The sequence below is a fragment of the Pararge aegeria genome, chromosome W, assembly GCF_905163445.1.
Source record: "Pararge aegeria chromosome W, ilParAegt1.1, whole genome shotgun sequence".
Classification (NCBI taxonomy): Eukaryota; Metazoa; Arthropoda; class Insecta; order Lepidoptera; family Nymphalidae; genus Pararge; species Pararge aegeria.
Window position 1 is genome coordinate 2,007,320 of NC_053207.1, and position 72,089 is coordinate 2,079,408.

The following is a 72,089-nucleotide window of genomic DNA, read 5'->3' on the forward strand; positions in this document are numbered from 1 at the left end:
ATTTTCTTAGAATTGTTTTGTGTTTTTTCAGTTTACCCTTCTCACTATCCTTCAAAGGTACTTTACCATTCAATATATTAAAAATACATTCACTAATGCAATCAATTTCTTCGTCTTTGCAAACTTTTAATAACGCTGTACGATATTTAGGTTTAAGCGTAAGTAAAGCCCTTAATAAATCTTTATGAGTTTTTACACGTCCAAACATTATTATGTTCGTATTTTAATATTTAAATCACATTTGTAGAAAAAAAGCAATTCAGTTTTACTATGCTTAAGATGGGTTCTCTTGCTTCTTTATATTTCGGGGTATCGTCTTTAAAAATTTCTTTGATATATTCACATACACAATTTATTTCCTCTTTTTTAAGAGAACGAAGTAAAATTTTACGATATTTTGGTTTAAATGTTTGCAATGCAAATCTTAACTTTTTTATGTGTAACGTCGTGTTGCCTTCAACCATTATTTGTTACTGACATTAATCGAGTGCTGCACACCATATTTAAACCCCTTCTTAGGGACATATACTACACAGTCATTAGTAGAGGGGTCAATTTTAGTTTTAAAACGACATGCGTCATTTGTATTTTGTTTCAAATCAACCATTAAGTAACCATGAGGTTCCACAGTTGCATCTTTATAGGCCTCTTCGACAAATTTTGAATTGTCTGGAAACACCTGGCGTGCTAAATGACGTATTTGCGTCCGGTCTCTGGGATTTTTGAAGTAAATAATATAGCTTGTATTCAGAGAAATATCTCGTTGTCCTCTACCTTGATGAAATAAATTTTGTGTAATGTAAAACACGCTTAAATTTCTGTGATGACTACCTTTAGTAAAAATATCAACGATGCGGCCATCAGACTCTCGCATGAGATCATCAATTATTACTAAACGCGGTTGCTGACCATCAAACATACTCATTTCAGGAATTCCTTATACATACGTTACATTTTCTAAATTATAAAGAGGTTGCATTTCATCATAACACCATAAAACTTGAGAAAAATGTGTGCTGCATACATTAGTACAGTTTTTTAAAAAAGTTGTTACAAAGTTTGATTTACCACAACCACTTGGACCTGCTACTATAGCAGTAAATGGATGTAAAAAATTATACATTTGTGAAGTGGTACGTGCTGTCTTGGTTATGGTAGAACAGGGAATGGGTTAAAAAAATAATATAACAGTATTTTAAAGTCACAAATATAATATGCTTAATAAAATGTTAATATTACAATGGAATCGATTTTATACACCTTTAATACATAATACAATTATTTGTAGTCTACATTATTTACAGTTTTAATACATCTTTGTATGTCAGCTAAATTATTCATCAATATTAATGATTAAAGAACTTTATAGCTAACATGGCTTTCCTTTTATTTATTATATTTTTCATAGCCTTGCTCTGTTGAAAGTAAAAAAATAACATTACTAATAATAATCAAATACATTTAAAAAAAAATTATAACAAATAAGTTTATTAAGTATAGAGAAAACTTATTCTACAAACAAATACCATCGATAAAACTCATGATTCAGTATTGAGCAAATTAATTTTGTAGTGACCCCAAGCTAATGTTTCAGTAGAGTTATTGATAAAAAAATCGTTTTGTATCAGAATGTGAAAGTGATATTTTATTATTTTTTTGGGTAAATATAACATTTTTTATTGATCGAAATCTATACATTTCACATATCTCATTTTTCTTTTTGAATAGAACTGTTTTATAATTTTCCATTTGGAATGTTTTAGTAACTGATTTGTTAACTCCTTTTGCTTTTGCAACGAATTTATCTAATGAATTTATGGCATACATTTTTGATCTTAAACCAACAAATTCTGTGACAATTGTCCCGTTATTTTCATCTTTGAAATAGCCAATTTTTTTTTTATTTAATAAAGGAAAACCATATGTGTTATTAGAACAGTAGTCTGAAGTATCAAAATATTTGTTTAAATCAGGTTTAATATCAGCATAAAAATTGTCAGTAAAAATTTGATATATGAAGCTGTCAGTGTCAGTATACAACATTTTACAATTGGATCCATATTTTTTTTTCATGTAGTTATAGTGGAAATCATACATGAGGGTTTTAGAAATATCTAAAATACAAAGTCCTAAATATATGGGTTTATTGTAAAATAGTTTCGTTTTTTTTAAGTTGAATAGCGACAAAATTTTCTGAGAATATTGAAAGGCTATGAAACTCAGGTCTCGCAATAAGTTTTTGAGCACCTCTGACTTTACCCCTATCTTCCCAATGCATACATAATTTAACATCCACTCGTTTTTCAATGTTTTCCATAGTTTTCCCAAATATTGAATTATTCATTAGTTTATAAAAGTCTTTTTCAAAATCGGATTGAGCAGATGTACGTAGTTTTGTATTTAAATCAATATATTTTTGTAACCAAGGACTCTGTTGAAATTTTAAAATTCTATGGACTTTTTTTAGTTTTAACCCCATTTCAAGAGATTGTTAAGGGTTTCTGTAATGAATTACATATTTATTTTTATCATATAAATTTGGAACTAATTTTAAATGCTTGCTCCCTCCAGCTAAAATATTCTCTGGGCATAGTGGAAAATCGGAATGCAGATCATGCAAATCTTGTGGATATTCTAAATCGACTTCAAGAATTGATTGAACTTGCTCATCAAAGTTTGGCATAAATTTATTATTAGCTTGTGCATAACGGTTGCTGCATTGGGAGACACCACCACGTATACCGGATTTTACAAAAGCTATTTTATCAAAATCTGTTAGTAGCTCTAATGTCACTTGTGTATACTTCAACGTTGCATCCCAACTAAGTCCCGGTGCTGTATAATATTGAACGGGATCTAAATCATATGTTTTAATACATACGTTTCTAAAATTTTCAAATATATCAGTTAAAAGAAGTACATCTGTTTTTAGGTATAAGTCAGAATAGTCACCCATATCACGACATTTAAAATGAACCCAAACTTCCGTAGCATGTCTATAATCCTCATTTGATACTGCACTGTTAGTTAGTGTATTAAAAAACTGTTCTTGTGTGGGAAGTGACGTTAACTTTAAAGATTCAAATGAAGTCATAAAATAATAGGGATATATACCTTTACGTTTTAAATAACGAAGATCATCAATATTTTGAAAATTCCTACTCAGTTCAGTAAAGTTTTCATCATTTAAATTTTTCGATAACGAATCTATGCTACATGACAAAAATTTCAAAGAATCAATGAACCTTAATTCAATCTTATTAACACCTATTTGTATAATTTTTGAAAAAGAAATATATCGCTCTTTATTTTGGGGTATGACATTTACTTCACCCTCCGAAAAATTTAATGCATGCACAATGAAATGAGCATCATAGTTACTTAGGTTGTGTATTTTACAATAAACCCATATATTTAGGACTTTGTATTTTAGATATTTCTAAAACCCTCATGTATGATTTCCACTATAACTACATGAAAAAAAAATATGGATCCAATTATAAAATGTTGTATACTGACACTGACAGCTTCATATATCAAATTTTTACTGACAATTTTTATGCTGATATTAAACCTGATTTAAACAAATATTTTGATACTTCAGACTACTGTTCTAATAACACATATGGTTTTCCTTTATTAAATAAAAAAAAAATTGGCTATTTCAAAGATGAAAATAACGGGACAATTGTCACAGAATTTGTTGGTTTAAGATCAAAAATGTATGCCATAAATTCATTAGATAAATTCGTTGCAAAAGCAAAAGGAGTTAACAAATCAGTTACTAAAACATTCCAAATGGAAAATTATAAAACAGTTCTATTCAAAAAGAAAAATGAGATATGTGAAATGTATAGATTTCGATCAATAAAAAATGTTATATTTACCCAAAAAAATAATAAAATATCACTTTCACATTCTGATACAAAACGATTTTTTATCAATAACTCTACTGAAACATTAGCTTGGGGTCACTACAAAATTAATTTGCTCAATACTGAATCATGAGTTTTATCGATGGTATTTGTTTGTAGAATAAGTTTTCTCTATACTTAATAAACTTATTTGTTATAATTTTTTTTTAAATGAATTTGATTATTATTAGTAATGTTATTTTTTTACTTTCAACAGAGCAAGGCTATGAAAAATATAATAAATAAAAGGAAAGCCATGTTAGCTATAAAGTTCTTTAATCATTAATATTGATGAATAATTTAGCTGACATACAAAGATGTATTAAAACTGTAAATAATGTAGACTACAAATAATTGTATTATGTATTAAAGGTGTATAAAATCGATTCCATTGTAATATTAACATTTTATTAAGCATATTATATTTGTGACTTTAAAATACTGTTATATTATTTTTTTAACCCATTCCCTGTTCTACCATAACCAAGACAGCACGTACCACTTCACAAATGTATAATTTTTTACATCCATTTACTGCTATAGTAGCAGGTCCAAGTGGTTGTGGTAAATCAAACTTTGTAACAACTTTTTTAAAAAACTGTACTAATGTATGCAGCACACATTTTTCTCAAGTTTTATGGTGTTATGATGAAATGCAACCTCTTTATAATTTAGAAAATGTAACGTATGTACAAGGAATTCCTGAAATGAGTATGTTTGATGGTCAGCAACCGCGTTTAGTAATAATTGATGATCTCATGCGAGAGTCTGATGGCCGCATCGTTGATATTTTTACTAAAGGTAGTCATCACAGAAATTTAAGCGTGTTTTACATTACACAAAATTTATTTCATCAAGGTAGAGGACAACGAGATATTTCTCTGAATACAAGCTATATTATTTACTTCAAAAATCCCAGAGACCGGACGCAAATACGTCATTTAGCACGCCAGGTGTTTCCAGACAATTCAAAATTTGTCGAAGAGGCCTATAAAGATGCAACTGTGGAACCTCATGGTTACTTAATGGTTGATTTGAAACAAAATACAAATGACGCATGTCGTTTTAAAACTAAAATTGACCCCTCTACTAATGACTGTGTAGTATATGTCCCTAAGAAGGGGTTTAAATATGGTGTGCAGCACTCGATTAATGTCAGTAACAAATAATGGTTGAAGGCAACACGACGTTACACATAAAAAAGTTAAGATTTGCATTGCAAACATTTAAACCAAAATATCGTAAAATTTTACTTCGTTCTCTTAAAAAAGAGGAAATAAATTGTGTATGTGAATATATCAAAGAAATTTTTAAAGACGATACCCCGAAATATAAAGAAGCAAGAGAACCCATGTTAAGCATAGTAAAACTGAATTGCTTTTTTTCTACAAATGTGATTTAAATATTAAAATACGAACATAATAATGTTTGGACGTGTAAAAACTCATAAAGATTTATTAAGGGCTTTACTTACGCTTAAACCTTAATATCGTACAGCGTTATTAAAAGTTTGCAAAGACGAAGAAATTGATTGCATTAGTGAATGTATTTTTAATATATTGAATGGTAAAGTACCTTTGAAGGATAGTGAGAAGGGTAAACTGAAAAAACACAAAACAATTCTAAGAAAATTAATTAAAAAAGGAAAAGGTAAAGTAAGAAAGCGTATTATTATTCAGCAAGGAGGAGCATTTCTTCCGATTATATTGGGGGCTGTTTTGAATGGATTGTTTAATTTAGTATAAAAATGGAGTACACTAAGAAAATGATTCTTATTGAACCAGAGGTAATTGAACGCTTAAAATCAGAAAATACGATACATGAAGACTCATTATCAAGATTAGACAAAGAAATGAAAAATATACTAAAAAGTAAAATGGACGACCGTGAAAAATGGTCATTGTATATGCAAATTTTACAAAGATATCTTCACCTTACCAGAGAAGAGAGGAGACCATTAAAACTACCCGTGACTATAGAGAATGAGCAAAAGCACGATACTGAATTGCTTAAAAAGGAGAGCAAAGACAATTATTCTGCAGTTTGTGAGGACTCTGAAGATGAAAAGCACGCATGTGGTTCTTCAATTGATATTTCTTACACAACCACTTATATAAACAAACTTATACCAAAAACGTACAAAAAAAAGGGTGATATATTGTTAAATACTCTCCTAAACCATAAAGACAAAATTAGGTGGAAAAATGATGGGGTATTAGTGTTAGATAATGAAGTTATAGATGATAGTAATATTGTTGATCTAGTGAATTATACGTAAAGATCATTAAAACGACCTAAACCTATCGGATGGGAAAAATTTATTGTTGCTCTAAAAAATATAGAAGTTCCTTCGACTTGTATTGGTAATCCGCAAGCTTTTGAAAATATTAGTAATAAATCACCAAAATTCAGAAGACGTAGTACCTCAAATGATGGTGAGAGTCTTGAAACTCAAAAATCGTTAAGAAAAAAACACGACATTTGGGAAAGATGGAATCCATACTAGACATAAATTATATCTATTACGACATTTCGAACCCAGCTGGTTACAGTAGCATAGATCACTTGGTAAGAGCATTAAAGGGTAAAATGAATAGGAAACAAGTAAAAGAGTGGTTGCAAGCTCAAGAAACTTATACGTTACATAAGCCTGTGCATCGGAAATTCCCCAGAAACAAATACATATTATCTAATTTTAATGAACTTTGGCAGGCTGATTTAAGCGATATGCGTACTTATTCTCAATATAATGAAGGTTTTAACTATATTCTGTGTGTTATTGATGTTTTTAGTAAATATGCTTTTGCAAGAGCAAAAGCATATTTACTAAAAATATAAAACAAGCATTTGAAAGCATATTTACTGAAGCTAAAGCAACTCCCACCCACTTACAATCTGATAAAGGTACTGAATTTGTGTCAAAAGATGTTAGACAATACTTTAAAAGTAAAAATATGAATTACTATACAATCAATAACCCAGATATTAAAGCTAGTATAGTTGAGAGATTTCAAAGGACACTAAAAACCAGAATGTGGCGTTATTTCACTCACAAAAATACCTATACTTATATTAATGTTTTACAAGATTTACTCTATGCTTATAACCATAGCTTTCATTCCAGTATAAAAATGTGTCCATTTGAAGTTAATGTAGATAATATCATGAAAGTATGGAACAATTTATATGGAAGCCTCAACAATAAAGTTAGTGTTACAAAGCAGACTAAGTTTTCAATCGGTGATCACGTGAGGATAACGAAATATAAACACATTTTCCAAAAAGGATATGAAACTAATTGGAGTGATGAAATATTTATAATAACGGGTATAAAAAATAGTATGCGTAAGGTGGTCTATACCATCACAGATCTTCAAGATGAGCCTATTGTAGGTACTTTCTATGAGGATGAATTGCAAAAAGTAACATATGACCCCACCACTCAATATAATATTGATAAAATACTATGCTCTCGCTATTCAGGTAACAGAAAACAATTGCTTGTCAAGTAGAAAGGTTATCCTGATAAGTTTAACAGTTGGATTTTAGAATCCAGCCTTAAAAAGTTATGATGGAAGAAAATTTTTATTTAACTTTACTTAGTAATAGTTCAATGGAGTACTTCCCAGAAAACACGACGACCAAGTTCTCAACCAAATTACCAAAATCACTTATTTTGGAAGGAGAATGGTATATTGGAGTTGTTGAAATTCAATATCCTTGTACTATGTATACAGTTCGGGAATCAGAAAACGTTATTTATTCATCAAAATGGATTATGATACCTGATGAAGATATAATTTCATTAGTACACTATAGAAGCCATATTCCTGCTATGAATTATGATAGCATTCAACATCTTGTAGCTGAATTAAACAAACATACTGATACTCAACTTATGTTTAATTATGATGAAATAAAAAGTCAAGTATCAGTATTATGTATGGATAATGCAATTGATGTACTTAAGTTGTCAACCAAGTTATGTTTACAGCTAGGGTTTGAACCAAATACAAATCTAATTCAAAATAAAACGGGAACATATCCTTATAATTTAAAATTAGGATTACCCACTCAATTGTTTATTTATTGTGATATTATCGAACCACAAATTGTTGGAGATGTCATGGCCCCTCTTCTTAGAATCGTTCCACTTGATCCTGCAGTCTATGTATACGGGGCAAACAAAATGCATATTTTTTCACCACCTCATTACCTACCTCTCATGCGAAGAGAGTTTGATGTAATAGAAATAAATATAAGAACGAGTACAGGTCAAAAAGTACCATTCCAGTTTGGGACGACGTGTATTAAAGTACATTTTAAGAGAATCAAGTGAAAAAACTTCCATTCAAAATGCCTTGCCCATACTTACATTATTATTCTCATCAAGCTGGTACAGGTATAGGTGCAATTTACAAGGGTGCACCGTATCAGCGAGGTCATGGTATAGGTAGTTTTTTGGGTGGATTATTTAGATCTGTTCTTCCACTTTTGAAAAATGGTACAAAAGTTGTCGGTAAAGAAGCTCTGAATGCTGGTGTGGGTTTATTATCCGACAATATCAAAATTAAGCTTAATTTGCTATACTCCGCGAAAAGCAGGAGAATCTGTGTGGTGTAATTTATAATTTCTTCAATCCTTATACCCCACACCAAACAGATCTTCGGCAATATACCCTCTACGCACGTTTCGCTCCGAAACCGGAGCATCATCAGGAGATGTTGACTTTACAATGAATAATTGTTAAGTGAAAAATTCGCCAAATGTGTCGCCTTTTATACCTTTCTGACCCCCACCTAATCTATCTAAGCCCCTCCCACCTCATTAGTGCCTCTGAATATGTTCAATAGAGGTGAAGTTGATAAATTTATTTGTTCGTTTAGTAATTCGAACCTCCCATTCCTATGTTTAATAATTTCTAATTGTTCCCTCAAATCAAGTCTCAACCCTTTGAGAGGGAGAGACTTGATTTGAGGGCCTGAGCCTTGAACGCCTGCTTCTATCCAATATTATCCGACATGTTGAATGTACAACCACACAATAGATGAATCTATCAGATCACGTTTTAAAACAGCAACTTCGAATCTAAAACAAAAAGCTGATAAAAAAATTGATTCCATCATGAACGGATCAGGATATAAAATTAGACGGCAAAAAAGAAAACGTGTCACTTCCAAAAACACTCTCAAACAGAAAGGTTCTAAGAAAATTAAACATAGTAATATTCACGATATTTTTTTTAAAAGTTAAAATTTAAAAATGTCATTTTTACATCATAATTCTTGTGAATGCGTAAAATCAGAGTTGGATTTATTTGCTCTACCATCGACTCAGACTAGTATTGAGGGAGGTCAATGGATTCATTACAACCCCATTTCATCATTGACCGATGATGGACCAATTGAATTTTTAGTACCAGGAAATGGTGATGATTACATTGATTTATCTCATACCCTACTGCACATAAAAGCCAAAGTTCAGAATACCAATTCAAGTAACATTTCAAGTGCTTCTAATGTTGCTCCTGTTAACAATTGGCTTCACTCACTTTTTAGTCAGGTTGACATATATTTAAATCAAAAGCTCGTAACACCTCCAAACAACACTTATGGATATCGAGCTTACATCGAGACTTTGCTTAATTATGGTACAGCTGCTAAAAAATCTCACCTTACTAGTGGTCTTTGGTATAAAGATACGGCTTCAAAAATGGATTCATGTGATGCTTCAAACCAGGGATACGCAAAAAGAGAAGAATTAGCAAAGGAAAGTCAAACTATTGAAATGATTGGTCATATACATGCTGATATTTTTAATCAAGACAAGTTTTTAATCAATGGTGTTGAAATGCGTCTAAAACTCGTACGTTCTAAAGATAGTTTTAATCTTATGTGTTCATCTATAGATAGTAAATTCAAAGTGCATTTATCTAGTGCTAGCCTTATAATGCGTAAAGTTCGGATCAATCCTAGTGTATTAATTGCACATGAAAAAGTGTTAGCTACTACAACTGCAAAATATCCTGTCACTCGTGCTGAAGTTAAAGTGTTAACCATTCCATCTGGAATCCAGGGTAAAATGCTAGATAATGTGTTTTTAGGACAAATACCCAAAAGATGTATTATTGGATTCGTAGGAAACTCTGCTTTTAATGGAACTCTAAATACTAATCCTTTTAATTTTGGAAATCATGGACTTAACTTGTTCGGTTTATATGTTGATGGTCAATCCATACCATCTAAAACATTAACACCATCATTTGATGATAATGTGTTCACAAGTGCATATCATACTTTATTCTCTGGAACAGGAATTCATTTTTTGAATGATGGAAATGATGTCTCTAAAGAGGATTATAATAATGGGTATTGTCTTTTTGCTTTTGATTTAACCCCCGATTTGTCTGCTAATTCAAACTCTCACTGGAACCTCATTAAACGGGGCAGTGTAAGATTTGAGGTTCGATTTGAAAGAGCTTTAACGACAACTGTGAATTGCATAGTTTACGCAGAGTTTGATAATGTAATTGAAATAAATAAAAATCGAGATGTAAGTTTAGACTATAACAGTTAAGATAATATAAATAAAGATAATATTTAATTTTCAAGTCATTTCATAAACAACCATTATATAGAGAAGATTCTTTATTTGCTTTTAATTTTTTTTATAAACTTTCAATGGACACCACAGAGATTGAGAACTATTTAAAAATTATCGATCCAAGTATTCACTTAAATGTTTTTGCTGCTAATAAGATACCGATATATTTAACATCACCAGCATATTTAATATGCAATTTAGATCCTGATACAAAACCTTGATCTCATTGGGTAGCAATATATGTTGATACTAATGGTGTCGGTGAATATTTTGACTCGTTTGGTCGCAAACCAATGGATTACCATGAAATGTTCCTAAAAACTAACTGTAAAAAGTGGATTCACAACGATAAAGTACTTCAGAACTATTTTAGCTCATTTTGCGGAATATATTGTTTAGTTTATATTTATTTTAAATGTAATAATATCTCAATGTCAAAATTTATAAATTTATTTTCTGATAATACTTTATATAATGATCAACTTGTTCAATCTATGTTTAAGACTTTATTTATAAAGAGATGAAATAAAAAAAAAATCGAAAAATTATAGTTTTTTATTTTAACAAGGTACAAATCTAACATTATATTATACAATGAAAAATATATCTTAAAGTATTAACTATAACTTTTGTGTACACTGTGACCTATGAAGAGCTGTCATCATCAGTCCTATGTTTAAGGGTAATATTGGACTGGAATACCCCTTATGCTCGCGTTCCATGTTCTCACATAAATCGTGCAACTGCTGATCGATATCCATATCTTCAACTATTTTTTCAACAAAGGAGTTTATTTTCGTCTCCACTTCTTCACACAACGTAACCATTTCTTCCTCGAAAGAAATGTTGCTGAACTCAGTTGTCATCGTGTAGTTTCGTAGAACGTTTTAATATGGAATGACGGATCTGACGAAATGAACCACCTCATTATTTGTCTATCCGAATGGTTGGAGTGGGATTTCATATTGTTATTTTTTTATTGTTTGTAAAGTACTTTTTAATAGTCCCATTATTGTTTTCAAATAAATTTTAAAGCAAAATACAAAATAAAATACAACTACGTTTATATAGAGGGTCTTTTTACTTTGTGATGTTTACCGACCGCTGGTTCAGAGAATACTTATTGTTTCTGGTTATCTCTGTCAATAAAGTATTTTTTACAGTCATGCTTCCCAGCGATTTGCTTTGTAATGTTGTATATAATATCTCGCATGCTTTGATAGTGCTTATCACCAGCAGATTCAACGTAGTACTTTAATCGCAAATCTGCATATTTCCAGTATTCAAGAGGCGAAACATCTTTAAGACTTCATGTCATAGATGTCTATTTTGATTAGATGTGTTGCACTGATACTCTCATCGTCGTTGGATGAGATATATGATAGGCCCCCGTCACTTGCTTGCGCTACACATGAAGACTTTGACTGTCTCTTCTTTTTCTTTTGCTTTTCAAAAAAAGCATCTATACTGTTGCTCCTTCTCATTGCGGTCTTTTTATTGTCACTCATATCTTGATCATCTGATATATTGAGTGGATAATAGAAGTGCTTTAAAGTATATTCATCATTCGGTGAATTCTAGAATAAATATGAGATCACGATTAAAACAAAATATTAATTAGATTCATAACAGTTCCACATCGTAAAGATTCAATTATAAGTTACGAATAGATAAAAAAAGACAAACGTATGTGATTCTTACCTCCATGATAAATAAATGTTGTTTCACACCACTGGTCGATCTTAGTAAGTGTTTAATAAGTAGACTTTTAAAACACTGGGTTGGATACTAACAGTCTGACACTGAATAAACTTATGCCTTAAAGACTTTTAAAATACTGGGTTAGATACTAACAGTCGGACACTGAATAAACTTATGGCTTGTATGGTTGAGTGAAACGTTTTATACGCACATTTTTATAATACAAGTTTGTTCTTGTCTTTAATTAATCATTGAAACTACCGTGGCTGTTTATTGCTTGTAACTAGGAATGGACAATAAAAAATACTTTGACAAAGGAAAGGTTGGGTTATTTATTACGGTGTTTCGTATAGTTAAATAAAAAAAAATCTTTAGATAATGTTCCAACGAACAATATATTTTTTTTTGAGTTGAACAAGTAAGTTCTTGTCTGCAATCAGGTAGGTTTATTGTTTGTAACGAGGAATGTGCAACAAAAAATACTTTGGGAAAGGTTACTTGCGTGTTATTTATTTCAGTGCTCCATAAAATAGAATTAAAAAAACTTTGGAATCTTTTCGAGACGAAAATAATTTATTAACAATACATTGTCTTATTTTAAGCGATGCTCTACTAAGAATTTCTCTTTTTTTGTTATAAATATTCTTATGTTTCAAACATGATGTGCATATCCTTTGTCAATAACAATTATCGAGTCTTTAATACACTTAATCAAACCAAAATCATTTTGATAATGCTGTAATATGTTAAACCTATCGTAATATCAAATATAGAGTTCTTAATAAACTTAATCAAACGAAAATCCATTTGATAATGCTGTAATATGTTAAACCTATCGTAATATAAAGTCCTTAATAAACTTAATGAAACCAAAATCATTTTAATAATTCTGTAATATGTTAAACCTATCGTAATATCAAATATAGAGTTCTTAATAAACTTAATCAAACGAAAATCCATTTGATAATGCTATTGTTAAACCTATCGTAATATAAAGTCCTTAATAAACTTAATGAAACCAAAATTATTTTAATAATTCTGTAATAAGTTAAACCTATCGTACGTAATGTTTTCATAAACCTATTTTAATAAGTTGTAAATATTCTTATTTTCCAAATATTATGTGCATATACATTAAGTATATGCACATAATATTAACAAAATATCAATATCACATATTGAGACCTTAATAAACTTAATCAAAACGTAATTATTTTGATAACGCTGAAATATGTTAAGTTTATATATTTTGGTTTCATCTTATCAAAGTATGAATTTACTAATTGAAATTACGATAATTTGAATTACTAATTTAAAGTACGAGAAAATTAATAATAATTAGAATAATAGCTTTGGTTTTAGAAACTTGTTAGAATTCGAATATACCTATATCGAATAGTAAAGTTAATAAAAAAAGTTATATCTGCTATAGTGTAATGCGTATTGGAACTTATCCCAATACGCATTACACTCATCCAGGAACTATATTCCAATATGAATTAGAATCCACAGACTTAGGTAAAAACCTGAGGTAGTGAGGTAGAGTCGGCGCATATATGAGTGCTATGAGATAGTATTTTGACCTATATATCGCAATTGGAATTAGTTAGATTTTCATCAAAATCCAATAAGAATCTTATTAGAATCCTCAAAAAAATTTCGAAACCGGGCTCCGCCCGGTTTCAGGATGAGGGAAATACGGCATTCTATACTACTCAGGACTTGCAGGAAAAGGGTGGTTGAGATTGTTTTTACAACGAAATCAGAGTTAGCTAAACGAAAAGCACAATTCTTAAACCCAGCTCGGGCCCAAAAATTAAATAAAACTATTGTCGCTCATCATTTCGATGAAGTTCGTAAGCTGTACGATGAATTAGATCTTCATTACCATCCTGAAAAATTTACAATATGGACGAGAAGGGTTGTCGGCTTACATTACATCACCAACAAACAGTGATTGCTCAGAAGGGTGCTAAAAGAGTGCATATGCAAGGCTCTGAGCATGGTGAGAACGTCACTGTAGTTGGATGTGCTAATGCTATAGGGAATCCGATACCACCCATGATCCTGTTTAAGGGAAAAAGGAAGAAACCGGAGTATGACGACAATTTGCCTGCAGGATCAATTGTGCACATGGGAGTATGACAACTGAGTTGTTTAATGTTTTTATTGAACACTTATCAAAGTATAAGGCTCCTGGAAAATGCCTTCTTATTTTTGACGGTGCCAAATGTCATCTGGATTTCCGTATTGCCGAAACAGCTGAAAAACATGACATTGTGCTTTATTGTTTACCATCTAATACGACACATGAATTGCAGCCTCTTGACAAAGCTTGTTACAAACCTTTTGAATCTTACTGGGATCAAGAAGTTCTGCAATATATGTACGAAACGCGTGCTAAACAGGTCACTAAAACACGATTTAACGTAATTTTATCTAAGGTATGGTCAAAGAGCATGACCTATGCAAATATAACGAGTGGATTCAAAGCTACTGGACTTTATCCATTAAATGCGGATGCAATACCTGAAACTGATTTCGCTCCTTCCATCTTGACAGAGCGTCGTATTAGTGCCAGTAATTCAAACGACTGCGGTGAATCTTCACAATTAATAAATGCAATTGCAAGAAAACCTCACGAAAATTTGGCAGGATCCGATACTAACATTGAAACAGACACTGATTCACGTCAGTCCTCACCCATCGCGAATATTCAGCATTTGCATAATCTGATTGATGCCGAAAAAGTCTTGCCATTATTTCCTGGCACACCTGATCTTCGAGTATTTTCATTTGCTTCCCCCGTAGAGCACATTACACCACGGGCCCAGTGGCTTACAGACTACCAAACGACTTGTAGAATATAGTGATAGTACAGATGAAGAGCAGTATAGTACAGCGTCTGAAGAAGACAATGGGTACTCATTTATAAACAGGTTTATTCCACCGAAACGCTTAAGAATTTATTCTTCTTCAGACACAGATTGTGACATCGAAAATGTAAATCCCAATAACATTACTTTAGCTAAGTCCGACGGCGAAGATACTGAAGATGATGAACCTTTGGTCAAAATTGCTGTAAGTAAGAAGACTGATTTCCAAAAATTTATGCCTACACCTGATTACAATGTTGTTAAGAACCGTCCACGTAGAAAAGCTTTAAATTATAAAGGTCAGAGAGTTACCAAAGATTTATTTAATACAGATAAAGAACCAAAAAAGAAGAATTCAAATAATACAAGGAAAGGAAAGAAATCTATAAAGAAAGCTACAAAAAAAACCTACAAACAAAAAAGTAAACGTTCTATTAACTTGAAATCGGGTGAAGATAGAGAACAGTGGTACTGCCTTGCATGTAAAGAGGAGAGAGTTGCAGATATGAGACAATGCGTGGAGTGTCATCAGTGGTACCATGAGGATTGCATTGGCTTGACAAAAAGTGATCTAGATGCATTTGTATGTCCTAATCCTGTCAGGAAAATTGATTTTTTAGTTACCTCTACTAGTATTATCAGTTTAAGACTGATTATATTCCTAAGAAAATTATGCTATTATGTTACAAGGCCTTATTTAGTTACCTTATTTAATTAAGGCCTATCAAAGTATATTTAATTTTTAAATATTTTGTAATATTTTTGAGAAGACATGTTAATTTGCTAACTTTTGTTTGTATGCATAGGTTTTTTTTTAAGTAACTCTTTATTTCTTATTAATTTGCGACTTCAAGTCTGACTAGTAATTTAAGCAAAATATTTAGTAAAATAATTTAAAAAGTTATGCAAGGATCTCATGGAAGCACTTATTAAATGGCTAACAAGTACATATTTTTATATAATTTATACTCTAATAACACAATTCCTACAAGTAAAGTATATAGGCTTTGTTAAGTTACTATGTTTTAAAAAGGCCAAATGCTAAGGTTTCAGAATTACCTCTGTTTAAGTGATTTTTGATAAATGATTATAATATTTTTTCTTAATTACATAAAATGTATAAACTAAAGAATAATATCGTGCTTTTATTTATGATCTTTTTTGAATATTTATCAAGATATGAGTGTTTATAATTAGGTAGGCCTTATTTGTATCACTTACCTTATTTCGTAGGACTTCTTTCGCCTTCCAACCCCTCTTTTTCCTGCAATCTTCCTTATCATTATGGTTTGAAGCAGTAGGTGCCTTTTGTGACGAAGTATATGAAAACAATAAATAAAAGTAAACTGTAAAAGTACTGTCTTCACAGGGCTAACAGAATTTTCTTAGAATATGGGATGTTTCCTAATTCAAATCTCATTTCCATCCATGGGGGTAATGAATTTCATTTAACATTACAGCCCTGTTAAGCCTTATGAATGTTCTGCCTTACTTTACCTTTAGAAATAATATCTTCTTGTTTCTAGGCCTTGTCGAGTAAGTTCTGCGAAAAATAAAAAATACGGAGAAATGCCAATCAAACGGAATGTAGTAATGGAACATTCTATTAAGTCTTCAAGCAAAAAAACTAATAAAAAAATACAGATGTAAAGTAACGGAGCTTCTATTTCACGTTCTATTTCCATTTTCTATTTAACTTAATCAAAACAAGAGAAACCTTTAAAAGGTAGGTTACAAGAACATCTAATAGAAAGTAATTTATTGTGCATTTTAATACGGCTATTCTTTACGCTCTCGTAAGGTTTAAAAACTTGACACACAGTTCACTTACAAGACTTCTTTAAAACTAATCACATTAATTTTTTTATTAATTTCATTGGTGACTCGAACCTAAATAAAAATAAAAATTGACTACAATGTGTAATGATGTCTAGACTACCATCCAAATGCGGTTGTTTTCTGATCTATTTTATTTTAATACAATACTTTTACTTCTACTACTATTAAATAATGTTTTTTTGGTCATGATATATTATTATTTTTTTAACTTTCATCCACTAATCTATTACACAATAACGCGTTATTACTCTGTTTTCTTGGCTCCTTAATGATGTAAATAGTCTATAGCCGCCCTGAAGAATGAGGATGTCTTATGCAAAATTAATATTTAAATCCGACTCGATAGTTACATAGCTTAGCGCATTCAAACAGAAACAAAAACTCTCCCAGTGTATTATAATTAGTATAAAGATATATAGAAAAGACATAATATATTCAAACTCATTTGATAATACATATTTATAAATATTAATTTCAGTGAATGCTTGGTGTTTCTTGAGATTGAGCTGCATCGAGACTCTTCATATTTCAGAATATATAAATATACTTTATAACTAGAACAACTTAAGGCACCAGCCCTAATTAAAGTAATATCTCATGCAGTATTAAAATCGCTAAAGGAATCTATCCTTTACAAATTTTTGCTTTATTAAATTTACATCAAAGATGTTTTGACGACGGACTCAACGTAAAACACAACTTAGGTAGCTACTACAAAATAGCATGATAGTCGCGTAGAGAGAAAGAATTTAATTTTCTTTGTTAGTGTTTACTTGCTTTTTCAATTAACTGGCAGATCAAATGACGACGACGCTTCTTGATCGATGAATCTTTATTTTGTAAAGACGTAAAGATCCCTAGGCTAGAATACTTATTTTACAAGATTAGTTTTAGATTTTTTTGATTACAATACTTTTCCTTTATTTTGTGCAATTCTAACTTTCTACCTATCTATCTTTGCAGAAGTCCATGCTATGAGTAGTTTTTGTCATAGTAGAGCTTTTTGAATTATGAAAATTAATATATTATATATAGTACTAGTAGGCTAGATTTTGCTTTATTTTACTGAAACAATAAACTTATATCACTAATTTTTTAATTTAAGTCTCATAATATATTAAATCATTTATTTCTCTCCGTATTCATTCTCTTCTATTCTCTTCTCCAGCGGGTGCAGATCATTATCTACACCCATGTACACGCATCAATAGAATATCATCATAGTAAATAAAAGCTGTATTTGACAGTTCAAAAATAGGAGTGCTCCGATCGTCACCAAACCTTACAGGATTACTTGCCAGGTCAATCCGGAGATTCCCTGAGAGTTTCATTGAAATCGGTCCGGCCGTTTCGGAGCCTATACGGAACATACCCACACACTTTCTCTTTTATATATATAGATTTCTACTGTTGTTCGCGAAGTAGAGCAAATTAAGCTTAATTTTCATAATATATTATGGATTTCCGCTAAGTAACGCCTGCTTCTATCCAATATTTAAAAACGGAGAGCTTTTCGTGTCAGAGCTCGTCCGGAAGAGTACTACGAACATGTTAAGTTCTGCCGCCAAGCAGCATTTCTGTGTTCCGTTATTAAGGGTGCAGTTGCCCATGTAATTACAGGCACATGAGACTTAACACCTACGCCTCGGGTTAATAGACACAGGGTGCTTTTTAGGACGTGTTCCTTGCATGCCTTGCGAAGTGAATGAATGAATACACTTTTATTGTACACCAAAGAAAAAAAGTAGTTACAGAGATATAAATACATATCAAGAGAGTACAATTTGGTGTGATGCTCTGTTCATAGATAAGTTATTTCACTTACCAGCAGGTGCGCCAACTGCTCGTTTCGTCAATTATTACGAGCTTATTGAGCTCTAGAGCGCGAAAATAAATAAAAGTGTGCGTTAGAAAAATGTGAAAAAAACTTATTTTTAAAATAAATAACCAAGAATAAAAAGAACAATGGCGAACTCCTAAACAAGTTTTTGGTGAGGTTTTCTTGTTGCGTTTATTAATGAAAAATAAGATCATGTGTTGCGTTTGAATTCCTTAACATTTTAATTAAAGTCATTAAATAAAGATATTACGGTTTGAAGTTGTTAACTTAATTAATATTGGAATGCTTATTTAGTGTTTGTAACATCCAAATTTCGTAATCATAATTAATATAGAAGACAAAAGTTCATTATATTTTCATGTAAGATCTCATTAAGCATGAATATTTACAAACCTCATATAAACTCATTAGCGTTAGTATTAAAAACAAAATTCGTGATTTTATTAATTGTGGTTTCATTTGCTGTTTATATACTCTTTGATTTTATTTCGTCGCGCACAGATTATAATATTCTTTAGACTAGTCAATTGAGTTCAAAATAAAAAAAATGTTTTTTTTGAGACTTAAACAAGCCATAAGCATCATTTGGAAAAATATAGAATAATATCTACATCTGTATTATTCACATTTGTAGACGCTCACGAATTCTCCGCCATTGTTCTTTCGTATTTAACTAATCATCAAAAGTGCCTTCTATGGATACAGAAATATTTGTCTTTGCCTTTTTCTTGAGATACACTAATATCGATATAAAAGTAACTTAATCTATAACGAGATTCTTTGCTTCGCTTCCTCTTACCCTCAGGCCAAAAACGGACTGGGGAGTTCACCTTTGAACCGCGGTGGCAAAGGTGTTCTCACGTAGGAACTAAAGTAGGTTGTACTCCGTGACTTAAGCTTATCTACGGTCAGCTGCACTTTTACCGCACGACTGCCTTACACAGCTATATCCAGACGTTTCTTGTACGTGTCCGAGATGTATCGGATGCTTTTATCATCACACAATACCCAACAACTTTTGACTCGACCCGAGAATCGAACGGCAACATTGTGCAAGTAAAATAAATGACCAATAAAATATTATGGAAAAACTTTATTGCAACGAAACACAGAAGGAAAACACAAAAGAAAAGTAATAGTACTTAATGCTAGAGTGCAAAGGCGACCTTATCACTAAAAGTGATTTTTTAAAGGCAACCTTCCCAATGCCCTCGTGTCTATGGCTTACTAATGCCCATGCAATGTAATCAAGCAGATAGATATCTATTTATTTTATTCTATATCTTAGTATACTATATACATAAAAGTATATCACTTCTTCATTTTCGCCTGCTGTTAAGTGAAGATGATAACGGGCAGATCTGTCTCTGATCTCAGAGACATTGCAGTTATATTAAGCCCATACTCTCGGTGTATACGCGACATCGTACCGGGACGCTAAATCGCTATGCGGCTTTGTCTGTAGGGTGATAACTAGCCACAGCCAAGCCTCTCACCAGAACAGACCAGAGAAAATTCAGAAATTACATATATAATTATATATAAAACATTGAATGTAATAAAATTTTAGGTTCTTCAAATAAAACGTAAAGCATAAACCAAGCATAATAATAATAATAATAATAATAAAAACATTTATTAACAATCTTAAATATTACATTTCAACTTATTTCTACTTAGTATTTCCAAAGTAACAACTGTTTTGGTACAAAATTACGTATACTAGACACCGGTTATTTGATTGTCTTGGTCTTCAGCATAGGCCTCCCCAAGCGTTCTCCTCAAAGATCTATCCCTTGCCTTCCTCATCCAAATTGTTCCTGCCACTTTTTTAATATCATCTTCCCACCTACGATACCGTCTACCCTTACTTCTCTTTTTATATCCAGGACACCATTCCATTATTTCTTTTGCCCATTTTTCTGTCTTACTCCTTATTAAATGGCCAGCCCATTTCCATTTAAGTTTTTTGATTCTGTATTTTATGTCTATAATCTTGGTTCGCTTCCTAATTGTTGTTAACCTAATTTTATCTCTTAATTTTATGTTTAATATACTTCTTTCCATTCTGTGTTGGCAAACTTCAAGTGATTTAATATTTTTATTTTGCAACTCCAAGTCTGACATCCGTAACTCATACTTGGGGCAGTATACATGAATTAAATATTTTCTTTTTTCCTTTAATTGGTATATCTGGGTTTTTCATGACATCTTTTAGAGCCCAATATCTTTTCAAACTAAATGCTGGAGGTTAAATCCAAGTCGCCAGGTAGGTCGTCATCATCGTCATCACATCACCAGCTCACTAACACTGGGCACGCGTCTCCTCCTAAAACGAGAAGGATTTTTTTTTTCTTTATTTAAAGAGCTTAGTCACATAATGCGACTATGTCGCACAGATATTCATTCTCTTAATCTAAAATATGTTCTAACTTATATATATATATTAGTTTTAATTCTGATCTAAGAGGAAACGCTAAAAAGCTAATTATAAAAGAGAGAAGAATATATTAAATACTTAAATAACTAACTAGTAAACTTATTCTAAGTTGTTCATTACGTACACATTTCAACACAACGTGATAAATATCCTCAATTACCGCACATGTGGGGCAATTAGGACCTTAATTTTTTCCAATGAGGTAGGCAAATTTATTTGTTGGAATATGGAGAAGGGTTTAGGCCGTAGTCCACCACGCTGGCCCAGTGCGGATTGGTGGACTCCACGCGCCGTTGAGACCATTATGGAGAACTCTAAGGCACACAGGTTTCCTCACGATGTTTTCCTTCACCGCTGAAGCAAGTGATATTTAATTATTTAAAACGCACATAACTTAGAAAAGTTAGACGTGCGTGCTAGGATTCGAACTCGGCACCCTGAAAGTGAAACCGAAACCCTTACCACTATGCTATAATTGCTTCAAAGAAAGAAAGACGACGGCCGATTGGCGCAGTTTGCAGCGACCCTGCTTTCTGAGCCCAAGGCCGTGGGGTCAATTCCCACTACTGGATAATGTTTGTGTGATGAGCATGAATATTTTTCAGTGTCTGGGTGTCTATATGCATATTCTAAGTATTTATGTATATTATTCAAAAAAATATTTATCAGTCATCTTAGTACCCATAACACAAGCTACGCTTACTTTTGGGCTAGGTGGCGATGTGTGTATTGTCGTAGTATATTTATTTATTAAAGAAAGAAAGAAATTTTGTATTTGCCCACCTAATTGCTTACAATTGTATACAAAAATACAACTAACAAAAATACGACCAGTAAACGTGTGGACAAATAGGGTCCCGCCTCAGCACGAAGCCGCAGCGAAAGCGAAAGAAATAAAAGGACCTAAAATACAAGCAACAGCCAAAGGGATGCCCATAAGTGAACAGTTAGATGGCTTATACCTTTGCAGATATAAACGTTAGGAGTTGGCTATTTTTCTTTGTAAATATTTCAAAACCGTAAAAGTAACTTTACTACTAGTGTGGTAAAGTTACTACAAACAGACATACTTGACGTTTCTTATATTATAATTAGGCCGAGTGGCGCAGTGGGCAGCGACCCTGCTTTCTGAGTCCAAGGTCGTGGGTTCGATTCCCACAACTGGAAAATGTTTGTGTGATGAACATTAATGTTTTTCAGTGTCTGGGTGTTTATCTGTATATAATAAGTATTTATGTGTATTATATTCATAAAAAAATATTCATCGGCTATCTCAGTACCCATAACACAAGCTACGCTTACTTTGGGGTTAGATGGCGATGTGTGTACTGTCGTAGTATATTTATTAATTAGGCCTACTATAAATAAATTAATTTTGAATTTTGATTAGAATACTGTTGTCACCACCTCTTCTCTTAGATTTTCTTCATTATATATCCTGTGCATACCCTCTATGCACGCCACTGGGGCTAATATGTGAAGAAGTATGGCAGTTGAATTTAACTCATACCCCTTTCGCTTTCAACTAAACGCTAAGCGGCACGTCACGCATAGACCAGAGTAGAGAAAAATCGGGAGTAATATATTTGCAAACTAGTACTGCCGGAAATCGAACTAGGGACCTCTAACTTGAAACCATAGCGCTCACCGCTGCGCCAGAGAGGTCGTCATAAAAACAAAACTCAATAAATAACCTAAGAATGAGAACGAAAATAAAAGTATCAAATAAATAAGAACCCACTTACCTTGAAAAAAACTTGATACTAATATACAAAGGGTGTATAAAGCAAAGAGCCAATATAAATGTGAACTCAATCTTGAGTTAGTAATTGCTTAGATATGCCTTCATAAGGACGAGGGCATGACATCAAAGGTTGTTTACAATTTTATTATGGCGAGCTGCCCCGGCCCGGTTGAGGTGCATCCCAGCTGTTTCCATGACAACCCCGGGTCTCCAGTTACCTGTACTTAGCCTACAGTCTAGACCAAAGTATATATGGCGAGCATATGGAAAATGAACTCTATCTCTTTGGTAATAGAGCTGATATCGTTTGATCGGAAAGATGTATGACCCCGCAATCAAATGATTTAAAATGACATTGTGAGATGGTGATAACAAAAAAAACACCCGGCTAAGTTTGTTGTGGGCTTCTTCTTAGACCAGGACGCGTTTGGAACCCTCGTAGCTTTAGTTTTAAGTTTACGAATGTGGTTGTCGCCATCATCTCACTACCGTGTAATTCTTATGTACGCATCAAAAGTGCCACCTACTTGAATAAAGATATTTTTGACTTTGAAATGTTTATTCTGATACTTATAGTTTCGTATCTCTAATAGCCATGGGATTTCTTTCGAGTACTATATGATAACTTAAAATATGAGTTTGCTTATGTTTTCCAAATCAATGGAATTAAATTTGTTTCCAACTGCCTGTTGGTATATTCGTTAGCATGGTTAACTTCAGACGAGGTCTTTGTTCGAATTGCCGGTCAGGTCAAAAATTTCTCGCTATATTCGTTTTTTTTGTCAAATATTTTTTATTTGAGTCCGGAGTTAGAAGAGGCAGTGCCAAGCCACGTGCATCGGGGAGCACGTAAAGCCGTCTGTCCTGGTTGTTATCACTAGCTAGTGATAATAGTTAAATCCCACCAACCATCTTCGAAGCAGCTAGGTGAGTCTATTCTCTAGAACCCCCTCCCCTTGAAGAAAGGAGAACTATGACGAGATAATGGGTATAATTACTAATGGGGTTATGTTTTTTTCGAGTACTGAAGATAAAATATGATTTTATATATGTATTTCAAATGTATGGAAAATAGAATTTGTCTTGCTCCTAACGTTATGCTATATTTATTATCTACCTTTAATAAACCAACCTTTCATCATTCATGCATATAATTTTCTATACAAAATGGTATCCATGTTTCACATCTGCCACGCGTCCTATGACGGCTCACCTTTTTTTTTTGTAGGCCAAGAAGTAACCGACGAAAAAAGTCTGCAACGAATACATAACACATTTTTTAAATAAAATCAAATCATTCGAATAGAATATAAAAATATTCAAATTCAAAAATGTTTTATTCACGTTGACCTTATCATACGCACTTATGAAGCGTTCATACATTTAACATGTTACCACTAATGTTAAGTGATGGTGATAACTGTATTCATTAACTTGAAACTAAAGCTAGGAGGGTTCCAAACGCACCCTGGTCTAAGAAGAGTCCACCTGTAGGTCGAACAGTCTAATTAATATTTAGATATGAAGCTTATCTTAGTATAATGTAATAGGATTTCACTATAAGCTTACGTTTTATATAAACTGTTATGTTATAAAATGAATTATAATTTTATGCAGCCAAGTAAACTGCACTACAAGTTTATTTTTAATTATAATATTAATATTGTAATCTTTTTAAATATTTTTATGTACATAAATTAAATTTTCAAATATTTATTGATTAAGCACCGTCATAATTTCATCGAAGTATGTGCACAAACGAAGATCATGCATAAGAATAGAAGAATGATAGTTATGACGAAAATGAGTGTAACATCAGCATTGATAACACTATCTTTGCGATTAGTAATTATAAAATAGACAGTACTGATTATAATCTAATAAAAATAATCTTTGTCAACTAATATATTAGTCATAAACCCGGTTTCGTTTTATTGACTAGGAAATATCTTTAATTTAAAGCGATGTTTTTACCCAATTAATTTTCCCGGTGGTCTCTCATGCTATTTTGATGGGAGGTCGGGAATTAGTACTCGTTTATAAGATGGATATGAAACTGGACGCTCACAAAGGCCTTTGTTTGCATTCGAGGGGATTATGTTCACAGCTCTTATTAATTTGATGTAGCTTTGAACGATATTGACTGGGTTTTTTATCTTTTATTTTGCAACTGTTTTACAGGTTCGCTTCGAAAAAAAAAGGCTTACGCTTTTACCTATAGGTCGTAGCGAGATGGTATAAAGCTATATAACCTAGCGGATACGTCGTGTCGTGCCCTGATACTGAGTATGCATCTACAGACACGTCTTGTAATCTATTGAAGTGTCTAGCTTTATTTGTGTCTGTGTCTGTGTTGTGCAGTGGTTTCTATTATATATAATAGAGTTTATTTTATTTTATATATGCATAGTAAACCTACTTTATATATGTACAGTAAAGTTTTATATACGCCAGATAGTTGACTAAATTAATTTTCATTTTTACAGATGTGCTAAAAAGTCTTATTTAATTATTGAAAAATTAAAATGAATAAGAGTGCATTTGCAATACATTTGAGTCTTGTATTGAGACTCAGGCGACCATCATATACTCTGGTGTATTAAATATGCTTCTGATTTTCCTTCTTATAAACAGAATTAAGGAAAACAACAGTATAATAAAGGGATACTGCTCTGGACGTTTAACCCTTGTTCTGACCCTAGATACACGCCCGAAAATAATCCGCACGACACTGGTATTGACACGGAATGGGGAAGCTTCCATTGGATCATACAAAACTGTACTATAGTCGTATAGTCGGGCGGTCTGTAGACCGGTAAAGCATTAATCCACCTTTACAGCTTCGCCCTAAGCACTCTTAAGTGTCTGTCTGTGAAAGCGAAAACATATAGGTATTTACACTGTGGTTGCGAAGTTGTTAACTAAGCGGATTTGGTACCTTTAGACATAACATCCCGGCGATACAGACAAAGCAAAACATGTAGTTTTCCCTCACGATAAACACACGTTATTTTTCGCGCACGTCTAGGAGATCGCTGTCCATGTTGTCTATGTCAACATTCATCATCATAGTGACCCATCACCTACACACTCCAGGGTACGGGTCTTCTCCCACAATGGGGTTTAAGCAGTAGTCCACCACGCTGGACCAGTGCGGAGTGGTGGACTTCACTAGCCTTTGAAAACATTATCGAGAACTCTGAGGCCGGCAGGCTTCTTCAGAGATAAAGAAAGTGATATTTGAATTGCTTAAAACGCACATAACTTAGAAGCGTTAGAGGTGCATGCTGGGATTCGAACTCAGTCCCCAAAATTGAAGCCGACGTCCTAACCACTAGGCTATCAAACCCTTTCATGTGATAATAATCATCACTATGTCCCACTAATGGTTTCATGCCCCCTTTTTCATATGTTTATAGTTTATTTACTAACCGATTTATGTGTCTGGTGGGAGACTAGTTACAAACCTAACTGCCCAACATCCACCGAGCGATTTAGCGTTCCTGTACGATGTCACGTAGATACCGACTATGGTATATGGTGATTATGTAGTATAGGTTTAATACAATTGCTATACTCCGAACAGATTAGCCCACTACAATGTTTGACTGCATCATAACTTATCACCAAGTTAAATAATGAATGAAATAATAAATGAATGGAAATTCAAAATAAACTCCAAATACAATCGAGCGATAAGGTTGAAGGTACAATTTGGCGGCCTTATCGCATTATAGCGATCTCTTCCAAATAACCAATGGCGTAGAAGCAAACGCTATGGAGCCTTGGTAGGTGGTGAAAAAAAAAAAGTTCTGTCCTCTATCTCCAACCACAGCTTAATGTCGGGATAAAAAGTATCCTATATTACTTCTAACCCTTCCAAGAATATGTGTACAAAGTTTCATGAGGATCGGACTAGTAGTTTTTTTTCGGGGAACCGTAACAAACAAACTTACATTGACATTTATAATATTAGTAGGGATAGGGATAGGGATATATAAATATATTTTTGTATGATCATCATATCAACCTATTACCGGTCCACTACAGGAAACGGGTCTCCGCCCACAATAGGAAGGGTTTAAGGCCGTAACCCAACACGCTGGCCCAGTGCGGAGTGGTGTACATATATGTATGACATTATGATATAAATGCATAAACTTAAAAATAAACAAATAAATAAGAACAAAAATTATAAACCTATACTCAATACATACATATGAAGATACAAATACACTTCTACAGGTGTAGTCAAGGGCAAACATGTTGTAGAATAAACAAAAAAAAAGAAAAAACTGACCCGGGAATCGTACACAAGACCAAATCTATCTATCTATCACTAGATAAAAGAGACAGCAAGACAACATTATGTAAATTGTAGAGCCTATGTACAGAAGGATTTTTAATCTCTTACATGCCAACTATCAGGTACAGTACACAGTCAAAAATCCATTATCCATATCTGGCCCTCTCCGCGCCTGTATTTAACATTAAGCCATCAATATCACAATAGCTACCCTAACACGTACTCTTACATTAGCCCTGATCGCTTAGATTTGTTCAACAAATAATTACGCCAACTTTTTAAAGCGGAATATTTTTGGGTATAATTTTTTTGAAGGTACAGTATGAACCTTTTTTTTTTGGTTAGATAGCAAATAATTTAGGCAAACTTAAAGTAAGTTTTCCACTGAAACAGTCTGATTCTTCGAACAAACACATGCACACACAAACACACACACATTTGATTTGGAATATTTTTTGTCTTATAATATTTGGAGTCGGTTGGTCCAGTTGCGAAATTCAGAATTTGCTAAATTAATTTGAATTTCGTGCCTAACGGATCCTCAAGTAACAATAAAACAGAGTGGCTTTTTTCTTTTAAAGATATTACTCAAGGATTATGAAAGTAAAGGAAGTTGGACATTTTAAAATAACATCAAGGCAATGTTATAAACTACTCGTGCCTAACGGATCCTCTAAGACAAAGAAACAGAGTGGCTTTCTTCTTTTAAAGATATTACTCAAGGATTATGAAAGTAAAGGAAGTTGGACATTTTAAAATGAAATCAAGGCAATGTTATAAACTACTCGTGCCTAACGGATCCTCTAGTAACAACAAAACAGAGTGGCTTTTTTCTTTTAAAAATATTACTCAAGGATTATGAAAGTAAAAGAAGTTGGACATTTTAAAATAAAATCAAGGCAATGTTATAAACTACAGGAGACAGATGTCAATCTCTCGCAAGTCAATTAATACCGTACAAATTATATTTGGACAGGTGAATTCGGTAGACCCTAGGCTATCAAAGGGTTTAGTGTTACGCACTACCCCACGGCCACCGACTCAGGGTGAGGGTTCCAATAATGACGAAGGGATGAAATGCCAAACTAACAATATGCTTGTACTAATATAATAGGTCAAATCGCACATGGACCCTTAAAATGCCGCGACATTTTAAGGCTGCTTTTCGTGGTAGTTTTAAATTCGCGGCTACTAAATGTTGGAACGACCTACCTCCGCCATTAAGAGATATAATAAGCATGTCTAAACTCTCTTTTAAAAAGAAATTAAGAGAATATCTTTTCCAACAACAAAACATTTGAACAAGGGTGCCTAAGTGTGTTTATTATTTTTATTTTTATTTTTTATTATTATTATTATTATTTTTTATTTTTTTTATCGGTTCGATCGTAACAAAATATTATATATGTATACAAATCTTTTATATTATTTTTTATTTATTATTACACTTCTTATTTTTTAATTATATAATACTTTTAAATTGTATTATTGTACCCATAGTTTTTAAGCGTCGCTCTGACAGTGCCTACCGTCCAAACGTCACGTCTGGCTTCACGGAAGATCAGCGCTGTGTCTTAACAGGCACTGCAAACATGCTGAGTGAAGACCATTTTGGGATCACACCGTTCCTATAATTGTTGCGAGAGTGGTCGCTCCTGAAATCGAACAAGACGGGAGGACAGGTTCGGCAGCACGTCTGGCGACAAAGCAGGCCTGTTCAGGATCGCTCTGCTTTCCCCAATCCGGGGAGGGGCCTAGAAAAGGTGGCCTAAACATTGTCCGTCTTAAATAATACCCAGTGGCACACCGCAGTCACTTGGGCACCAATTTTTATTGCGGTCGAAAGAGACATAATTATACTAAACCAAACACACTTATTGTTGCAACATGGAATGTGAGAACTTTATTGGATAGTGACAGAAACCAGTGTCCCGAAAGGAAGACTGCTCTCATTGCTCGGGAATTGGGTAGATATGATGTGGACATAGCTGCTATCAGTGAGACTCACATGGCCGAGAGTGGAGAGCTGTGCGAGGAATTGGGTGGTTACACCTATTTTTGGAGTGGCAAGCCTGCAACTGAAAGATCATCGAGTGGCGTTGCATTTGCTATCAAGAATAAGCTTGCAAGATCACTAGCTGAATCCCCCAAAGGCATCAATGATAGACTGATTACTTTGCGCCTACATACTACCCAAGGAAGATACATGCATCTAGTTGCTGTCTATGCCCCAACTTTGACCTCACCGGTTGATGACAAGGACAAGTTTTATAATGATCTAAGACAAGTGTTGTTAACCATACCATCTAGTGATAAATTGATATTGCTTGGTGACTTTAATGCGCGCGTGGGTACAGAATACGAAGCCTGGAAAGACGTTCTAGGCCAGCATGGTATTGGAAAGTGTAATACCAATGGAATTTCCTTGCTTACCTTATGCGCAGAGTTTAATCTTACCATCACTAACACTTTTTTCCGGCTTCCTGAAAAATATAAAACGTCATGGATGCACCCACGTTCTAAGCACTGGCACTTACTTGATTTTATAATAGTCCGTAGAAAAGACGTAAAGGACGTTCTTATAACGAGGGCCATGCGTGGAGCTGAGGGATGGACTGACCATCGTCTCATCCGATCTAAAATGCGATTCATTTACAAACCTCCTCGCAGAATAGAACATAAAGTACCTCTAAGGCTGGCATACAAAAAGCTGACCTATTGTGAGGAAACCAGGCAAAAGCTCAATGCTGAATTTGAGTCAATTGCATCCCATTCCATAGATGTTTCAGTTAACGAGGAATGGCACCAATTTGCTGATTCACTGAATGACATCGTTGTTCGAGTTATTGGAAAATCACCAAGGAAGAATCAGGATTGGTTTGACGATTCTGATGTGGAGCTAAGGAAACTTTTTGATGACTTTAGACTTGCTTTGAAAAATACAAAAGATACCAAAAAGTGTACTGAAATTCAGCAAAAACTAAAAATCAAAGCGCGCGAGGTCAAAAATAGGTGGTGGACTAAGAAAGCCACAGAGCTGCAACATCTGGCTGATACACATCAAACAGGTAACTTCTATGAAAACCTTCGTATGATTTTTGGACCTAGGTGTAAGTTGTCAGCCCCTATCTACTCGCGCGATCGTGAGAAACGTCTAACAGAACCGAAAGATGTGCTGAAGAGATGGGCTGAGCACTTTCAGGACGTTCTGAATCCGGGCACTCAGGTCGCCGAGCTTGCATACATAAACTCACTTCCAACCTTGCTGACATCATCAGAGTTGGATGAACCTCCTAGTTATCAAGAGTTTATGTACGCAATTAAACGTTTGAAAAATGGAAAAACGCCGGGCTCGGATAACCTGCCCGGGGAGATATTTAAATATGGCGGTGCAAATATTAGCAACAAGCTATTTGAGTTAATAACTCGAGTTTGGGAAAGTGCTGACGTACCTCAGGATTGGAAAAATGCATCCATTTGTAGGCTTTATAAGGGGAAAGGTGATCTTTCTGAGTGTAGCTCGTATAGAGGCATATCCCTATTGTGTGCAGCTGGCAAGGTTCTAGCTCACATAATTAATAGGCGCCTTAGCTCTGTGGCGGAACATATCCTGCCTGAAAGCCAATGTGGTTTTCGGCCCAGGAGAGGCACTGTTGATGCAATTTTCGTAGTTAAACAACTTCAAGAGAAAAGCATTGAACAACAACGTGACCTCTACATGTGTTTTGTTGATTTAGAGAAAGCATTCGATCGAGTACCCAGGGACGCCCTATGGATTGTTCTTAAGAAAGCTGGATGTCCTGAGAAGTTTATACGCATTGTAAGTCAATTTCACAATGGAATGATGGCTCGGGTGCAGTGTGACAATAGCTACTCGGATCAATTTCCAGTAACATACGGTGTCAAGCAGGGCTGCGTTATGGCTCCCACTCTCTTTGCTATTTATTTTGCTACTGTTATGAAAGACGCACTTGTCAACTGCTGTGGTCAAATAACGCTAAATGTTAGATCTGATGGGAGTGTCTTTGACTTGTCACGTTTTAGAGCACGGTGCAAAGTTAAAACTCTACCTATTTTGGAGATTCTGTATGCTGATGATGTTTGTCTCATGGCTGACTCCATTGAATCCCTACAGAAGTATCTTGATCATCTGGATGCGTCTTGTCGAAGATTTGGCCTAGTTATAAGCGTTTCTAAAACGCAGATGCTCAAGCAACCTGTTAAAGGTCTACCTGAAAGTAATACTTTCCTTAAGCTAAATGACGCACGCGTTGGAGAAGTGTCATCTTTTCGTTACTTGGGTAGTATAATACGAAAGGATAATCGTTTGAGTACCGAAATAGCATCTCGTATCGCAAAAGCTGCTGCTGCTTTCGGCAGATTAAATCGGAGGGTTTGGACATCACATGATCTACGGTTGAAAACTAAAGTAGAGGTTTATAAAGCCATCATTCTGCCAATACTTCTTTATGCTTCTGAAGTTTCGTGTCTGTACAAAACAGATATTAAGCGTCTGGATATTTTCCATCTCAAATGTTTAAGAGCAATATTACGTGTAAAGTGGCAGGATAAAATCACAAACTCTGAAATTCTGAGGAGATCGGGCATGGACGGCATGGAAGCATTAATATTGAAAGGTCAACTCAGATGGTGTGGACATTTGACGCGCATGAATGACACCCGGCTACCGAAAGCAGTTTTTTACTCTGAGCTCAGTAATGGTAAACGAAAGTCTGGTGGTCAGTACTTGCGCTTTAAGGATGTTCTAAAACGCAATCTAACATCATGCAATATACCATGGAGCAATTGGGAGCGAATTGCCACGCAGAGTTCTAAATGGCGCAAACTGATAAGTGAAAAATGTAAAACCTTCGAAATGAAACGTCTAGAGCACATTGACTCAAAGCGCTACAACAAAAAAATTAGGCCTAAGCCTTCCTATACGTATAGTTATAATAACAGCGGTCAACTTTACTGCGGGTCGTGCAATCGAATCTTCAAAACTAAATTTGGCTACGCTAGTCATATCCGTGCACACTCGAGACGATAAAGCCAAGGTGTCGCCGTTGACGGATACGTCATGGAGGACATCATCATTCATAATTGTTGTGTAGACTATTAAGTTGTATTTTAATTCTAGTGTGTGTATATCCAAATAAAGTTTTTCTTTCTTTCTTTCTTTCTTTATATGTTGTTATTGAAAAGCGAAATCTAAAATACGAGGGTCAGTGTGTAAAGTGAGTGTGCGCTACAAAGTTTTTGGAAATAAAAAATGTTTTAACTCAATAATATTATAAAATGACTTACTTAATATGAATGACGAAATTTTTTTATGATTTCACTTCTATTGTTGCCACACTGAGCGTAAAATTATGGACAGCAAATATGAAAACAAATTCAGTATGAGTTAGCAAATGTTATTGGCCGAGAATTATAATTATTTTTTTAATTGCTGTAAGTACACAATAAATACGACAATACACACATCGCCATCTAGCCCCAAAGTAAGCTTAGCTTGTGTTATGGGTACTAAGATAAACAATGAATATTACACATAAATACTTATTACATACAGATAAACACCTTCACACTAGTAGTAGTAGTAGTAGGGTTCATCACACTAACATTTTCCAGCTGTGGGAATCGAACCCACGGGCTTGGACTCAGAATGCATGGTTGCTGCCCACTGCGCCAATGGGCAGTCATGCTTTTTTTTGTACCTAATTTAATAAAATAAAAATAAATCATTAATACTGTTTTGCAAAACGGACACTATGTCGAGAAGTACCTAGAAGTCCTTATGAGATCGTTTCCCACAGAGACTTGTGGGTAGCAGTCCGTTAGTGAAGTGATCACAAATAAGCAATAAGGCCGCCTTTTGTCTTCTTCTTACTGTAAGCTGTTAAGCTTTTCTTTGTGTTCTGTGTTCTAACTTTCAACGTAACGTTGTTCCACAATTTTAATTAATTCTTATACTTACTAAACAAAGCATTTACCTTATTAAGATTTACTCAACTAAAAAATAATATTTTTTTGATTATATCAAATTATAGTGCTTCGAATGCAAATTTTTCGATATATATCGATCATAGATCAGATAATTGTCTTCTGTCAGTCTGTCACTAGATGACTAGTCAGATTCAATCATAAATCAAAGTGAAACATAAATAAACTGTGAGATGGTGTAACAAAAAAAAATTACCCGGCTAACATTGTTGTGGGCTCTTCTTAGACTAAGGCGCGTTTGGAACCCTCGTAGCTTTAGGTTTAAGTTGGCGAACGAAGTTATCACCATCCCCTTACAATTATGTAAACATATATGTATGGACGCTTCATAAGTGCCTGTGATAGGGCTACATGAATAAAGACATTTTGATTTTTTTTTTCTACACATATTATAATAAACTTATCTAAGTTTGGCAGTCTGAATGCAAAAAGTAATCATATTATTAGCCTTTCCAGCCCCTGTATATAGTCCAACCATTTACGCCTTTGACCGGGACCTCTCTTACAAAAAAGGTACTATTTTTCACAGATGTATGTGTGTGTGTGTCTCCTTGCATGTGTGTATATAGTATTTTCCTCGCATAAATGCGCATCACTGGCTATTTTTTTTTTCTTTATAAGTACAAAGAAAACTATCACGTTGTGTTAGAACTTCTGCCTCAAAGCATTGCAAGGAAATGGGTTTCCTGCTTACCTATTTAATGATGTATTTTATGTACCGTATATTTTTGTGATTATTTTATCGAAGGATGTCTCAGCAGCATCCGGTGGACAGATTTTCTCCTTCCAAGGCGAAAACATTTTATGATATTAGCGGTATTTGCTCCCACCTCACCCACAATTTATTCCAATTATTTTAAATTATTATTTATTTATTTAGTGTGTTGATATATTCAACTTCAAAATACAATTTCCCAACTCCCATTTTGTCTGTGTCGAGGCGAATTATCGTAGGTTTTATAACAGATATCTTTGTTGTAAAAAAGTGTGTGCGTGTAACCTTTAGGCGCGATTGGAGTAAAACTTTTATTATTATTTATAAAAAAAAAGAAAAAGTAATATGTTCCTGGAACCCCATCATTTTATAATCTATTTAAAATGCATTAATATCACTTTCACATGTTATAAATATTTTCTTTTGTTAAATAGAATAATTGGGTAGAGAAAAAGAAAATTTAAGGTTAGATCAGCACATGCCAATATAACCTTGTCATTTAATATTAAAGAATGTCGCAATCGTCAGCAATAAAATAATTATTAATAATTAAAATAAAATAATCCTAATTGATTATGATATTTGTCTCTAGCTGGCGTATAGGCTAGTAGTGAAGAATGGTGGAGTACATATACTTACGACGAATCCAAATTATTATTTCCGTCCTTCCGTCAAAAAAAAAAACTGAGCTACTTCCTAGTCGCACCTCAAGAAGTTTCACTTCAAAAGTAACTCTTGAAAATGTTGTCTCTATATCACATTAAAAACATACACATGGAGATTTTTTTATAGTAATAACTGATGGACCATGAACACGTCCTGCTATCTGCCCTATGTCCACCACCCTGAGCCTTAGTTATTAAGCCGCATGTGCCTGTAATTCTACCGGAAACCATCCTCTCCTGACCGGAATACAGCACTCCAAAAATTTTTATTATTTTATTTTAATTTAAATGCTGCTTGGTGGCAGAAATAAGCATAGCCGTAACTAAAGTCTGTTTTTCTTAATCGTCTTCAACAACAATATTTTTGTTACTTTTTAGTCTAAAGTTTATTTGAAACCAGCACCCACGATTATGCTGATTCTTTCTATTTGTAGAGAAGACCCAGTAGGCCATTGAAAAGATGGGAGGACGACATCGCGAAAGTTGTGGGTAAGAAAGACATGGAGTACTCTTGCAAGGGACAGGTGCAAATGAAAAAAATATGGAGGAGGCTATTACCGCGGCTGGCGGTCCTTACATAAATGTTCTAAATTGAGAAGAAAGAAGAAGAAATACTTTATTGCACACAAACATCAAAATATACATAAAATATAGAATAAACAACAACAAGTATTGTAGGCATGCAAAGGCGGCCATATTGCTGCAAGATAATCTCTTACAGGCAACCTCTGACAGAAGGAAAAGCTGCAAGAGAGCGGGATAGTGCAATTATACTACATATAATATACATATATATTCGGCAATAAATAGACATACATATAAAATAAATAAATATATAAATACATATGTACATATAAATATAATATAAATACATACATAATTAAATAATGAAAAAAGAAAAATACAAATAATACACATTAATTATGATATTTGTTCAAATTACTTCACTCAAAGACAGATAGTAGTCTTTAAGACGACATTTAAATATGGGAAGGGATTGACTTTAACGGATGTCAGCAGGCAAATTATTCCAAAGAACAACAGCCTTAAAAGTGGAAGAGTTACCAAAGAACTTGGTTTTGCAAAATGGGAGTACCAGACGGTTATCGTGCCGAGATCGGAGGTCAGTATGTGAAGCAGAATCGGAAATATAGCGAAAACGGTATTTAAGGTACGAGGGTGTAACTGGATTATTTAGGATAGAGTACAAGAATGAGAGAAGATGAAGTTCACGACGCAATCTGATCGGCAGCCATTTAAGTCTAACCCGGTACTCCGAAATGTGGTCAAATTTACGCAGTCCAAAAACAAACCTGATACATAAATTTTGTAGGCGCTCGAGTTTGTTCAGCAGTTCTTCGGTAAGATCAGGATAGCATGAGTCAGCGTAGTCAAGTAACGGAAGAAGAAGAGATTGTGCAAGAGAAATTTTCGTTTTAACTGGCAGGAAATTTTTCCAACGTTTTAAATAACCAATCGAAGCAAAAACTTTACGACTCACCTCAGCTACTTGAGGGGACCAGGATAGGGTGGTATCCATAAGCAGGCCGAGATTCTTTACTCTAGCGCTAAGAACCAAACCAGTAGAGTTAAAGCGAACAGAAGGAAAAGTGCTGAAATTAACTTTTGCTAATTGCTGACGGCTGCCAATAATAATTACTTGTGACTTATTGGGATTAACACATAGTCCATATGAATTACTCCATGTGTAGATACTGAGTAGTTCATTGTTAACCTCAGCAATGCCCTCACAAATACTGTGTGAGGGGGATCCAATATAAACTTGTAAGTCATCGGCATAGAGATGAAAGCTGGAAGAAAGTTGTTTTGAAACAGTGTTTATAAAAATAGCAAATAGAAGAGAAGAATAGGAGGAGAATTTATTTTGACTATAAACACATTGCTGACGTCCATTTAAGTAGCTATGGAACCAATCAATAGCTGCCTCTGAGATGTTAATGGATTTGAGAATAGCAAGGAGGATATCAAAATCCACATTGTTGAAGGCATTGCTGAAATCTAATAAAGCAAGGATTGTAATAAGCTGATTGTCCATATTAGCACGTATATCGTCACAAACTTTAACAAGAGCAGTTACAGTACTATGGCCGCGTCTAAAACCGGACTGATACGGACTGAGGATATTGTTATTGACCAGGAAAGAGTTAAGCTGGAAATGCACGATGCGCTCCAATACTTTAGATAAAAAGGGAAGAATGGAGATAGGGCGATACTGAGAGAAAGAAATTGGATTTTTAATCTTAGGTATAGGAATAATGTGAGCTTTACGCCAAGATTTAGGAAACTCTCCAGAAGATAAAGAGAAATTAAAAATATGTGAAAGTACTGGCGCCACAGTATCTAGGAGAAGAAAAATCATTTTGCGGTTAATTCCGTCACACCTAGTAGCATTGGACTTAATTGCCAGGACATGTTTTTTTACCTCAGCCGGAGTTATAGGACAGAAATTAAATGGAGCGCAGTTTAAAGGAGAAAGAGTCTTAAGATGATGACTTAAGGTGCTGCATTTATTCTGTGGATCCATGGCGAAATAGAAGTGAAATGGCGATTAAGTGCATCTATATCCAGGTCACATGGGGCGCTCAAGCGTTGCCGGCCAAAACCGAGTGTCTCCAAGAATCTCCAAATCCCAGTACTGTCACAGTTTTCAACAGAGGAGAAAATATAGCTCCGCTGTGCGTCCCTGCAGATTTTATTACAACGGTTGCGCAGATGCTTATATTTATTGAGATAGCTGTCAGTTGGGTTGCGTTTGTACTTGGCTTTGGCAGCATTACGCTTCGCCATCAGTGCCCGGATATCTTGTGTCAACCATGGCGCAGGGAGATGCTTCAGTTTAATTGGACGAAGGGGAGCGTGCTTATCAAAGAGTTCGGTCAGGATTGAGTTAAAAATGGAGATCTTGTCGTCAGCAGTATTAGCACCAAGAATAGAGTCCCAATTAATGTTATTAAGATCAGACATGAAACAATCATTATTGAAATTCTTAAAACTACGTCTCATGACAACAGTGGGCTTAACTTTTGGAGGGCGGATTTTGTACGACAAATTATATAATTTCGTTTGCCATCAGAACCGACAACTACAATGCGTCCATCTTTGGTCCAGCACTTTGTAATACCAAGACGCTTGCGAGCTGCCACAAAAACATTATGCAGTTCCTTTGTCAAAAATTCAGAAACAGTTATGCCAGTATTTTTAAAGCCAGTTTTACCAAACCATACCTTTTTTCTAAACGATTGGTCATTGAATTTTATGAGGATTGCCCTTGGCTTTTCAGACCTGGGACTACCAAGACGGTGACAGCGGTTTACACATGACTCATTGATACCAACCATTGTGAGGTGCTGCGACAAAATCTTTGTGACAGTTACATCCAACTTCTCACCCTTGCTGTCCGGCACACCATGAATAAGCAAAATCTTCCTCCTGCTTCTCATTTCCATATCATCTTGCATTTTAAATGCAAGAAGATCCATTATGATAATGTCAGTGTACGAAGGAGTAAGATTTTCCAGGAGCTGTTCAAACATAACGAAATAGTTGATAGTAGAAGAAGGGATATATACCACACCTAGAAGAAGATTGGAGTTATGAACACAGATTTCGAGGAAAAGATGTTCTAGACTACCAGAGTAAGCAGATGGGGATCGACTAATAACTTTAAAAGATAGATTGTTTCGGAGATACATGCAAACACCGCCACCTCCTTTGCCAGTTCGATCGTTGCGTATCAGTGTAAAATCCGGTAGAGTAAAAAGTTCAGAGGAAAGAGATGGTTTCAACCAGGACTCCGAGACGAGAATGCCATCAACCAGGACGCCGCTAAAAGATGCCAGAAAATCAGAGTAATGAGCTGGAATGCTTTGTGCATTTATATGAACAAAATTAAGACAGCGTGAATCAGAAGTAAAAATTGAGTTTAGTTTACCATCAAGGGAGAAGCTATCATCAGAAGATAAATTGCTCGTGACACTTTACCAAGTATTGGAATACCTTGCTCATGCCACTATGAAATACAACATGTTATAAAATGTTGCTGATTAAGTCATTGGATTATAGACTATTATTATGTATTTGACTTATTGTTTACAAAATAAACAAATTACTGGCTCAACATATTTTGCACGATTTAGTCGATAATGACATTAAATTTTTTAACTCGGCATACTTCAATTCATCTACGATTGCTACATTCATACCATACCCTGTGCATCCACCAGCGCCATTGTGGAGGATTTTTGAACTGTTATTTAGCGCATACACTGGACACTTTTTCAACTTTTCTCCCATATAAGATGACTCTCCTTACCTCTACCCTCCATAACTCAGACCACACTTAGGTACGCCTACCTATATTTTACCTTAGTAACGTCATAAAATCGGAACATTTAATAATATTTATTTATAAATAACTATTCCGTGGCGAGTTATTTTCAAAAATTAATAAGAATTTAATTAAGTAACCACGTAGCCGAACAAATGATGCTCGAATTTAATTAAGTAACCACGTGTCCGAACAAACAATGCTCTTTCAATATAGTCTATGGCTGTGAATGACATTGACATTCGTTACGCGCGTTTTTTTAAATATGCAAAATTAAATGTGTATTTTTCAATATTTCTGAGAGATTTTCTTAATATTTTTTTTCGTAAGAACCTTCTCTTAATAATAACAAATAAAACAAAAAAATAATTAGTGAAATCGGTCCAGCCATTCACGCGTGATGCCGTGACCAAGGAAAACGGGTTTCATTTTTATATATATAGAAGAAGAAGATAAAATGTTTTTTGTATTTCAGCTTGTTAGCAATGTAGGTAGTTAGATCTCTTGTTGGTTCCGTGCCCAACTGGACTAATGAAAAGTAGCAGGTGGAGAATTGAAATTTTCCAGCGTGTATAAGCCTATTGTCGCTATAACAACAAGAATAAAATCCGGTCTTGTGCGAGTCAGACTCGCACACGAAGAGTTTTATGAAAAAGACAATCATGTTATTAAATCGAAAATTTGGTATGGCGTCTATCTTGAATTTCAAATATAATATTATCCTCATCAGCATCAAAAATTCACAAAGTTCTTTTTTGCTGACAGACAATTCAAGCTTTGCAAAATATACCCCCCGAAATTTTAATAGAAGTGTAAAAACAATTATTATTATTAGTTTCAATCTTCACAATAAAATATATTCAGCTACACGGCTCGCTGAGCTGTGTTGGTAATTCAAGTTCTTCTAGGGATCTCCTCATTTCCGATTTGATCTCAAAATACTCCTTAGCATAGCTATTTCCATTGCACGCTGAGTTATTCTTAGTCTTATGATGCTACTAACAAGCACCTTCAGATCCGTAAGTCATCACTGGCAACACGCAGTGATCTTTAGGCATTGAGAGATTTTGGACAAAAAGATGCCACGAAGTTAGCTGAAAGCAGAGTAGGATTCGGTATTTCACCTCTTTCTCCAAATTGGACCTACCTAACTCAATCATGTATCCTTAGTATATGTACCCGCGGGTAATTTCGAGTGCAGAGCTGGATTTCAATGGTTTTCTCAAAAGCCACAAACGCTAAGCAAAGTGGCCAGTTATACACATCGGTTTGGTTTGGCGGTTCTTTAAGCCGTGCAAATTCGTCCAGACACGCTCTGCCACGGCAGAAGTCTGCACAGATTTCTCCCCAACCGAAAAACAATCCTAAATTGGTCGGTCTTCTCGCCACAGTACCGTAACCGAAGTTGTTTATAAATTCCCAAATTGAGCCTGTAGGATACCGAGCCCGGAAACGATTGAATCACAAGCTACAATAAATAATAGTTTAAAAAAAACTAAAAAACACGCTTTTTATAGAAAACCGAACTAAAAAATAGAAAATAAATTTTAATAAATTTAAATTAAGAATAGATCGAGTTTAGCTTATATTATTGGTAACTTACGGGGAAGGGCGCCGTTGCCCGTGCACATAACCTGCGCCTCAGGTTGACGGACGGAAATTTGTATTACCCTTTGTTCCTGCTTGCCCTCCGAGGTGTTGCTCTGTTTATAGGCGATGGTTTCCCACTTAGCATTAGGTGGGTCATCTGCTTGGTACGTCAATTATAACTATAAAAAAGACTACGTCAAAGGTAAATAAAACAAAAAAAACTACCCTGAAGCACGAAACCCAAGTCCACTTGCAGGTTTTGTCATTGTTACCATAATTTTCTCTGTTCCCTATGTGGATAAAAACTTCATAGCAACATAGGTATTACATAGTTTTTTTTATGTAATACCTATGTTGAAATGAACTTGAACGGAATCGATATCAAGATAGAAATGTTGTGTTTAATCCCCACAGAGCTGCCAGTGGCGTGCACTGGGTTTCTTACCAGGGTATGCATACACCAGTAAAATTGCATAAAAAGGCACAAATTCTCCTCCTATACGACTTTTATATCAATGTTAGAGTATGCAGTGATTTTGTGCATGTATGGAGTGCACGCCACTGAGAGCTGCATTCAATTATAATGTGGCAATTGATTACAGTTCAGAGCAAATTGTTGCTATTGGACTAATGAATATTGTGTGTCCACATTGCAAGGCATTGAAATTCAAAAATGAAGCCCCTGGATTGTGTTGCGCCAGCGGCCAAGTCAAATGGACGCCATTGGTACCGCCACCAGAGACACTACATTCATTGGTTTCTGGAATTGGCCAAGATTCTAATCATTTTTTGACTCATATCCAGCAGTACAATAATTGCTTTCAAATGACATCATTTGGGGCAACAAAAGTTATTCGAGACAATTTTATGCCTACTTTCAAAGTAAGTATAATGGCAAACATTTTTTTTAGTTTTACAACCATGTAGCTGGTGCAAAATATGTTGAGCCAGTAATTTGTTTATTTTGTAAACAATAAGTCAAATACATAATAATAGTCTATAATCCAATGACTTAATCAGCAACATTTTATAACATGTTGTATTTCATAGTGGCATGAGCAAGGTATTCCAATACTTGGTAAAGCCTACTACCTAAAGCTGCAATGGAAGGCTGTTCAATGTCGAGGTTTAAAGTAGTGTTAATTTGAAAAAAATATGTAAAGTATTGTGGCAATATTTTGTGAGCCACGTGGTGGTACAATTTGCTATACAATTGCCTATATACATATTAATATTCTTGCAGATTCAGGGTCAAATATATCATCGAACAGGTTCCTTAATGCCAATGCCTGATGAAGACTATAAATTTTTGCAAATATATTTTATGGGCAATTCAGCACACAACAACTCAGTGAAAAGATCCGTTGTGGAACAACTTCAAACATTTTTCCATCAACACAATGAATTAGTTGCATTATTCACAACTGCATTAGACCGCATGCCATCAGATAATCACAAAATTGTCATCAGAGCCGATAAGGCGCCTGCAGGACAACATGCTGGACGTTTTAATGCGCCAACAATTGATGAAGTGGCTATTGTCGTGGGTGAAACCTGCTGAGTTGATATCATATCTCAGTGACAGTCTGGTATATATATATGTCTGATATATCTAGAATACATAGATCAATGACATTTCAGATTGAAATATCAGAAGCTGAGAAAGCTTCATAGCTTTCAATATGGCGTGTTATTTGGCCGTCTTAAACTCTTACTCGGTGTGTTTTATAGTCCGTCGCTCTCTATAAATTATTTTGATAGCTTTGAAAATCTTCTTGAACAATATGTCGTGACTGTTGATCACACTATCATTATGGGAGACTTTAACACATGTATTATTAAGGATGACATACGTGCAAGGCGGCTCATGAACATAATAAATAGTGTTAACCTTTGTTTACTTCCAACGCAGGCCACACACTTCTTTCCAAATTGTACTCCCTCTAAATTGGACTTAATGATTACCTCGTCTGCAGAACACGTTGTCACTCACGGTCAATTTTCAGCAGATACGTTCTCTTACCATGATCTTATATATTTGTCGTACAAAATCCGCCCTCCAAAAGTTAAGCCCACTGTTGTCATGAGACGTAGTTTTAAGAATTTCAATAATGATTGTTTCATGTCTGATCTTAATAACATTCATTGGGACTCTATTCTTGGTGCTAATACTGCTGACGACAAGATCTCCATTTTTAACTCAATCCTGACCGAACTCTTTGATAAGCACGCTCCCCTTCGTCCAATTAAACTGAAGCATCTCCCTGCGCCATGGTTGACACAAGATATCCGGGCACTGATGGCGAAGCGTAATGCTGCCAAAGCCAAGTACAAACGCAACCCAACTGACAGCTATCTCAATAAATATAAGCATCTGCGTAACCGTTGTAATAAAATCTGCAGGGACGCACAGCGGAGCTATATTTTCTCCTCCGTTGAAAACTGTGGCAGTACTGGGATTTGAAGATTCTTGGAGACACTCGGTTTTGGCCGGCAACGCTTGAGCGCCCCATGTGACCTGGACATTTATGCTCTTAATCGCCATTTCACTTCTATTTCGCCTATGGATCCACAGAATAAATGCAGCACCTTAAGTCATCTTAAGACTCTTTCTCCTTTAAACTGCGCTCCATTTCATTTCTGTCCTATAACTCCGGCTGAGGTAAAAAAACATGTCCTGGCAATTAAGTCCAATGCTACTGGGTGTGACGGAATTAACCGCAAAATGATTTTTCTTCTCTTAGATACTGTGGCGCCAGTACTTTCGCATATTTTTAATTTCTCTTTATCTTCTGGAGAGTTTCCTAAATCTTGGCGTAAAGCTCACATTATTCCTATACCTAAGGCTAAAAATCCAATTTCTTTCTCTCAGTATCGCCCTATCTCAATTCTTCCCTTTTTATCTAAAGTATTGGAGCGCATCGTGCATTTCCAGCTTAACTCTTTCCTGGTCGATAACAATATCCTCAGTCCGTATCAGTCCGGTTTTAGACGCGGCCATAGTACTGTAACTGCTCTTGTTAAAGTTTGTGACGATATACGTGCTAATATGGACAATCAGCTTATTACAATCCTTGCTTTATTAGATTTCAGCAATGCCTTCAACACTGTGGATTTTGGTGACGCCATTTTTACTTTCGGGGAATCATCACCATAAAATGGTAGTTATTTTCTTTGTAAATTTAGTGGACTGTATATTTTAGGGTTTGCTGGATTCTTTTCCCCTTTTTAATGTTTAAACTATGGCTTTAAAGGATATAGAACAAGGGATAACTAGGGTTGGACAGAAAAGTATTTGCACGTGGACTTACAGTTCGTCGTAATGCAGTTCTCTTGATTTCTCGTCACTTCACAAGGTTTCACAGGTTATCACTAAACACTAAAGCACTGATGTAGGTTTAAATACTATTAATCGTCCAGTATAAGGTTCTTTGGCCGGCCGACCATGCGGTTTTATTGAATGGATGAGCGGAAGATTAATGTGCGTTTGCCGCGGATATAGGTGTGCAACTAATTGGCGGCGTGATGCGGGCAGATAAGGATGCGGAAATATAAAAAATGGAGGATGGAAATCCATAGTGTAGCCATTATCTATTACTTCGACCACAGATTAATGAGAATTTATCAAACATCCCCCGGACATGAAGGAACCCTTCATAAAACGGATATAAACATAATTGCAACTTATAATACGACCTAATATTGTAAGTATACTATACAAGAGTAATGCGTAAAGAAAAATAAAATAAATTAACTAAAGCATAATAAGATTAAATGAGAACTAGTGATAAAAATTATTGAGTTGGCAGCGGACATAACTTAACGATAGGCCGGATATAAGTCCCGTTCTTAGTTTTTATTTGAACTACGCGGACAACTCCATCTTTGCCAGGTAGCACCTTAGTAATGACCCCAAGTGGCCACTGTAAGGGCGGCGCGTTTTGTACAATAACTATCACAACAGTCCCTATTGTAAGCGGATTCGTGGGAGTGTTCCACTTTTGACGCACTTGCAAATTGTGCAGATATTCCGTTCTGAATCTCTTCCAGAATGACTGAACCAGAGAATCCAATAAAGAAAATCTAGACAAAAGACCAGCGCGTTCTCCAGTTACGTCTGGAGCTGGAATGAATTCCAAAGGTACGGTTGAAAGAAAATGCGAAGGCGTTAGCGCGGAGGGTTCAGAGGGATCTGAACTTAAAACATACAGAGGTCGACTGTTAAGTACAGCCTCAATTTCATTAAGTACAGTAAGCATTTCCTCGTATGTCAGAATTTGTTTGCCGATTACGCGAAAAAGTAAAGTTTTAACACTTTTAATATTACTCTCCCAGACTCCTCCAAAATGGCTTGCAGTTGGTGCATTAAGTTTCCAATCTATACGATATTTAGCTAATTTGGAACTAAAGTCCTTATAATAATCTTCTGACTTTAAAAAGGTATGTAACTCATTGAAATAAGCCTTGGATGAAACGAAATTGGTCCCTTGGTCTGAGTACAGGACTTCGCAATTTCCTCTCCTGGCCTGGAATCTTTTAAAACAATTTAAGAAGGCGGCGGAACTCGGATCAGAGGCTAGCTCTATATGAACCGCCTTTGTAACCAAACAAATAAATAGGCATATATATGCCTTCTGACTACGTATGCCGCGTTTCCTAGTCTATGTGATATAGAGAGGTCCAGCGTAATCTACACCTGTGTGTAAGAATGCCTTACTTTTCTCTATCCTACACTTAGGAAGGTCAGACATAAGTGGAAATGTAGGCTTAGGATTATGCCTAAAACATGCATTGCACTTATGTATGCGTTGACGTACCACACAACGAGCGGATAATATCCAATATTTTTGTCTCAATATAGACAGAAGCAATTGAGGGCCAGCGTGTGAATGATTACGATGATAGTGATCAATTAACAGATCTATTATGTGTCCCTTCTTGGGTAATAAAATTGGGTGTTTATGCGAGTAATCTAACGACGAGTAAGCAAGACGTCCACCCACCCGAAGAATGTCCTCAGAAACAAAAGGAAATAATTTTCGTAATTTTGATGAACATGGTTTATTATTTTTAATGTTGTCAATATCAGTCTGAAAGACTGAGCGTTGTACTGTGCGAATTATCAGTAATTCAGCTGCATTGATATCTTCAGCTGTAATAATATCTCTGCGCGGAAGTTTTTTCATGAATCTGAGTACATAAATCGTGGCGTGAAGAAATTTAGTCCAAGAAGAACATTTAGATCCAAGCTTTATAATTGTATATTCATCGTGCGATATTATTAAGTGCGTTGTAGTTTTCTCCTCAGGTAATGAAGAAACCTGATGAGAGGAAAACTTTATTATGGGCCACTCTTCTGAAGATAAAGACAACCATGGGGGACCCTTAAACCAAAGGTCGTGTTTTGAAAACTGTGTGGGCATAAGGCCACGAGACACACAGTCCGCGGGGTTTTGAACACCAGGTATGTGATAAAAGTTCACCTTAATTGATGTCAATAGCGTATGAATTTGAGAGATGCGGTTAGCCACATATGTATTAAACCTGTGTGGCGAAGAGAGTGCCCAACAAAGGGCGACTTCTGAATCAGAAAACGCGAGTACTTCCTTTATTTTGATGCGGGTTGACAATATATTATATACTGAATTTACAAGTCGAGCAAGCAATACTATTCCATTTAACTCTAACCTAGCTAGCGTGACCGTTGGTTTTACCGGTGCTACGCGGGATTTAGAGCAAATAAGTGTAATTATAGGCCTTTGATTTCTGTTTTTAACGTATAAGTATAAAACAGAGCCAAATGCTTGCTCACTAGCGTCAGAGAATGCGAGAAGATAAATTTCAGAAGTGTCTTCTATTCCAACATGACGAGGATACTTAAGATTCTGAATAATAGGCAGTTCAATTATATAATTTTGCCATCTTTCACATATGTGTTGAGGGGGACACTCGTCCCATCCTATTTTTAGAAGCCATAACTCCTTTATGAGTAATTTAGCGAATAAAATGACTGGACCAACGAGACCTATAACGTCATAAAGACGCGCGGTAGCTGAAAGTATAGCTCTTTTGGTACAATCACTTTGCGGTTGCGAAACTCTAAAAATAAATTCATCAGATGCGGGAAGCCAATGAAGACCAAGAATCTTAAAGGAGTCATCAGTGTCAAGAGAGATCGACTCAGATTGGCGGTGAAATGAAGGAATGTGTCCGAGCAATTCAGTCGAATTGCTGGTCCATTTCACTAAGTCAAATCCACCAGCCTTAAACAGTTGTATCAACTCTTTAGCTATCTTTACCATTCTTTTTCATCTAGAGATAAGGCGGAAGAAGCTAGGTCGTCCATGTAGACGTCTCTCTCAACAACTGATGCAGCGAGAGGCCATTGCTGGCGCTCGTCACTAGCCAGCTGGCGCAGTGTGCGTAATGCCAAAAAGGGCGATGAGCGGAGACCAAAGGTCACTCGAGTAAATTCATACATTTCAAGTGGGTCCTTTGGTGAAGATCGATAAATAATGCGTTGATATTTGCGGTGCGGAGAATTGACATATATAGACAAATACATTTGGCGGACGTCAGCAAAAAATGCGATGCGGAAAATGCGGACATTCAAAAGAATGTTAAATATATCTGCTTGCAAATTGCAACCAGTATACAAAATATCATTTAAAGATAATTTCCTATTTGCGGAGGGTTCTTCTATTTTAAGAAGAGAATAATCAGTGGGACAAGAACCATCTAGTACGATTCGTACCTTGGTACTCTTGTCTTCGCGTATCACTGGATGATGCGCTAAGATATAACCTGGTGAAGCAGGTTCATCAGGTGGTAAGCGTTTGAGGATACCCTTATCAAGGTAATCCTTAATAACTTCATTATATCTAATATGAAGTTCGGGATCTCTAATGAATCGTTTTTCCAGATTGAGAAATCGCTTCTTTGCGGTAAAATACGAATCACCTAATAAATTAGGATCTTATTTAAAGGGAAGATCTACCGAATATGCTCCGTCCTGTTGGCGTACAGTGGAAGCCGTATATATGTCCTCACACCTTTGTTCATCAGGACTTAAGAATTTGCGGGAAGGAGGCTCTTCTATTGTCCAAAATCTCTCTAACATTTTATCTAAAGGTTCACTCGTGAAAAAACACAAAGCGCGGGAATTATTAGGTTTAGATAAAATAGGTGCATCGCCTATAATTATATAACCCAAAGAGGTTTCAAATGCGGAAGGCATATTTTCATAACCATTTATTTTATCAGCCATTGCTATTTTGCGATACACATTTACCCCTAGTAATATATCAATTGGACCAGGTTCTGCGAAATCATCATCAGCCAGAGGTAAATTTTTAATAAGACCATCAATGGCTGTGATGTCTACATGAGAGTCAGGCAGTTGAGAAGTGATTCGCTCAACTACAAGAGGGCGTATTGAGTATTCATTCGCGTCATTAAAACGAGATTTAAACGTAAATTCTGAAACACCAATTATTTTTTGCGATACTCCGCCGATGCCTTGAACTTCAGAAAAACGACTCTGAAAGCTAATAGGTAGCGAATATTTTTCACAGCAACTGATTGAAACGTAATCTCTTTGCGATGCGGGATCCACTAGGCATCTTATAAGATGTGCACAATTATTTTTGTCATACACTCTTATTTTCGCAGTACCTAACAAAGTGGTTGTTGTGACGCGTTCTAAACAATCATATGATACGTTACATACCAAAGTGGTATTTGTGGTCTGAGATATAAAATTATTTTTATTTAGTGTATTTTCACTAGAGGAGCTTGTCGAAGGTGCCTCAGTAATAACTGATGACACGCGAGGCGAATTAATTGCGTTAGGAGATGAGGGCGGTTTACCTATGTTAGATTTGGACGTTTTAGGTAATAAATCTTTAGCGTTGTAATTATTGCGTTCAAAATGCAATTCAGTATGATGTGATGCCGATGAGCACCTTTTACAGTTTCGCTGAGAAGAGCAGTTTAAAGTTTTATGATGAGTCGATAAACATCGGTTACAAAAGTTATTATTTTTTACATGTAAATGCCGCTCATGCGGAGACAACTTCATAAATGCAGGGCAAGAATAAAGATGTATGTGTTGACCAATTTTACACAAACTGCAAGCTGCACTATTTAAAGTATTTACAGTTTCTGTACTTACAAAACTTTTGGTAGAAGGCTTCGGAATCGAATTCCCCTTATATCTATTTTGAGGTAATTCTAATCCTTTATTAAGAGAGCGCGACATTACTTTATTCTGTTCCTTCACAAATTCTATAAGACTCCTATAGGTAGGAATTTGTTTTTTGCGATTTATTATCTCAAACATTTTAACTGTATCAGCATCTAATTTAAGCGTGGCTAAGTGAAAGAATATAAAATCAGTAAGATCGATTTTTAATTGTTTGAGAGCTTCTACTGAAGAATTTAATGTATTTATAAAGCTATCTAATGAATTAGCATTAGTACTAGCAAGCGGTTTAAATTGCAATAATTGGTTTAAATAAGCGCAGGCTAACGAACGCGGATCGTCGTATTTTTGTATTAACGCCTCCCAAATAATAGGATAATTTTCTGCGGTGGCTGGCAATCCTGCACATACAGATGCGGCTTTCCCTTTTAACCTACCAACTAAATAAAAGACCTTTTCATTATTGGTTAAGTTAGGATTATCATGTATCATGTTTTTAAACTGCTGGTAGAACAAAGGAAATTTAGTTAACTGACCGTCAAACTCCATTAAGTCTATAGGCGGAAGATGGGATTTTAATTTAGGAAAACTAGAGATAGGACGTGCGCTGTCATTCTCTGAACTCGTATTATCAACATTAGAGTGACGCTCCATTATTTGTTTGACATAGCAAAACATTTCTTCAAATGAAGTCCACGATTGGTAATTAATCATAGCCTTTGGATTCAACATTAACTGCGCCTCATTGAATAAATCTAAATTTAACTCAAACTCTTTGCGTAAAGTGTCTATGTTTGAAGCCTGAGATAATAAAGAAGGCAGCTTACTGCTGTCCGATTCGACTTGCATAGCGGTGTCAAACATTCTTTGCATACGAGCAAATATAACGTCCCGTTTGCCTTCCAACAACCGTAACTTACATTCTTCCTTGCTATATGGACTTGGTGAAGAAACCGACTCTGGTTTATTCATTTTGAAGGAGTAAACCGAATTATAAAAATAAAAATATAATAAAAAAGGTGTATATGTGTTTGCAAATGCGTCAAGAAATGCGTAAAATATATAAAGTAGTTGCAGTCTTATAATAATAAATACACAACCCCTTTATAGACGCGAGCGGTTAAATAAAAGCGTTATAATGCTATTTTAAAAACTAAACCGGGCAAAGAACTAGGTATAACAATTAACAAGTTAGAGGTCATGCGTGACCTTGAATGCAGCGAGCGACAAAAACGACTGCGGCCGAGCGCATTGTTTGGTAGGTATGATGCGTTTGAAATAGATATCTTTACCTACGATTCATCCGTTTTTAATACTAAGTAGCGGGGTAAAACTATATAGAAATACGAAGCAAGCGGTGCGGAAAAGAGATATATAATTATAAAATACTTAGTACTTCTTTACTTAGTAAACAAAACGTTAAATCTATTATGTAGACAATATCTTAGCGGTATTAAACTTACAAACTGAACTAGTGAATACCTACAATATGGCGTACTTTAAGTTGCATAGACTAATAATAATTCCGAACTTTAAAGTCATAGAATGTAATGATTAACGATAATTTAAATCCTAAAATTATGAATTTAAATCGAATCGGCCGATCTTCGGATCGAATGACTAAATTTTATGAAATTCGATGGAAGTGATCAAATATTTTTTATGAAATCGGCTCGAAGTGACCAAATTTTATGGTGACGCCATTTTTACTTTCGGGGAATCATCACCATAAAATGGTAGTTATTTTCTTTGTAAATTTAGTGGACTGTATATTTTAGGGTTTGCTGGATTCTTTTCCCCTTTTTAATGTTTAAACTATGGCTTTAAAGGATATAGAACAAGGGATAACTAGGGTTGGACAGAAAAGTATTTGCACGTGGACTTACAGTTCGTCGTAATGCAGTTCTCTTGATTTCTCGTCACTTCACAAGGTTTCACAGGTTATCACTAAACACTAAAGCACTGATGTAGGTTTAAATACTATTAATCGTCCAGTATAAGGTTCTTTGGCCGGCCGACCATGCGGTTTTATTGAATGGATGAGCGGAAGATTAATGTGCGTTTGCCGCGGATATAGGTGTGCAACTAATTGGCGGCGTGATGCGGGCAGATAAGGATGCGGAAATATAAAAAATGGAGGATGGAAATCCATAGTGTAGCCATTATCTATTACTTCGACCACAGATTAATGAGAATTTATCAAACAGATTTTGATATCCTCCTTGCTATTCTCAAATCCATTAACATCTCAGAGGCAGCTATTGATTGGTTCCATAGCTACTTAAATGGACGTCAGCAATGTGTTTATAGTCAAAATAAATTCTCCTCCTATTCTTCTCTCACTGCTGGTGTTCCTCAAGGTGGCGTCCTCTCCCCTCTTCTATTTGCTATTTTTATAAACACTGTTTCAAAACAACTTTCTTCCAGCTTTCATCTCTATGCCGATGACTTACAAGTTTATATTGGATCCCCCGCACACAGTATTTGTGAGGGCATTGCTGAGGTTAACAATGAACTACTCAGTATCTACACATGGAGTAATTCATATGGGCTATGTGTCAATCCCAATAAGTCACAAGTAATTATTATTGGCAGCCGTCAGCAATTAGCAAAAGTTAATTTCAGCACTCTTCCTTCTGTTCGCTTTAACTCTACTGATTTGCTTCTTAGCACTACAGTAAAGAATCTCGGCCTGCTTATGGATACCACCCTATCCTGGTCCCCTCAAGTAGCTGAGGTGAGTCGTAAAGTTTTTGCTTCGATTGGTTATTTAAAACGTTGGAAAAATTTCCTTCCAGTTAAAACGAAAATTTCTCTTGCACAATCTCTTCTTCTTCCGTTACTTGACTACGCTGACTCATGCTATCCTGATCTTACCGAAGAACTGCTGAACAAACTCGAGCGCCTACAAAATTTATGTATCCGGTTTGTTTTTGGACTGCGTAAATTTGACCACATTTCGGAGTACCGGGTTAGACTTAAATGGCTGCCGATCAGATTGCGTCGTGAACTTCATCTCCTCTCATTCTTGTACTCTATCCTAAATAATCCAGTTACACCCTCGTACCTTAAATACCGTTTTCGCTATATTTCCGATTCTGCCTCACATACTGACCTCCGATCTCGGCACGATAACCGCCTGGTACTCCCATTTTGCAAAACCAAGTTCTTCGGTAACTCTTCCACTTTTAAGGCTGTTGTTCTTTGGAATAATTTGCCTGCTGACATCCGTAAAAGTCAATCCCTTCCCATATTTAAATGTCGTCTTAAAGACTACTATCTGTCTTTGAGTGAAGTAATTTGAACAAATATCGTAATTAATGTGTTTTTTTTTGTATTTTTCTTTTTTCATTATTTAATTATGTATGTATTTATATATATATTTATTATATATGTATTTATATATTTATTTATATTATATGTATGTCTATTTATTGCCGAATATATATGTATATTATATGTAGTATAATTGCACTATCCCGCTCTCTTGCAGCTTTTCCTTCTGTCAGAGGTTGCCTGTAAGAGATTGCTTGCAGCAATAAGGCCGCCTTTGCATGCCTACAATTCTTGTTGTTGTTTATTCTATATTTTATGTATATTCTGATGTTTGTGTGCAATAAAGTATTTCTTCTTCTTCTTCTTCTTCTCCTATTAGTAATACGAGTTATTACAGATGTTGTGTACAATAAACTAACTCTTCACCGCGTTTTATACAAAAATCGACTGTAATAACTCGGAATTCCGTCTTATATGACTAATATAAGAACGAAACATTCGTTGTTGTTGGTAATAACTCTGAATTCCGTCTTATATGACTAATATAAGAACCAAACATTCGTTGTTGTTGGTAAATATACCTACGTAGGTACCTTACCTACAGGCTACACCGCAATAATTAAGCATTAATCTTAATACGATTTTGTATCTCAAGTAATATTACAACTAGGCTGGTCCGTCAATATATAACGTACGATTTATAGCGGCTTGCTTGTTTGTTGTTTACCGACATCTACCTCTGTAGATACTCTTATAAGTTACGTATAGGTTGCTGCTATTAGACTTGATATTACATTAAATCGAAAGAATGTCGTTCAGTACAAAGCGTAAAACTCGGAAACTTAGCTCGACGAAAATTAAGACTAAACCTACCGGAATAGACAGTTATACTGTTAACGACTTACCTTCTTTACGTCGTAAGCGCATAATAGCTCTAAACCGTATGACTAAGGCATTGGAAATGGGATTATTGGCGAAAAGTGACGACAGTCAAATCGATTTATTTCATTCCTATTGTGATCAAGTAAAGAAAATTGCTAATGACTTTGAGCAGGCGCACTTTTCAATCCTTGAACTTTTGGGAACATACAATGATGACAGTGAGGGTGATGATGATGAAGTACGCATTCGTGTTGATGATATATATTTTAAAATTATGTCCATGCGTCGTACCTTTACAAGGGAAAAATTAAATTCCTCTAATATATCGGATAATACTCATAGTAAATCGTCACTATCGCACGTTAAATTACCTAAAATTCAATTACCTATATTTTCAGGTGATATTAAAAAGTGGCCTGAATTTTTTGATACCTTCAACGCGCTCATACATGATTGCCATTCATTGACCGAAGTTGAGAAATTTCACTACTTGATTTCCTCCTTAAGCGGCGATCCGTAAGCGCTTATTCGCGTGTATCCAGTTACGGGTAACTTTTATTTAGATGCGTATGCAGCGTTGGTCGCTCGCTACCAAGACAAACGGGAGTTAGCCTTAACTTGCTGGAAGGATTTCTTAAACATCAATTTAAAAAGTCAAAATGCAACTGAGTTCCGTCGAACCTTAAATAGTATCGACGAAAATTTAAGCATTCTCAAGAAACTGAAACTTCCTGTAGATCAATGGGATTTTATTCTCGTATACCATGTTTTATCGAAGCTAGATACGAAATTGCGTCGCGAATTTGAGGAGAAAGGTGTCAAGTCAGAATTTCCTACGTATTCACAATTAAAAGATTTTTTACATTCAAAATGTGAAGCACTTATACGAGATCACCATTTTAGTGAGCCTTCCAAAAGTTCGTACTCAGTGCAGGAAATTTCTAAACCTACGACTCACAGCATTAGACGAGCTAACTTTACGCATACGTTGCTAGCTGATAGTTCCAGTACACCGCTAACCACAACGGAATCAAACGATCAATACAACAAAGTTTCGATTAAATGCCAATTTTGTGGTGACGTTCATTCGATTTTGCACTGTAAATCGTTTCTATCCAAATCCATAGCTGAACGCATGTCGATAGCAAACTAAAAAAGATGGTGCTATAATTGTCTTAAGGGTTCCCACCAGTTGCGAAACTGCGTCTGCGTGTTTCGATGCATCAAATGCAAAGCAAAACATCATACACTGATTTGTGACATCGACAAGGAAGTTGATTCTAAGTCTACGAATGCAAACTCTAAATCCGTTTCGCTATTTGCTAAGAACTCTGGAACTATTACCAACAGTAAGTGTTCTGTTAATACAACCGTTCTGTTGGCTACTGCTGTTATTCAGCTACAGGATATTGACGGCGAGTATCATTCTTTCCGTGCTCTTTATGACACAGGAAGTCAAAACAACTTTATAACATGCAACGCAGCTCAATGTTTAAAGTTAAAACCAATCCCATGCGATTCAAACGTTCAAGGTTTGGGAGGTGCTGCTGCTGAAATCAACGGAATAATCCATTGTCCTATTGGCACAAATAATCGCAGTGTCTTCGATGTGGACATGTATGTCATGTCAAAAATTTGTGGCGAACAGCCTGTTCTCCGAACAAACTCCGAACTCACGGCTTTTCTTACATTGCCGAGCTGCATCTAGCAGATCCGGGATTTGATATCCCTGTGCCTATTGATGTGCTTCTTGGTGCAGATGTTTTCGCTGATTCACTTCTCGGCGAACGCATAAAGGGTGACGCGCGTCAACCTCTAGCGACTAATTCGTTATTTGGTTGGCTTTTATTGGGAAGAACGCCGCTCATCACTTCAACTTTACTTCGCGTCACGACTAATTCAGACGAGTTGGCATCTATCGTTCAAAAGTTCTGGGAACTCGACTTAATTCCTAATGCGTCGCCTCTTACACCTCAAGAAGTTGCGTGCGAAAGGGCTTACATTGCTGAACATTATCGAGACTCTTCGGGTAGGTATGGTGTACATCTACCATTTAAGGACAATGTGGAGCCCAGTTTCGTAGGATCACGCGATGTTGCGGTGAGGAGATTTAAAGCTATCGAGCGGCGTTTGACACGTGAACCTGTCTTGCATCAGCAATATACTGAATTCATGGAAGATTATCTTCGTTCAGGACATATGTCGTCGGTGGCTGTCAAGGATCTTAACCTTGGAAGGTACTACCCCACCATGTGTGACAAAGCCAGACAGCCACCAAGTTCGCGTAGTCTTTGACGCGTCCGCTCAAGACGTCAATCATAAATCATTAAACTCAACTTTACTAACGGGACCTAAGCTTGAATCTAACATTGCGGAGGTGCTCCTTCGTTTTCGTTTCATGCGGTTGTCTTTTTGGCTGATATTCGTCAAATGTATAGACAAATCTGGGTCTCTGAGCACCATCGGGATTATCAGAGAATTATATGGAGATCGAAATCGGATCAAATCTTACAGGAATATCGATTAAACACTGTTACTTATGGTGTTGCATCCGCGCCATATCTTGCGTGACCATCAAACAATTAGCAGAAGACGAGGGCTCTCGGTTTCCTTTAGCTAAAAATATCTTATGCACAGATATATACGACGATGACGATGTTGTTACTGGTTGTGATACTCTAGATAATGCGCGAGAGGCTAAGTCACAGCTTCGATAATGCCATTTCAAACTAAGGAAGTGGGCTAGTAATGTTCAAGGATTATTGTCAGATTTTTCTCGTGAAGAGTGTCTTCTTGACCCTAAATCGTTTTCAGATGAACCACCTTCTACGCTAAAGGTACTAGGCCTTAAATGGGACCCCGTAACTGATACGTTTCAATTCGAGGTAGCATCATCGAATTTTGTGTACCATGCGAACTATTCTGAGTGAGCTTGCACGAATTTTCGATCCCTTGGGATTCATTTCACCTCTTACTATTAAGGCTAAGTGTCTGATCCAGAAACTTTGGATTCTCGGAATCTCTTGGGATGCAGAGCCACCTGAGGAGATAATATATTCATGGAAAATCTTCTGTGACCAGCTTTCAGTTCTTCAAGAATTACAGCTCCCTCGTCGCCTCACTGTCGATAATGCCATCGCGTATGAGCTGCACGGATTCTGTGACAGTTCTGAATTAGCATACGGGGCTATTATTTATCTGTGCGCTTTATGCAAGGATGGATCTGTTCAAATCCGGTTGGTATGTGCCAAGGCTCGCGTGACCCCAATCAAGAAGATTTCGTTGTCTCACTTGGAACTGTGCTCAGCAGTTCTCCTAACAGATTTAACTAAATTCGTCTTAGACACCTATCTTAACAAAATAATCATTAATGTGATTAATTTATGGACTGATTCGACCGTTGTATTGTCATGGCTTCGTTCTCGCTCTTCTCGTTGGACTACGTTTGTAGCTAACCGTGTAAGTCACATTCAAGATATATATCCTGCCGAGTCGTGGCATCACGTTACTTCGCCTGACAATCCTGCAGACGTATGTTCTCGCGGGCAACTTCCATATGATCTTCTTCGTAATTCATTGTGGTGGTACGGACCGTCCTGGATATTAATGATATCCAGGACGGTCCGTACCACCTGACAAATGGCCCAATTCGTCGAAATTGCCATCTCCAACATGCGGGGAGGAGAGTCTCATACGCCAAGAGGAACGTCCAGCGGTCACATTGGTAACTCATGAAAGTGTCAAACAATGTGCTTTGTTTGTGCCCTTTGATGCTCTTTTAATGCGTTTTTCTTTTCTAGAAAAGATAACTCAAGTCCTGTCATACATTCTATGATTTATTCGCAACATCAGAAATCCACACAAACGTCAAACGGGTTCACACGTAACTGAATATGAAAATAATAAATCGTTATTAGCTCTCGTGAAATTTGTTCTAGGTTCAATATTTCATAAAGAAATTCAACGTTTACAATCGAAACAAGTCTTAGCAAAGCCTCTCCGAAAGCTAAATCCGTTCTTGGATGAGGAGGGTGTTCTCAGGGTGGGCGGTCGACTATCACGCGCTGGACTAGAATTTGAACAACGACACCTTGCTCTTTTACCTAACGATCATCCTTTCACTTCCAAGCTAATTGAATCGGTTCATCGTCAGCAATGTCACACAGGACATAACATGACACACTCTTTAATTTTACAACGCTTCTGGGTGTTATCTGCAAAACGTACAATAGTTGTCTTTCGAAGTGTATTCGATGTTTTAGACCACAACCAAAATCATTAGAACCCTTCATGAGTGATCTCCCAGCTTGTCGAGTGAACCAAGTTAAACCATTTTGTCCCTTAAGCGCTGATCCAAATGATTTAAACGTTTTGACCCCGGGTCACTTTTTGACATTGGAACCGTTTACCGCGGTCCCAGACGAAGACTTTTCTAACGTCAAAATTTATCGATTGAACCGTTGGCAACTCATTCAATCGTTTCTTCAAAATGTTTGGGTTCGCTGGAAATCTGAATATTTAAATTCTTTAACACAACGTGCAAAATTGACCAAGGCATCTAGACCACTGAGTCTTGACGCTATCGTGGTCATCAAATATGATAATCGTCCTCCTTTGCAATAGTCATTGGGAAGAGTAACAGAGTTGCATCCAGGTCCAAATGGCGTAATCCGTGTGGCAACTTTCAAAACCAAGGACAGCCTTATTCAGCGACCTCTTGTAAAGTTATGTCCTCTTCCCATTGAGCCACTTAACTAACCATTATTTAAAGCTCAAGTGTGATATATAAGTATATTATTCATAGTTCTTTTAATATTTTAAGATTAAGTTTGTTTTTTTTTTTTTTTTATCATTCGCTTTGCCTACTTATCCGGAAAATACCAGCTGTATTTTGGTGGGCGGTATGTACGCAACGCGTATACAACCCGTTCTTACCGCTCACTCAAACTTACTTCATTCCATTATTTTCCTACCATTACTCTAAATCTGGTCTAGCCAATAGCAGAGCTTGCGTTACGAGTGTACTGGTTTTACAGGTATGCCCATTGGCCCCAGCCGATAGTGAGTTGGCAACGAACTACTGACGCGAACGCCGTTAATCCGAGCAAAGGAAGGAATTAATGTTCTAAAATAACCAATATCCAACAACCAAGTCAATTCGACACGGTGAAGTTTGGTGAAGTGTGTGAAATGAGTAAAACCCAACATCAGCAACAGAAGGGAAACGTTGCATCCAGACGGCATTGCGTCTCCTCCTTTCAAATCAGCGGCGAACTAGCCAACGGAAACCCGGTCTGGATCGCCTCGGTACAACCGGTAAGTAACTGCCTTTTGTCTAGACCAGTTTATCAACAAAATCAGAATCTGTCCGTTATATCGGTGGAACATCAGCCTAACGATCGTGTTCCAAACCCAGTGTCATCACCGGATCTCAACGACAAGATCCGTGTGGTCACAACCTTATTAATGGATAACTTTTTAAGAAAAATCTCCAAAAACTGATTAAACTACCAATAATAACGCGCAGTATGTCAAACGCCCAACTCATTAGTCCCCAAAGTAACAATCTGTACGGAAGGCAGACCCTGGATTGTCTAGTGCCGACTTTGCTGAACAGCTTGCCTTATAAACTAAAGCAAGAAATTAACGTTAAAAACATAAAGGAGAAACTTAAGACATTTTTCTTTCAAACTAATAAATGTAATAATAAATAGCTGGAACATCCTGTCTATAGTTTACTCAAACGATTAAGTGCGATATGTGGAACTGGTTGAAACGCGATCATTATTTTTTATATTTTTTTTTGGAACTACCCGTCATATTTTGTATGTAGCTTTAAAATACTTTACCTACTTATAATTCCGAGCGCTGAACGATGAATACCGGTGTACGGATAAACCCGATTGGGTTTTTGTTACGCCGTAACAGATATTATTATGTTAACATAAAAAAATTATATTTTTCATTCTCAACGTAATATCACGATTATTACCTGGCATGGACATATTTTATAACTTTTCCCGTATTTAAAAAAAAGCTTATCGCTTACCTATCGGTGAGCCCTCTCTTAAGATAGATATTACACACAGAACACCTATTCCTTCTTATCTTTATGATTATTTTTAGTTTTGCTGTGTCATTATTATTATAAATTTTTGTGAATGTCATGGTCACTTGTTATAGATGTACATATAAGGGAATGTGTTAAATATAAGTTTATTACTGTATATGGTAAATATGTATATTGTTAGTGTCCTTAATAAATAAATAAATAAATAAAACTGCAAACTATTAATACTGTAATTATTCTAGCTTTATCGATCATTTCATTGATGTAAGAAGGCAATAAGTTCAACGATGGATTGTGAATTTACGATACATAAAGATTGTAATACGAAGACTATAATTGACACGAACTGTAAATATTAACGTAAAATAATGTAAACATTATTGATAAACTAGATAATAATATGACGGTTTTACAAAACAATAAAACCGATATTATGTGCCGAGAGGGAAAACATACAGCATTGATGTGAAGAAGCAGTTAGTACTTTACCGATTTTCTGCGGTCTATCTATAAAGAAAGCAGTTCATCTTACCGATATAGATGGCGCTAGTATCTCACCCAGCAAGGTAGCGGGTACCCGCTGTCACTTTGAACGTCATAGTCTCCACCAGGAAGAACTTCCTGCAATGCTGTATGTTTTCCCTCTCAGCACATAATATCGGTTTTATTGTTTTGTGAAACCGTCATATTGATGTGCTTCCGAATAACATACAGCATTGATGTGAAGACGTGTTTGTTTATTTAATCAGGATTAAGAAATTAAGTGAGAATAAAAGTTAATTATTATTATTTCTTTCTATTATTTAATCATATTTCAATTATTATTTTTTCTAACGAGAGTTAATAATCTTGTAATCATTGTTTAAATACAAATAATTTATACACATATTATTATGACAAAAATAAGTTAAGTGTTTAAGAATCAGCGCCTATTATTAGAATTCAACCTGGATTAAATCATTATGTTTTGAAAGTTTCCACGCAGATTGTCGATAAGAGTGTGCGCAATCTTTAAGCCAAATGCTGGTTTAAAAGTATATATTTTCCCCGGAGTCACAAAAATAATCGCTTGAAATTTTTAGCAAAGTTAGGTCGTGAACCCTACGTCCCGAGGCTATCAAAAGTATAGTAGCGGCTCGTCTAGATATTTCGAAAAGAGTATCTTTGGGTGGGTTTGATGAAAGCCACTCAAGCACAACATTTGGGTCCCATATGAGCGTTAGTTTGGAAGCTTTAGGTTTAGCAATGCTGATTGCCTTAAGGGTGTGTTTTATTATAAAATAGATTACATTATTAAATAGATTAGTGGCAAGATAGATTTTCATGTAAAAAAAGATGTATCAAAAATTTTGCTAGTTCTGCAGGCTGAGGAATTTTAGGATTTATTTGGACGCTCTTGCACCAACTTAGCCATCTTTTGATGGCTGGTAAGTAGATACATAAGGTAGATTGCCTCCAACTGTTCTTTAATAGGTCTTTTTCCCGAGCAGACCAATCTTTTATTTGGCTACCCTACCCCCAATTTTCCAGACCTTCAGGGTCAATGTCTGCACTTGAGGCGGAATTTGTGACGTCGTGGCATCTATCAGGGTCTCGTTCAGGTTCTGTAATTCGTGTGGGTGATCTAATGCCCTGGATTTCAGGCCTTGAAGTCAAAAAGCTCGAGGCCATTCGGGCGCTACTATCAGGTATACCCCTGTCGCACTGTTCAAATGTGTTAGTACTTTTGGCAATAGATTTGGAGGAGGAAACATCCACGCTAATTGGTGTCTCCATGGTCTGCTGAAGGCATCTATATAGTTTGCTGATCGATCTTTGCAGTTTATTGAGACATAGTTCTTTACTACGGCAGTCCGTTTTGTCGCAAACAGGTCGATCTCGGGTCGCCCCCATCTTATAAAGACCTCCCGTGTAGCCTGAGGAAGAAGGTGCCACTCTGCGGGCGGTTTTCCTCGAGACAGCTTGTCCGCGATTATGTTGTATCGTCCTGGAAGGTAATGAGCAGATAGTGTTATCTGAAACTTGTCTATTATGTTTAGGAGATCGAATGTTAGAGTCAGTAAAGCGAGTGATCTCGTTCCCCCCTCCTTCCGAATGTATGCTATGAGTGTTCGATTGTCTGATTGAACTAAGACGTGGGATCTTCGCAGAGTCCTTGTGTTGCTTGTGATTGCCATTATAACTGCATAGAGCTCCTTTTTGTTGCTGTGCCATGTTTTTTGCTGAGCTAACCAGGCTCCTGACATTAATTTCCCGTCTAATTGGGCACCCCAACCCCAGTCTGAGGCATCCGTGGCCAGGAAATGGGTGGCAGGTTTTAGATGTATAGGTGACCAAAGATTTGTGGCTATGCACCACCATATAATTTCCTGTTCCACGACTTGTGGAATGAGCAGTTTTAGACGAGGGCGGTTCCTGTCGAAACGTCGCAGGAATATTTGGATGTTGCGGCAATGAAGTCTGCTCCTGGGAATCACAAAGTTGACGAAATTTAATTGCCCCAGCAACCGTTGCAACTCGCGGAGACTGATCCGACTCTTCAGTAATGAGTCTTTTAAGGCCTCGTTGAAAATATTTATCCCTCTCGTAGGCAAGGAAATTGAATTTGCGATGGTCTGCCAATGAATACCCAGGTATTCTAGGTCTTGCGTGGGTGTCAAAATCGATTTTTGATAATTGATTTACTAGCCCAAATGTTCCAAGTGCCTCACGGCTTCCGCAGCCTGAAGACATAACTTGGATTGGTCTTGGTGGACCAGAAGGAAGTCGTCTAGGTAGACTAGCATTCGACATCCCTTCGCACGGAGGGTTTCCGCAACCCAACATGTTACAAAAGAGAAAAGGTGAGGCGCTGAAGCCAGACCAAAAGGTAGACAGGTCATCTGATACAATTGGTTTTTGTAGCTTATTCTCAAAAAAGGTCGATGAGATTTTGCAGCCGGAATATGAAAGTAAGCCTGAGAAATATCTAGTTTTATCATCCAGTCTCCTAGTTGTAGAAAACTGGGAACTGATGCATGAGAGATCAGACGAAACTGTTTGTTTTCACAAATTTGTTTAATTCGCGAAGGTCGAAGATCGGACGCATCGATCCATCGTTTTTCTTTCGCAGGAATAGCTTGGAGATAAAACTGGGCGATGTTTTGTGAGCAATTTGTATCACACGTTGGTCCAATAGATCTTGTATCATTAGAGTCATGGCAGTTGATGGTTTGGTTGCATATTGACGCATTATGCTTTTGGTAGACATTACCAGAGGAGGTTTCTTGTATAAAGGTATTCGAAAGCCCGTTATTATTGATATTATAAACATGTTTGCGCCCATCGCTTGCCATCGTTTTTGGAACATCTTTAAATAACCTCCCCTGAAATGTGTCGGCTAGTCACTTTTTTGTATCCTTGTTTCGAAATGTAGTGTTTTTATTTTTGGAACGAAGTTCCTTATCGCGCGTTGTGAAAGGGGGCTAGACGGAAAAAATTCTTACAATAAGTTGTCACGACACTTTTTGCTATAGTAAGCTATATTGTAAGCCGTGCGGCGTGCGCATGTTTCTCTGTCTGTCTCTCTCTCTCTCTTATAGAAAGCAAGCCAGTTCCCTGATAGCCACACTTACAATAAAAATACTTTTAGTATAGAAAGTTCAGTCAAAGTTAACGTTAAGTTTACTCCAAGACTTGTACAGTAAAACTTATATACAATTTGTGTTGAAATTGTATAGTAACTTAACGTTGGAAGATTTTTTAATGAAAAATTACTGTAACTTTTACTGTAAAACTCATAGAAAAATTAATATTACTTCAAGTTATATTTATTTGAACGTTCAAATTGATTAGAAAACCATGATTTAAAAAAGTTTTTTGCAAGTTAATTGTCAATCACTTCTTAGAAAAAATTAATGAAAAATAATAGGACGATAAATAAAAATTTTAATGCTTTGTAAATAATTTCATAGAAGGTTTCAGAGTATTTTTATATTTAAGAAAATTAAACATTATATAATTTCAGATATTTATTTTTATTAATAAATTATTAAAACATTTTTTGAGCTAAAAATGATAATTAATCTAGCTGACGTCTTCGTTTTTTTTACCGATAAACTACCTACCGATGTAAAAAAGAGACAAATTCTGATAATCTGCCATATCAATAAGTGTTTTGTCCAACTTCACTAAAAGTTCATATTAAGACTTGTACTACAAGATATTGAGAAAAGTTAAAGTAAATTTCCGGTACTAGATTGTGCATAAGTTGGATTGTATTTTAAAGTTAACGATTACGATTGGATAGCTATCAGGGTTATTTTCGTTTTTTCTTTCTAAATAAAATAAAATTTTATTACAATTCCTTCACTAATTAATCGAAAGGAACTTCGTTCCATCCGGGTGTCCCTTGACACCTCTCAAGTTTTTTTTTTGTAACTCATTTCTACCCTTGTATGTATGTTGTGTCTGAATAATTATAAAAAGTATAGTGTGTGCATCTAATCAACCACTGGCACCAGACCCTCAATGCCCTTAAATTTTATAAATAGTTCATAAATAATCGCTTAAATAAGCTTAAGTTATAAAATAAACACTGAAACAAGTATGTACATTGAACAATTTTTAATATTATTTTCTCTTTGTTACAGATTTGACTCTGTGTTTGTGAACGCGTGTGCTGAGTGGACTAATGAAGAGTTCGGTGGTTTAAACATACCCGCCGGTCGGGTCGCGTACGTGCACGGTTCGGTCGATCCGTGGCATGCGCTATGTATGACTACTACGCAGGACAACTACACGCCCGCTATCTTCTTTGAAGGTATATACTCAGTGGCGTGCATAGCCCTTGGACCCAGGGTATGCACAAGGTGTTCAACACAAACATAAAGTAAAATTAAAATTTAGATTTTAGATAGGTATGTCGGTTTATAATCAAATTACTTTACGAAAGTTATATTTTTGATTGATTTAATACTATCGTCTATCTACTGCTAATTGAATAAAAGTTCATACCCTGATTTACGTCACAAAATTATGACACACCATTCGGCAGCATTTTCTAAGCACACTGATGATGATAATATTTTTCCAACATATCATGTTTTTAGCGTTTTTATGAAAATTATTAAGATCACAATATCCTTTATCATTCCACACTTTACGTATATTGGACAATAAAACAAAAGGAAAGCAAATTAATCGATTGGTGTGTTAAAAGCCGCTTAGCCAAGAATAGTTTTCGTAATATTTATTATTAAATATACGTGTTACTTTATCACCTTTTTTTGGGATATTTGTAACATTGGTACACTCCTTCCTTTGCGAATGATTTCTAATTTTACGATATAAGTAGGGATAGAAATTAAAGTTTTCTCTAAGTACTTTTTCCAGGCACACTGAACCCAAACAAAGACCGCACGAATATGCTTTCATTATAAAATGAATGAATAAACTATAAATTAACCTTAACACATTAAACTATCACTACTCAAACTTTTATAAGTTACTGAATTTATGCACTTGAACCGTTTATTTATCACCAACGCCATACAGCATTGTTCGAAGGTAAACAATAATGGCGATCGAATATGCTAATGATAATATTGCAATCGAAATTAGTCAAAATATGTCTTTAATTTTTTGTAAGTATGGGTAAGAACGCTATTTTATTTTGATATGTAAACAATACATAGAAACCATATTTATTGTTAACTCTCTCACTCTCCAATGATTCCTGGAAAACCTAAATTATTCATTTTTCAAAATTGAGACAGCGTTTGGTTTCATAGATTATTTTCAAAACGAAAGACTAATTCGATAATATTAGATCCTTAATTTTCTTAAAAGACATTAAAAGGTATTTACATTTGTGAATAATGTTTTTAATTCTAAAAAAAGAATAATGACCTTTAACAACAATAACAAACCAAGCAAATCATTTTATTCATCGAAAAAATGAAACACGTAATTGATTATCCACTTCCGTAAGCAGTGCTTATAGACAGCCACACTTAGAGAATTTATGAATGAAACTGTTCACACAAGACCGATGCTAATCTTGTAAGTACAAGCGCACGATTATAACATTACACGACACGCACTACTAACTTGCACGCACACATCTAGCAGAACGATTCTTTCTTTGGGCGTGCTTATTTTATTTGATATTCTATGCAACAGTAGAGGGCGTCATATGTCGAGTGATTCATAATAATTGATTTACCCTGCAATAGATAACATGAGATTTTTACGTGTTTTAAAAGGTAAATGTTTAGCATTTACGGTTAAAAATTACAATACGAAGTAGTAAAGTTACGAATCAGATAGACAGATGAACGTGAAAAGGCTTCAACCCAACTCGTATTTTCAATCTTGGAGATAGATTAACGTTTATTTTATTATTACAAATATTGATTAAAATGTCTGTATATCAATAGCAGCTACAAAGGCAAGGCAACAGACAGCAGCGTCTGATGTGACGTTCAAATTCGCGTCCTGCGTGCGACCAATGATAAGTCGTGCCCTCATCAGCAAGATTTTTGTTATTGGTCGCAAACTTAACTCGATCATCATCGGTAAGAAAGAAAGAAAGATGGCTTGCGGTGGCCTTCTTTTTGGTACCAAATTTCACGCAAAAATTTGTTCGTTGTATAATAATATTAGGTCCTTAATTATTTTATTTTTATTTTATTTTATTTTATTTATTAAGGCCCAAACAGTATACTTAATACTTAAAATTAGTACAAAGAAAATAACACTTACACCAATTAAGTAGCCGCTAATAAATCTAACGAAATACATTAAAATTGACAGCAAACTTATAACATATTTATGAAACTTTAGAATATGTATAAAACACATATTATTGACAGATAATGTAAATAAGGGAATACCCTTATTAACAATATCCATCCAATCCAAGTGGATATGTGAAAACATAAGTAGAACTTTTACGTAGAACAATTAGAATTAGAATTTAGAATAAAGATGTTTTTTTAACTGAGCAAGAGTAAGATTAAATAAATCTAAATCCGAGAAATTATTATTATAGCTTTGAGTAGCTCTATAAATATAACTATTAAGAGCGTATTTTGATCTGACTAAGGGCAAATAAAATGGAGGCGATTTTCGCCTAGATATAATATTTTTTGGACAAACAAAACCAATTCTACTAAGTAGTTTTGGAGTATCAATTTCATTCCTTAAAATTTTAAACAAAAAAACAATATCACGAACCTGTCGACGAGCCTGGAGGGGTTTCAGACAGTCTGAAGTAAATGGATTATGCCTGGATCCCGAAAAACGATACCTCAAGTGCTTAGACAATTTGTTTTGCAAGTTATCTAACATATTTATATAAATATTGTATCTCGGATTCCAAACAACAGAGCAATATTCCAATAATGGTCTAACCAAAGAGTTGAAAAGAAGTATAAGAGTATTATAGTTTTCAAATTCTCTTCCAACTCTCATGACAAAACCTAATAGACGGTAAGCCCTTGAAACAATATCCTCAATATGGGTTTTAAATGTTAATTTAGAGTCAAGTGTAACCCCTAAATCTCTTATAAAATGTACTCTTTCTACTAATATATTATTAAGATAATAATTCCTTGTGATTAAATTCTTATTTTTACGTGAAAATGAAATAACGTTACATTTTCTTACATTTAGCTGTAAACGATTCAAGTGACAATATGCACACAATTTATCAAGATCATATTGTAGGGCATCACAATCAGCTTCGTTGATAATTATTTTAAAAATTTTATTATCATCAGCGTATAGAAGACAACTAGAATTTGAAAAAATTTGGGCAACATCATTTATAAAGATATCAAAGAAGAGAGGACCAAGATGTGACCCTTGCGGGACACCTGATGTTATAGGCATGAATGATGAACAGAAACCTTTAACGGCGACTGCTTGGCTCCTATCACGCAAATAGGACTCAACCCAACGGAGTAGGTCACCATGAATACCAAACTTAAATAATTTGACTAAAAGCAACTCATGACTAATTTTGTCAAATGCTTTCGAATAATCAGTATAAATGCAATCCACTTGGTAACCACTATCCATAGCTAAAATAATTTGATCAATAAACTCACACAAGTTAGATTCAGTTGATTTTTTACTAACAAAGCCATGTTGCTCATTAATTATGCGAGGTCGGACTCTACTATATATGGAGTCATAAATTATTTTCTCAAACAACTTGGGTATTATAGAAAGTTTCGAGATTGGGCGATAATTTTCAATGTTGTGCTTGTCACCAGACTTATAGACTGGTATGATAAATGATTTCTTCCAGATGTGTGGCATTTTGCCCATATTTAATGACAAGTTAAAGAGAACAGATAACGCGACGGATAGGTGGATGCGACATTCTCGTGAAAATTTTGGTGGTATACCATCAGGATCGGTGCCTTTAGTAACGTCTATTTCTTTTAAATATAAAGATACTAATGAAGGTGAAATATTTACAGAGTTCAAATTTACAGTGTTGTTACATTCTGTTTCTTCTGGAGCGCTAGTAGACCCGTCAGATTCAAAAACAGAATGGAAGTATTTATTAAACAAATCACAAATCACACTACCTTGGGATGAAGACTGATTACCAAAATACATCGTATCAGGAAAATAAGAAATATTATTCTTAGACTTAACATAGCTCCAAAAATATTTACTATTAATACGAATTTTTTCTTCAGCACGACGACGGTAAGAGATTAGACATGTTTCTTGCATATTCTTTTGCCGCAATCTTAGGAGGGAAAAGGTGTCATAGTCATCAAAATTACCGTATAGCTTCCATTTACGGTGGAATTAAGTTTCTCATTAACTATCTTAATGAGAGGCCTACTAAACCACATAGGATACTTATTATTATCGTAAACTTTTTTAGATGGAATATACTTTTGTATAATATCATTTATTATATCATAAAAACATGATACAGCCATATCAATATTCCCCACATTTAAAATATCAATCCAATCGATACCGGCAAGAGCAGAATTAATTTCATTATAATCGGCAGCATGAAATAAGCGTATAACCCGCGGTTGAGAACTAAGTTGTGGCTCCGACCTAACAAGAAAGTCTATATCTAGCACCGGATGATGACGATCAATGGCAGCCAAACAAAAATCAGTGGTGGAAACATTACACTTAAAATTAGCAATCACCAAATCTAGAATCCTACCCTTGTCGTTTCTTATTGAGTTAAACTGTTGTAGACTATTAAAGGATAAGAAAGACGAAAGGGACTCAATTAAAGGATAAGATATGTCACAGTAAAGGTTCATTGACTCCTTCGAATCAGTCCACTGGGCCTGACCAATATTGAAATCCCCTATGATTATAAATCTATCATCAGGATGTTCAAGAACAATATTACTAACCTTCTCAAAGAACTCAGTCAAAGCATCAAACAGTAAAGAACATGGTGGAAAGTAACAGATGAACAAACGATAACGAAGTTTTAAGGACCCCTCACCAACTGTAATAATAAGAGTCAATATATCACCTACGGCATTTAAAGAAGGTATGCAAGAAACATCAGACACTTTAAGACTACAACAGACTGCAATTAAACCCCCCCAAGCGAGTCACCACGCAGATCATAGCTCCTGTCACATCTGTAAATATTATAACGTTCATCAAAAAGTTCTGAACTATTAATACCAGGCAGCAGCCATGTCTCTGTTAGTAGAATTATATCAGAATCACAAGTAAGCATACTCGAGAAAAACGACTGTGTTTTTGTTCGCAGGCCTCATACATTTTGGTAATATATTGTGATTTTAGAATGACCCTTTAACATAATCTTGGTTTATATAAAATAAATTACTCAAATTCAGGGTTGAAATTGACACTTCAATAACAAACATAAAGGAATGAAAAGTTTTATAATAATAAGGATACATAAAGATGAAAAAAAAGTTAATCTGAATTTTAGATCTATTTGTCCATTCAAATAAGTGCTTAAAGATTGATTTATGAGCTAAATAATAAAAATTACAAATCATCACCAAAAAATCATAATAAAAAAGTATTGTGACATAACTTACCCATGCCAAGAGCTTAGTAAAAATTGTCCTATTAACCATGGTATAAAAATCCCCAGACACATAGATACCATCACTAAACCTAAGTTTTGTAATAGCTCTAACACCATTAGATAAAAAATTAGAGTATGAATCATAAAATAAATAATATAAAGAGCAACTAAAAAACAGCAGCAACATCATCCACCTATAAACATCCAGTTGCCAGGCACAGTCATCCTGTTTCATAGGAGAGTATGATTTAAGTCTTGGAACCTTGGTACTGCACCAATAAGGGTTTGTGGGCAAATGCCCCACATAACAACCACAGCATGTTTGATTTGTATTCTCTGAAACAAATTCTTTATAACAAATGACACATAGTATAACAAAGATTAACTTGTGACCTAAGTTATAAAAATCCCTACATACATTGATGCTATCATTACACCCGAGAATCAAAATACCTCTTAAACCCCTAGATAACGTATAAAAGGAAGATAAATGTAACAAGTAAAGACAAAAAATGCATCTAATGAACGTCAACATCAACCCCAGTATACCACCTAGCCATTGCCTGGCACAGGCATGATCTCCCTTTGCAGAGAGCAATCTGGAGCTTAAACCCACCACATGTATTATTTTGTCCAGAACATTAACAAAATAAATTGTAACTATTATTACTTCCTTAAGGATCATAAAAAATACCATGTAATAAACAAGGTAAGAATATACATAACTTATACACTTTACAATTACCAAGTTACATATAGGCTTTAAAATGAAAAAACAACTTTTAAAAAATAATAAAATTAAGACTACTTGAAAAACATGAACAAGGTATGAACATAATATGACAAATCTCAGTACAGGGAGCATTGTAACAAATGCTTCATAAACATAATGAAAATAATAATAAGCCCAATCAAAAAACAATAAATCACTTATTTTATACTGTTTAAATCTTGAGCAGATAAGATATTTATAATAGGGCTAGTATCATCACGACGCACTAGAATACAACAATGCTTGACCCAAGTATATTTATAGTTCATCTCCTGGGCACGTTTTTTGGCCTGTTGTAGGAGAACTTTATTAGCACGAGTTAAGTGGTCATTAAAATAAACCGAAGAGTTGCTCCCAACAAATCCAATCTCAGTTGCTTGTAGATTTTTGAGCTTACGGAGGCGATTCAGGCAATTGTCTTTCTTGTGGCGGGCTAAAAATCTCACTATAATGGGCTTGGGCTTCTTCAAGTTATTAATACTAGGAGCAACATGGGTCACAAAATCAATGTCAATATCCGGGTTTATAGGGAAATCAGCTTTTAGACAGAGTTCTTTTAAGATAACCAATAGGTTTTCTCCCTTTTTCTCAGGGACCCCAATGATTTCTATATTGGACCTCCTAGCCCATTGTTCTTTTGTGTTCAGTTCAGTTTCAATTTTATTCAAAGATGTACAAACAGCATTAATTTCAGAATTAGTAGACTTTAACATTTTTAAATTTATTTCTATGTTGTCCACCCTTTTGGAGATTTCTTCATATTTGGCACTGAACATCTCAAAAGAGGATTTGAACTCTGACAGATCAATCTTTATACTCTTAAGTTCCTTGCCTATCGACTCCCTCAATAAGTCATTAATACCACATGCCATTGATTTAATTTCAGCGCGAATTAAGTCTTGCATCGCATTAACAGACACCATAGTCTCACTATCAGAAAACAGAGTTACAGGAAAGGCAGGGGGGTCCACTTTGTCACACAATCCCGGTATTTTGTTTTGCACCGGTGTATTACTGTTATCTCCTTTCGGTCGCGAAGCCACGCAAGCTGGGCAAACCCACTTACTCCGCACGGCTGGTGAGTCCTCTGGGAGTTCCACACATTCTAGGTGATACAGATATGAACATTGGGCTAGTGAACATTTCACTCGCTTTTGGGTAACAGTTACTTTCACATTGCAAACGTAGCAGACGGACATGAACAAAGTCGGCTTTGATATTGTTTTATTAATTGCTGGCAACCAAACCGTGTCTTTGCTTGTTGCCGCCAACAGAAAAGCAATGGCGGGTACTATAGAAAACTTAAACAATTTCTCACTCGTCCAATTAACGTAGAATTTGGACACAACTCACTAATTTCGTTATCTAACGGCACAAGTAATATAATAATTTTAATTACGGAGTACTAAATATCCTAATTAAAAGAAAATAATATTAATTACAGCGTACACACACAGAGCAATGCACGCCGCGTGTGACGTTTACTATCGTAAACTAAAAAGTGAAATGAAATTCGCGTTCTGTCGTACTGGCCTCGTTGATCTTCTCGTTGGATATGAATTTTAATGGCATAATAGCATGCAGTACCAAGTAAAAAAAAAAAAAAAAAAAACTGCATTGATAACCTCTTCCTTTATTTGAAGTCGGTTAAAACTATGAAAGAAGAAATAACTTACCCTACCCAGTAATGCGGAAGCGACTTAGGAAGAATAAGTTAAAAGTAGTTAATAATTAGTATATACAGAGGCGTGCATTGCATATATGCAAATAAGCAGTGCATACCCTACCCTCAGGGTCTTAAAGAGCCTTCAGATAGGACCATTAAAGTTTTGTAATTAAAAAAACACTAAGTAAAAAATATATGAAAGCGCCATCTAGTTATGAGCGGCCAAACTTCTAGGTCAATTGTCGCTAGACAGGCGACAGCGCAACCAGCGCGCGCGAGGCGCATAGCGTACAAAATAAAATCTTCTACTTCGTATTTTAATTTTTAACCGTAAATGCTAAACGTTTACCTTTTAAAACACGTAAAAATCTCATGTTATCTATTGCAGGGTAAATCAATTATTATGAATCACTCGACATATGACGCCCTCTACTGTTGCATAGAAATATCAAATAAAATAAGCACGCCCAAAGAAAGAATCGTTCTGCTAGATGTGTGCGTGCAAGTTAGTAGTGTGTGTCGTGTAATGTTATAATCGTGCGCTTGTACTTACAAGATTAGCATCGGTCTTGTGTGAACAGTTTC

At 35.4% G+C, this 72,089-nt stretch overlaps 1 pseudogene; it reads left to right on the forward strand.

Annotated features, from left to right (window-relative positions):
- Positions 1-13,654: 13,654 nt before the first annotated feature.
- LOC120635931 lies at positions 13,655-16,205 on the forward strand (annotated as a pseudogene).
- The last annotated feature ends 55,884 nt before the right edge of the window (positions 16,206-72,089 follow it).